This window comes from Cornus florida, unplaced genomic scaffold (genome assembly GCF_030987335.1).
Source record: "Cornus florida cultivar Cherokee Brave unplaced genomic scaffold, ASM3098733v1 CherokeeBrave_3.0.0_Hap2_Chr11, whole genome shotgun sequence".
In the NCBI taxonomy this organism is placed as follows: Eukaryota; Viridiplantae; Streptophyta; class Magnoliopsida; order Cornales; family Cornaceae; genus Cornus; species Cornus florida.
The window spans coordinates 72,529,222-72,601,310 of record NW_026775581.1 but is presented as its reverse complement, the minus strand read 5'-3'; the positions used below and the strand labels follow the sequence as shown (position 1 = coordinate 72,601,310).

General features: G+C 34.9%; 2 protein-coding genes and 1 long non-coding RNA gene across 3 annotated transcripts; 2 read left to right on the top strand and 1 right to left on the bottom strand.

The window, feature by feature from the left end:
• Positions 1 to 3,552: 3,552 nt before the first annotated feature.
• On the top strand, positions 3,553 to 11,037 carry LOC132285976 (uncharacterized). Its single transcript, XR_009472647.1, has 3 exons — positions 3,553 to 3,949; positions 4,856 to 4,903; positions 10,703 to 11,037. It is a non-coding gene; the product is annotated as an uncharacterized LOC132285976 (long non-coding RNA).
• A 15,029-nt stretch (positions 11,038 to 26,066) lies between these two features.
• LOC132281284 (probable pectate lyase 16) lies at positions 26,067 to 28,784 on the top strand. The gene is made up of 5 exons (XM_059783001.1): positions 26,067 to 26,135; positions 26,267 to 26,392; positions 27,153 to 27,508; positions 27,624 to 27,759; positions 28,379 to 28,784. The coding sequence occupies exons 1-5, from the start codon at positions 26,067 to 26,069 to the stop codon at positions 28,397 to 28,399; spliced, it is 708 nt and encodes a 235-aa protein (XP_059638984.1). The 3' UTR covers positions 28,400 to 28,784.
• Positions 28,785 to 28,970: 186 nt separating this feature from the next.
• LOC132282306 (pectin acetylesterase 8-like) lies at positions 28,971 to 35,814 on the bottom strand. Its single transcript, XM_059783926.1, has 13 exons — positions 35,532 to 35,814; positions 33,143 to 33,264; positions 32,956 to 33,038; positions 32,401 to 32,530; positions 32,221 to 32,300; positions 32,051 to 32,137; positions 31,842 to 31,966; positions 31,670 to 31,730; positions 31,322 to 31,375; positions 31,158 to 31,235; positions 29,947 to 30,052; positions 29,436 to 29,581; positions 28,971 to 29,289 (listed from the first exon to the last, which is right to left on the bottom strand). The coding sequence occupies exons 2-13, from the start codon at positions 33,261 to 33,263 to the stop codon at positions 29,161 to 29,163; spliced, it is 1,200 nt and encodes a 399-aa protein (XP_059639909.1). The 5' UTR covers position 33,264; positions 35,532 to 35,814; the 3' UTR covers positions 28,971 to 29,160.
• Positions 35,815 to 72,089: the final 36,275 nt, after the last annotated feature.

The window sequence follows — 72,089 nt, the reverse complement described above, 5'->3', positions numbered from 1 at the left end:
AGGCTCTTGCTCCAATTTTTCTTTTTATTTCGTTTTCCAGTCAGTTTTTCATGCAGTGGATGGTTTTGGAATTTTTCAGATGAGTTTAGGACTGAATGTGGAAAGTTTAGAAGAGGCTCATCTCTGGGTTAAGGTTCCAGAAGGAGTGTTAATTAATTTATTCACTTAGAATAGCTTGGATAGTAAAGGACTTGATCAAATAATTACACTATGTTTAGAGTTGAAATACTTGCAGTGTTTAGTTCTCTGCATTAGTAATTTTCTGAGATGAACAATAAAATTAGAACATATTTGAACATATTTCACCATATACCATGGTCATGTATCTGAATTATACATGTGTAGGATGTGTTAGCGTTGAATGATATTAAGTTTTAAACTTAACATTAACGGGATTTTTTGTGAAACAACCTAAACTAAGCATGTCTATATACATACTGTATTTTTGTTTTGATGCTTCCACTATTACTGTTAGTATTAACTGTTGGAGGTATGGACTTCGTTGATGTTTATTCTAAATGTCTGTAATATCAACTACAGAGTGTTGAATGATATTTTGAATTAATCTTGTCACTATATCAGATCTTATGGAACAACCTAAACTGAGCATGTTTACGTATATAGTTTAACTATGCTTATTGATGCTTACCTGATGACTGTTAGCATCAGTGACGGATGTATGGATTTAGTTGATATTTACTTTAAGTGCCAGTGTTATCAACTGCTAGATGGTTGGGTAGTATACACCGGTATAGGACGGTGGTATACTAGGGACGGTTTAGTTTCAAAATACCAAAACCTACCTATTCGGGATTAAGAATTGGATTAACTAAAAGTTAAGTCCTATTGATTGTAGTGTCATGACAACGACTAGTTGAGCGGCACTACTAGGATATAGGATGCATTTTAAATATATTGTTATGGTACCTCGATATGAGCTTGACTCTCAGGATCAACGGTTAGGGAGCGTTTATGCATTGGGATGTATAGTTGGATACGATGGTTGGAAGTGTACCCTGTTTAGGCTTAGGTACACATGCCCACTTCGTGTGCGTTTTAGCATGTTACCTCTATTCAGGTTAAGACCGGCCTGTAGTCTAGTGAGAGTTCTTTAGTGTAACTATTTATATATTTACGGACTATTAGCTGTTGTTGAATTGTTTAGGATGTACATGCGTATCGGACCTCTATGTGGATTGTAGTAGTATAGAATATGCGTGTGGGCCTGACCCACTTCTATTTTTCAGGTACACGACAATTCCAGACTTAGACGTATTCGTGCTGAGCAGAGGTTTCTACTCAATCTACCGACGACGTAGGACTTCTCTTCATAGCTTATATCAAGATGTTCTTTCAGTTGTTTTATTTTAGTTTGGATTTTTATTAGGGGTCCACTAGAGATGGATTCCCGAGTTGTTTAATCTATTGGAGGTTTTGGATTATTGGGATTTAAGTATTTATCTTTAAAGGATTTTATTTTAGTTTCTTTCAGTTTTTAATATTTATTCTTATTTCACTTTGTCATCTGTGTTCGTTTTTAAAATATTGATTGTTTGACATTTCTCTCGGGTTTGGGCCTGGGCCTGATCATCCCGTGTCTCGAATTTGAGAGGTATCACACATAATTTTTTAAAAGTTGTTGCATGTGTATTACAATTTTGTAATATAACTCTGTTACACCAATACCTACGATGAGCACACAGAATCTCCTACACTGGAGAGGATTTGGGTTATTTGATTCAAAGCCAAGATCAAAGTTTTATCTTTACTTCGACTTGTTTTTACCTAATGCATGTGGTCAAATATTTTTATTTTTATTTTTGTTGTTGATCAAAGTGCATCTAGCCCAATGGTTTAGCATCCCTATACTCGTAGAGGAGGAACGAACTTCAGCTTGAGTAAAAGTGTATGTTGTTTGCTTTAACATTTAAATAAACTAAAAAAATAATAATGTTTGTTAATTAGATGCATGGTTAAAAATTTAGGACCAATTACATAAAATTCCTCTTAAATTTTTTTTTTTTTAAGAACATGTCTACGATTAAAAAACGAAATCCCAAAAACTTACACCCCGGATCATGCCAACGCCGCCCTGGCACTACTAAGTGCATAGGTGATAAACCTCAAAATGAACATCACCTCCTGTTTCATCATATCCATGTAAGTACAAACGCCTTCTAATTTCCGAACTTACTGAGAAGTATGGGAAAAAAATAATTACATATATTATAAATTCAGAACAAAACAAAAGGACGTTAAAAATGCAGCCTAAAAGAACAAGTCACAAAAGCCAAGACTTGAAGTGAGAGACATAAATCACAAGACTATACTAAAGCTCAAAATGAACAACTTGTGTAACACACACTATATGCATCACCTGGTTCGTCATATCCATGTAATACAAACGTTGCAATTACGATCAGATGCAACATTCCAAATTAAAAAGCTGTTATATGCTCTGGGTCCCACATTTAAAACTAAATTCAATGAACACATAAAGGTGTCATTGAACTTTCATAGTCCCTTTTGCGCCAAAAAAAAAAAAAAAAAATTCATTGAAAATTTAATAAATCCTAATTTTCAATATATATTTTTGGCAGGTGAGGGTGAATATATTGAGATTAATTGTGTGTGTATTGGAATTGAGTTGTTTAAAATATTAGTAATATAACTGAGTAATTTTAATGTATTTTTTAATTAAAAAAATGGACTTTTATCCACCAAAATAAAAAAAATGGAATTTTGTGTTGGATAAAATTCAATATATATATATATATATATATATTGTACATCCGCGATAGAGAAATAATTTTTGAAATGATTAATTTAATGATGGCTACGACCATTTCAATCCAGAATGAGGTCGTTATAATTTTCATAATATTCGCAATGATGGAAGTAGACATTTGTCTCCATGACTTTAATGTCGCTTAATTGACGTGTATGGGTCTCAATTTTGTGCTTTCAATCAAGGTTCGTCGTGTGTGACCATTTATCCAACAATACATCGATTTTCAATAATACAAAATCTTGAATGCAATGGGACAAGTATCACCTCCAGCAATTAATATAATTACGTATTATTTTTTCAACAATACTTGTTTACTCATAGTGGCTAAGAAGTTCATGTTTATTCATGATTGTGACAAGTGCCTATAAAATATAAAATAATAAAATTAAAAAAATTGAATGCTTACTGGTCAACCCAAAAGGATACAAACCTTCTCTTTCTCTCTCTCAAACTATTCTGCTAAAACAGAAAGTTTGGACTTTTATCTTTCATGATTTAATGTGTAATCCTTACATATATTTATCAATTGTTTTTATTTAAAGTACACCAAATTATATAAAATCCGATTCACATGATTTGATAGATGATTTTTTATTGTAAGTAGTCATCCACAGCTTTATTTGTATCTTGTAATATTATTTTATTTAAAAATTTTAGCTTAAAATATTTTTTTCCGACTAGATACCTTTCTAATTCATTCTCTAGACAAAAAGAGAAAACCAAAGTTGCCTAAGAGATAGGGTTGCCTAAGAGATGGGGAGAGAGGTTAGATTTGGATCATATTGGATTTGTAATGTTTATGGTATATATATGTTTTTTTTTTTTGTGATAGAAAAAAATTAAAGGAAAAGTTAAATTAAAAGTGGTGGGACCCACCACTTATACAAATTGTGGCCAAAAGGCTATGTTGGCCTTTACATTTTCACTCACTCCCGTAAGCTCTTTATCTCTCCCCCTTCTTGATCCATTTTTTTTTCTTTTCAAAACAAAAATTTAATCATTGATTTCTCCTTCATCTTTTGGTATTTTTGGGAGTCGTTTGCAGCAAAACGAAGAGCGCATCGAGATCTACAATTTGATCGGAGCAAAAGTAGTTTTGATGCACTCTAGGGATTTCAAATTTAGGACCCATTTTGAAGATTTTTCTATAAAATTGAGGTAGGGGTTTCTAATTCATATTTTCTTGGATTTTAGTGAATTATCTTTCATTAATTGTTGTAAAGCATGCCTAAATTTTGTGGATTCTTGCAAAGGTGACTTAATTATTATACAAGTGATGTGTGGTTATGTGTTAATTGTTATTTGAGGAGAAAGCATGCTTAAATGATGTATGTAAGAAATGTGATTATGTGTTAGTTGATGTTTTGTGTATAAGCATGCTTATGTGGAATAGAATTTGTGCCTTGTATGTTTACTATGTTAAATCAATGTTGAATGAAAGCATGAATTACGCATTTTGAAATTTATTATGGAAAGCATGTGTGAAATTCAAAAGTTGAATTGTGTTTAGAAGCATGAATCATTCATGCATCCATTGGGAAAGAAAGAGAAAGGGAAAGTGTTTTTTTTAAGTAAATAAAATCATTTTAAGAAAATTGTTTTCGAAAAGTGTTTGCGAAAACCGGACACCTAGGACGCACCTAGTGGTCCGTGGTGTTAGTGTAGTCTAGAGGGGACTAGAGATTGAACTAACTAGGCCGGATGTGACGCCTTGAAGGTGCCTTGTAGTCGTAGATAATTAGTCAATCATCCCTTCGTGACGCCTTGGAGGTGCCTTGGGTCGGATTGCACTAACGATTTGGAAGTTGAAACGGTAATGTTTCAGAAAATAGGGGAGCGATATGGACATGACATTGCACTTCATTGGCATACATGGTATAATTGTGACTTGAATGACAATTGTAGTTATATTTGACGTTGTGGTTATGGATTATATCCCCAGTATAGTATGATCCAATTTTCTTGATTTCTATTCTATACATGGATTCACGGGGTCATAAGAGGTGTGTCTTAGGCACCTCTTATTGAGCGTTTAGCTAACCCCATTATTTAACATTTTTTCAGGATACGGGAAGGAAGTGGCAGACGACGCTCCTCCACATGTCTTGATGGGTTAGTGCACTATTTTGACATACTTTGTAGTTATGATCTCATTTAATTATTATTATTATTATTATTATTATTATTATTATTATTATTATTATTTATTTTTATTTTTTATAAATCCTGGAATAACACGTATAATATGCATTGACATAGGAAAGGACGGTAGTGTCCTTAGTTGACCTCGGGTTCGGGTATGAACCCGGTTAGCGATTCGAACCCACGGGTTCGGGTCGTTACAAATTTGGTATCAGAGTGATGGTTCGAAAACCATTAAGACGACGGGTAGAGGCCTACCTAGGGTTGTGTGGAAGTTGAATTGCATGTTTGCGTGCTTATGTGTTAAGGTGTTTAACTGTTTAAGAAGTATGCTTCCTTGTTTCCTATTTTAATGTGTAATGTTTAATAGACATGCTTATTTGCTAAGTGCTTATGTGTTTAAATGCCGGTATATATAAATGAAGTGTACATGTTATTTAAAAGCATGTTAATTATGATAAGATGACAAGTATGAGGAATGTGGTGACAGCAAGTGGTAGGCACGGTGTGTGCAGTTTCATTTTAGTGATAATATGGCAAATGGTGAGCACGGTATGTGCAAGCACGTTTCATATGGTATTTTGGGTTACAGTCATTTTGTGTATATATATATAATTTAATGTAATTATGTGTATATGCGGTTAAGCATGACATAGTTGTTAGAACGGCAGAGTACTGGATAAAACAGAGATGGTTGTGTGAGTTTTGACCTGAGTAGGTGAGAAGCTCGATTGCTCCAGGGTTTTTGGGTGCCGGTTCTTATTGAACGAATGGCGTGGGCTTCTAGCTCGTGGATTGAGTTATTTGGGGTGTAGCCATTTTGATTTTCTCGATGCATTTTGTACGGAGCTTAGAGCACGACTTTAGAACGGATTCATATTTTATGGTACGGTGTCCGTAGAGTGTGTGAGTTTCATGCATCGGTGGATGGGTTCCTGTGACCGTGGAGGTCAGGTGTGCGAGTGAGGGTTTCGAATGAGAAAGGTATGACCTTAGAAGGTTAGTGTTTGTGACTTGGGTCACAATTTGGTACGGAGGTTCTTTTCGAACCGGTCGTGGTAGGTGTGACAGAAGTTGTTTGAGTCACGAATGTAGTCTATGGGATGTAGATATGTATCTTCTGGAACGGTCTGAGGAGACGTGTTGGTTCTGACTGTCGTGGGTACTTGTTGGATTTTATAAGCCTGGGGTGATATAAGACAAGTTGTAGGGTGTGGAGCATTTTGTGTCTTGTAAGAGTCTGTTTTGAAGACTGGGTTGTTAAGGAGTGATTTTCATTTTGGATAGATGTAGGAGCATGCTACAGGTAATTAACTCTCAGCGAGTTGATTACATGGTTCAGTGAATTAAAGGGGTTATAAGTTGTCACAGTTGTCGAGAGAGTCTCGAGGTAGTGTATAGTGGTTAGTTTTAGTTGTGTAGAGTAGGATTGCACTAGAAGGCAGGTTGTATAAGGTCATTGAAGTGCTCGGTCATTTACGGATGAAGTGATTGATAGTAGGTACGGTGTTACCAAATAGACTGTGTTCTAGGATTTGAAAGCTGTGGACTGGAGTTGGATTTTATGTTATGTCTGAGGTATCAGGAGATTGTGCTTGGTGTTTGAGGATTCGAAAAGGTAGACTGACGATTAGAATGATTGGGACGAGGTTGATTTTATGGGTTTAGTTGTTAGCCCCATTTAACCTTTGTTGGGGCCAAAGGTGTTCTGAGGAACGGCGAAGAGGGGAGGTAATGGTGTTGAACCTAGGGTATTAAGTTTTCTTACTTAGGTATGTAGATCGCCTTAAAAAGAGTGGTTTAAGTAGTTGGTTAAGTATAAGTGATTGATTGCATCGTTGGTGGTTTCAAGGAGAGGTTAGGTGTTGAACATTCTGGGTTTTGTGCCCATTTTTTTTCCTTTTGGGATTTATCGGCATGGCATTACCATATGGAGGTTCTTTTCTAGTGGTAAATAGTGGTTGTTGTGGGAGAGTATCGAGAGTAATGCTTATTCTTTTGTTATGATGTTATTATTTTAAGGATGTTTGAGGAAGAATCACTTGGTAGTGGCTTGATGATAATAGAGGTTCGAATTGTCCTTTGGGAAGAATGGTAATAGAGGTGTTATAGTGTAATGTTTAGCGTCGATGAGCAGAACGGGTTAAGGTATGATTCGAATGTAATTTGGAGATTATTTGTTGTGTATTGTCAGGTAGTTGATGAGATTGTACATCAGTTGAGGCAGTTGGGGATTGATTAGTCTTTAGAGCCAGTGAGGACGACGTTGCCAGATAGGCACCTTTTTCTTTTGACGAGTCAGTGGGTTATTGTAACTGAAGTCACGAGTCTTGTGTGCACGGTGTTCAAGGGAGTGTAGCCTAGAAAGGTAGAAAGGATTAAATGCCGTGGTGTCGTTTCACGATATAAAAGTTATCGGTTGGGGGTGACTGATTCTAGGTAGAACGGGACGTGGTGTCTGAAGAACTGTGATTATTTTTTGTGCTAGTGTGCCGTGAGCGTTGGTGCTCTTACCTAATTGGTTTTGGTTAACGGGGGTATCGTGGTGTATCGTATGCGAGCTTTCTGGGTTAATAGTGTATGATGGTCCGTTAGTGGCGAGGTCGCGTAGAATTGAGTTTGTAGTTACGTACGGTTATCCATTTGGTTCTTCTCTTTATGTGTAAGGAGTTTAGTTCATCTTAGGCGAGATTGGGTGTCCATGGTTGGACAGTGGTGAGTAGTGTGTGATAGGATGTCGGGTGCATTTAGGTACGAGTGGTTAGTCTCTTGTGAGAGCGGGGTCGTTACCCTTTCCATTTGCTCTAGTCCTGGCAAGGACGTCGTTTGTCATGAGTTTTGTTCTTCGTTTACGAGTTGTGAGCGTCCGTGGGAGGATGGATTTATGAGCGGTTTGTTACACTATGAGAGTTCACCGGTAAGGTTTGGTTGTCACTTCCACGGAGGAAGGTAAAGTCTTTGGTTTCTGTAGTGCTTGTTTTAAGAGTGGTTTTGACCAGTAGAATGTGAGGCACGAGTTGCCGAATAGGGATCGTGTTTTCAGTGTTTAATACTGGTGGTGGTGGCTAGGGAATATGTTGTGGAAGACAGATTGAGGATGACTAGGTGATTTGATATGAGTTATGTACTCAGATGTTTTTATAGGCGTTTGATTCGAGCAGTTTCTAGAGGACAAGTGTCGATGTCACCGTAGAACTACGTGATTAAATAAAGTGAATGTGGGATTCCATTGAGGAATAATGGGAATGACTAATTTTGATTTTGAGGTTTCAAGTATGAGACGGTCGAATTATGTGTTTTGAAGAGGTGAGAATTGAACCGAATGATGTTATAAGTTGTTTACCTGGTATGGGTGTAATGAGGAAATTAGAGATCTTTTGTGCTGGTCAATGATTATGGTATTTAGTGTCGTATTGCTTTAAGCTTGTTATGATTGTATGATTAAGGCATGATTGGGATTTTTAGAGTAAGTATGTGACTCTATAGTTGTTGAGGTTGCGTAGAGCGATAGATTGATAATGAGTGGATCTCATGGTTGTTTTGTGGACTGTGTGTGACTGTGTTTGAGGTTTAGACCTTAGGACAGGAATGACGTTTTTGCTGAGATCGGATCGAGGATGAGGATGGCCTGGCCAACCATTTCTCTTGAATTAGTCCCTCTTTAGCACGATGTTGGGTCAAAGGTTACTGATTGTTCGATTTATCAGGAAAGAGTATAGTATTGCGCAATGTGTTGGTGTGACAGGGTGGATTCAGATGGTTAGTCTCGGGTGACAATGTGTGCTAGGTAGGACTAAGTGTCCGATAACAGGTTTATGGTACAATCATTAATTATTGAGGATCTCATTTTGAGGATTTGTGTCCAGGATATAGGATAGTACGTTTTATTATTCTGGTGACTCATGATTATGTAGTCGTTGGGAAATCTGTTGTTTTGTCTTCTTGAAATTGTCTAGTGTAATAATTGTTTAATGGTGCAGTTGATGGTTACTTGTACCAATATGTAGTGGTGTAGCTGTGTGTTAAGTGGGAGTGCTTAGTCTAATAGGGACGTGTAGATTGAGTTTGAGCTTGATTGTGTGATGGATGGGGTTCCTTGTCTGGGATTTTGTGTGTCTTTTAAAGGATGGGCTGAGATAGGATATTGTCATATTCAGGGGTCTTGTAACCATTCTTCTTTCGAGCTATGAAGCCTTGTGTAGCGGTGTAGGGGGGGACCAATGTTGGTTTTAAATCGAGTGTAGAATCCAGCAGGTTTTATGTATAATGTTGTGAGTGATGTTGTGAGTACCCTCATAGGGTGGTGAGCAGTGGGTTTTTCTGACGACAATGTATGATTGCCTATTTGCATCGGGTGTCAAAGGCAACAAGGTTGTTGAGTTTTTAGCTCTGCGATTTTGTGAGGTGTTCTCGGGAAGGTGTGTGGTTGTGAGCCTTCTTCTTTAAGGATGGTAGATTTCGAGGACGAAATCTTTAAAGGAGGGTAGATTGTAATGTTTATGGTATATATATGTTTTTTTTTTTTTTTGGTGATAGAAAAAAATTAAAGGAAAAGTTAAATTAAAAGTGGTGGGACCCACCACTTATACAAATTGTGGCCAAAAGGCCATGTTGGCCTTTACATTTTCACTCACTCCCGTAAGCTCTTTATCCCTCCCCCTTTGTGATCCATTTTTTTTTTTTTTCAAAACAAAAATTTAATCCTTGATTTCTCCTTCATCTTTTGGTATTTTTGGGAGTCGTTTGCGGCAAAATGAAAAGCGCGTCGAGATCTACAATTTGATCGGAGCAAAAGTAGTTTTGATGCACTCTAGGGATTTCAAATTTAGGACCCATTTTGAAGATTTTTCTATAAAATTGAGGTAGGGGTTTCTAATTCACATTTTCTTGGATTTTAGTGAATTATCTTTCATTAATTGTTGTAAAGCATGCCTAAATTTTGTGGATTCTTGCAAAGGTGACTTAATTGTTATACAAGTGATGTGTGGTTATGTGTTAATTGTTATTTGAGGAGAAAGCATGCTTAAATGATGTATGTAAGAAATGTGATTATGTGTTAGTTGATGTTTTGTGTATAAGCATGCCTATGTGGAATAGAATTTGTGCTTTGTATGTTTACTATGTTAAATCAATGTTGAATGAAAGCATGAATTACGCATTTTGAAATTTATTATGGAAAGCATGTGTGAAATTCAAAAGTTGAATTGTGTTTAGAAGCATGAATCATTCATGCATCCATTGGGAAAGAAAGAGAAGGGGAAAAGTGTTTTTTTTAAGTAAATGAAATCGTTTTGAGAAAATTGTTTTCGAAAAGTGTTTGCAAAAACCGGACGCCTAGGAGGCGCCTAGTGGTCCGTGGTGTTAGTGTAGTCTAGAGGGGACTAGAGATTGAACTAACTAGGCCAGATACGATGCCTTGGAGGTGCCTTGTGGTCGTGGATAGTTAGCCAATCCTCCCTTCATGATGCCTTGGAGGTGCCTTGGGTCAGATTGCACTAACGGTTTAAAAGTTAAAACGGTAATGTTTCAAAAAAATGGGGAGCGACATGGACATGACATTGCACTTCATTGGCATACATGGCATAATTGTGACTTGAATGATAATTGTGGTTATATTTGACGTTGTGGTTATGGATTATATCCCCAGTATAGTATGATCCCATTATCTTGATTTTTATTCTATATGTGGATTCACGGGGTCATAAGAGGTGTGTCTTAGGCTTCTCTTACTGAGCGTTTAGCTCACCCCATTATTTAACATTTTTTCAGGATACGGGAAGGAAGTGGCGGACGACACTCCTCCACAAGTCTTGATGGATTAGTGCACTATTTTGACATACTTTGTAGTTATGATCTCATTTAATTATTATTATTTTTATTTTTTTATTTTTTTATAAACCCTGAAATAACACGTATAATATGCATTGACATAGGAAAGGACAGTAGTGTCCTTAGTTGACCTCGAGTTCGGGTATGGACCTGGTTAGCGATTCGAACCCACGGGTTCGGGTCGTTACAGGATTTAATCCAAATAACCTCTTAAATCTTTTAATTTTTATTATTTTATATTGTAAGGACACGTGTTCCACTAATTTTGTGCCACATCAAAGTAAGTATGAATTTCCTACTATGAATTTCCTACTCACCGATAAGTGGGCAAGTATTGTCCTTATTTTTTTATCACATGTCTAGTATGGTAATCTTAAGTTGGATTCGTTACGGATTGACATATAATTTTTAAAATCTATCTACTGCTTGTGTTAAAAACTAATTTAAAGAAAGTTTGAAAACCTTGCCGTTTTGAGATAAATAAAAAATTACCTAAGTTTGACGACGTTAACGTTCTCTCTCCCTCATCTTTTTCCAAAAGAAAATTATTCCCTCTTTCTCTCTCCTGTTGCTTATTCCCACAATTGGGAGAGTGTTCGACGCCAAAAATATATGTTTTTTCTCACTATTTATATATGTGTGTTCACACATTTTTTACTGACTTCCACCCAAACAGATAAAGGCAATAATCAAGCCATTGCTCTAATGTCAACCCTAAAACTTGAAGTGTTTACAAAATTCCAATCAAACCAAACAAAGAAACATGATCATACATATTTTCTTTTCAACCCCTAAAATATTTAGTGTATATAAATTCAAAATCAAAAAGAATAAACATGAATACAAAAATAGTGAGAAAGAACATTTATTTTTGGCACAAAATATTCTCCCAATTATGGGAATGAGCAAGAGGAGAGAGGGGGGGATCTTTTTTTAAGAAAAAATGAGAAAGAGAGGATGACGTTAACGTCTAACAAGTATGGTGAATTTTTCTTATTTTAAAACGGTACAGTTTTTAAGTTTTGGTAAATTTTTTTTATCTCAAAATGTATAATTTTTTGAATTTTTTTTAAATTAATTGACGTAATTTAAAATAGATAATAAATAAATTTTAAATGTTATACGTCAATTTACAATGAATTTGACTTCAGGTAACTAATAAAAAATTTAACTTGGGGATCTAAATCCAAAAACTAATCTTTCATTACAAACGTGAAATAGCCAATAAAAGCTGGTTACTCCAATAGATTGATGATACAATTGACTTCTATTTTGTCTTTCTGTTCCATCCAAATATCACACGCACTACATTCAGTCACTGTCTTCTTTGTAACCAGCTTTAAGGCATAAATGTGTTTTTTTATATATATATATCCATCTTGGCTCGTAACGTTAGATGGATCGTAACGTTTTACCTAATTCTTCTCTATAAATTCTTTTGCCAAAAAAACCTCTCAATTAACCAAGGGGTGTTATTTTTATTAAAATACTCTCATTAAGTCAAATCAATAGTGATTTTATTACATTTCAAGGTGTGAATTTCTATGAAACATGTTTCTTTCTCTTAAATAATAATAGTTGAATTTATGCATTATGTTACATGTAGCGCTATAGTTTTAGTTAAATATATATATAATTCAGTTATTAGTGTAACTATTATTATTTTTTTTTATCACGTCTAGTATAGTAAAATCCCACAATATCATTTATCCTTATATTTTAAAATTATTCAGCCAAACAAAATAAGAGAAAACCTGATTATTTTATTTCATTCAATTACTTTTTGTAATTAAAATTTAGGGAAAAAATCACATAACCTCCTTGTACTATCATTTTCGTCCAAAAAGCCCCTACTAAAATTAAATACCCCCTGAACTAACAAAACCCATTAAGTTGCCCCCAAATGACAAAACTATCCTTATAAGTTAATTGTTAAATTTACAACTAATAATATTATTATAAAATTACAAAACTACCCCTGAGTTGTCACATATAACTAAGGCACATGAAACAGATTCAGAGAGAGAGGGGTTGAGTACGAGTCATTACCATTTCCTTGGGAGGGATCGCCGGAGGAGCTGAAAGAGTGATGGTGGCCGGCGAAAGGAGAAGTGGCCACCGAATAGATCGAAAAAGCTTTGCAAATTTCGACCACGTCCCCGGACCGGCGTCGATCTTTAAGAGAGTGCTGCAGCGGTGGGCTTCTTGATAAAATACCCCCCACACCTCCCCTTCCCTGTTCATCTATGTTTATTTATATATATATATAAGCGTGTGTATTGTCTTTATATATATAATCGTAATACCAAACTACTTTGTACCATAGACATAAGTTCAAGCAGTGGTGATTGTGAAGAACACAGCGGTTGAATTAATGGTATCTAATAATCAAGCTCAACATCAATGAAGCGTTCTACCATAGAATTAAGTTCAAGCTTTAATATATATCCACAACACCTGTATATAATTCCACCTTAATCCTTTCTCAAATCATATATCATTGCGAAGAAACCAAAGTTTTAAAACACAATCAAGTTTGCAACCCAAATTTAATGTTCGTAAAGCTTCGACCATCCACGGAAATTTCCATCCACCTCCTCTCTCTCTCTGTCTCTACAAATTGCCCTTAGGGTGGCTCAGTTCTTAATTCTCACCTGCTAACCACTTCCATGTCATCAACCACCACCGCCGCCAACGACCTCTACCAATGGGATCCGACAAACTCTTCTTATATCTCACCATCTTTACTTAGTTTCTCTCTCTACAAAATATACAGATGTCTTTTGGGTGTTGCTGGTTTGGTGTTGCCTGCCTCTGTTCCCTTCTTCCCTTTAAAACGTAATTAATCCAACTGTCTAATTAATCCCACCTCTTCAGCAATTCTATGTTTCATTCAATTAATTGATAGGTTCGGTCCCTTCGTGACTCGCCAAAATGCCCTCCAATAAAACTAGAAGAACAACTGTGAAACAATGAAACTAGAAGAATGATTAATTGTATACATGTTTGTGTATATATATTACAACATATGTCGAAATATTGACTGATTATGAGCTCTAGGCTGCCTCTTGTTGATCTAGTAATTCAATGTTAATGTCTAATGGTTGCGATTGATTAGATTCATGTGATACACCTAGATTCTAGAGCCACGGGTGATCAAGTCCGAGCACAGATCCGAGGGATACCAAACAATCAATATATAAACAAGCAGGAATAAAACTGAATTAAGATTAAAATAATAACAAACAGAAAGAAAACTAAAATGAAAATCCTCAAACCTTAAATAATAAATTAATATAATTTAAATCCGTACAACTCGGGAATCCACCTAGTGGACCCCTAATTCCAAATCTTTAAATAAATTTACAGAATTAAAATCCAAAACCAAAATAGAAAGGAAATCCTATGTAACTGGAAAAGTGAGTGTCTGTATCTACATCAACTCGATCAAACTCTAAGCCTGGTATTGGCGAATACCTGAAAAATAGGAGTGGGTCAGGCCCACATGCAAGTTCCAATCTATTACAATCCGTACATAAACTCGATACGCAGATACATCCTAGATAGCTTGGCAATATCTACAATAGTCCATGTATATATATACACACACACTATAGGATGCTCACTAGCCTATAATATAGTTTAGCCTGGGTAGAAGGTGACATATAAAACACGCTTTTTAGCGGCCAAGTACCTAGACCTACCAGGGAACATTAGTTATATCTAGCTACTCAACCTTTGCAATATACGCACCCTAACCGTGATCAGGAGACTCAAGCTCATATCACGGTACCATAAGTAAATATATAAATTCCTTCCTAGTGCAGAAAGATAAAACAAATATCCATTATGTCGTTCAACTGTTTTAGTTGACAGGACATGCATCCATGTAGGATTTAACTGTTTTAGTTAATCCATTCCTTATGTATGAAGGGGTAGAACTTAACTTTTTTATCTAATCCATCCCTGATATGTCACCGTCCCATACCGGTACATATAATGCAAATGATCCTTGAATGATGCAACATTTTATGCAGTTCATCAAATCATATCCACGTAATCCAAATAGTTGATATACAGAATTTAAACAGTTCATCAACTTGAAAATTCAGAATCTATCCATGTAATTAACGAGACAAAGTTTAATAGTTCATCAAGTTAAGATCCAGTATCCATCCATATCATTGATAATTGAATTCCTTTAATTAAATTTCAACTAACCCATAGTACAGTCCAGCAGATGACAATATTAACAATAGTAAGATTCAATTATAAAGCTGAGAATGACAAACTATAACTCAAAAAATCCACAGTACTAACCAATAGTTGCTGAAACATATAGAACAGTTTAACCATTAAAATAACAATCTCCATTTAATTAATGAAACCTAATTTATTAGTTCCTTAATTAAAATCCAACCTATGCACAAATAAGGTCCAATAGATACATAACCCTATTCTGTATCTAACATAGATTTCAAAACCATCCTCCAGTCATCTAAGTTGCTAAATTAAATTTACACAACTAGATACCTTACAATCGCCAACAAAGTGCGTCATTACTTAAAACTCCCAAACTGTGAAAACCTTTAGCATATTAGAATAAATTATGCATTATGGGTCCTAATATAGCATAATAGCATGTTTAGATTCCATGCAACAGTCTATTAAATTTTTAAAACAAAACTTAGCGCACTAGTCCTTCCTATCCGTTAACAGCGTACAAAGTCACTTATTTTTACACTGTTTATTCCATTTGCCCAATGGACCAAATTATACACTTAGATGGTTTAACATCCCTTGAAATTACTTTTAGAATTTTCATTCCAGTCCCTGAAACCATTTAAAATCCCAAACATGGCCCAAAAGTGCCCAAACAAATTCCAGAACGCACCTAAACAAGACCCAACCAAAGGAACCTGTTCTAAAAACCAAGAGCATGCTCTTTTTACCTTAGAGCCGGCTCCCTAACCTCTTGGAGCCGGCTCTATGAAGGGGGAGCCAGCTCCCACAATCTGGAGCCTTCTCCTCTCCTATTTTGAGCCTTCTCTATTCCTTTGTTCGTCTTCTTCTTCCACGGCGAACCTCAACCGTCTGTTCTCAGTTTTTTTTCCTAAAGTTTTCAGAGTTCAAACAAGGCCTAAATAGCCCTAAAAATTCTTTGAATTCCATTATAAATTGATTTACAGAGGTTTAAATCCGAATCGAAGTAATCTATACAAGAAAGCAAACACAGTTATACACAAAACGTAGAACATATTTCAATTTAATTCATTATGCATAAACACTTGTTTTAAAGTTTTATTACATCCCTGGAGTCTATTTAGAATGCACAGAACATAAGTTTATAGGAAAGGAATAGACTGAAACTTGCCTCACGATTCCGGTTTGAAACCTTGAGCATCGTCTCTAAGTTTCAGAATTCTCTAAGTCTGTTTCCTCTCTGCTCTGCTCACAGTTCCCTTCCTTTATTACTTCTTGGTTCCATCCAGAAGTAACCCCTCTGTTCTTCCTCCAGTCTTCCTCCTTTAGCCTCACAGAAAAACACCCGAGACCCTCTCTGTTTCTCTCAAGACCAGTCTAGAGCCTCTGTTTTCCTTCTCACAAATATTACGTGAGTAGGATTGTTCCCAAACCTAGCAGACTTAAAATAAAATATATATAGACGTCCCAAACCCTAATCTGCGTAACTCTATATCTACCGGGTTTAATTTAAAACCTAATATAAGTCTGCGTCCATACTATATAAAAATAAAACCTTAATCCTATATCATATACAAGACCAAATAAAACAATTAATTTAGACAACTAAACAATAAAAATTAAACAATTACTTTAAAACAAACACAACTAAAATTAAACAATTACTTTAAAACAAATAAACAAGTAATTTAGAATCAAGAACAAATATACAATTAATTTAAAATAAAGAAACAATTAAACAATTACGCAAATGAGCACATAAATCACATAATGAAATAAAAATGCAATAAAATCAAATTTAAATTCCCATTGTATCCTTTTGAAAACTAGGGGTATTACATTCTTCCCCTCTAACAAAAGGAATTCCGTCCTCAGAATTCACGAAACTCTAAACTAATGACCTTGCAAAATTCATTTCCGTTTTCATGTGGCACAGCCTCTTGAGATGAGCCCCACCAAATTCCAACATGTCTAACCATATACTAAGTGTCTATGTATAAGCAATAGCATAAATGTACAACTCCTAGGTTGTATCGATCAACGATCCAATCTTACCCAATAGTTAGCGAAGGGTAACCATCTTTGTTCCTCCAAGTTCCATAGAACAGATGGATAAAATTCCCATGCATCCAGCGCTAGCTATTTAGTAACACTAAACAATAGGCTACAACCTAAATCGAGAAACAACATCCTGGAAAAGTCAGTGTAATACATAAAACTGACCTTCCTCCAAAAACATTGTTTCCAATACGAAAGTCCTCCCAACAACCATTTCCTGATAGAAAACTCTCATATACGAGTTCAACTATCTACAAAATCCGACTGCCATCTCCAAACCGTGCACAATCATTACCAAAAGAGAGTATTGATCTCCAATGTACCCTTACTAAAAACAAGGTCTTATTATATAACCTTGCTTCCATGCCAGACCAACCCGGGTGAGATCTATACAACATACTATCCAAAATTCCAAACATTATCGCACAAACCTCCTTGTGCCGACAATAGCATAGATAATACAGAAAAGCTAAGTACCGCTTTCAATTATCTGTGCCATCCTAAGATATATATCCTAAGCATATTTGCCATGATTAAAACTTATATCCCAATCAAATTTTCCATCTAGAGATGCGAAGCATAGTTGTTGCTCCCACACCTTCAAAAACTCTGTTGACATAGCAGTGTCTAACTCTTATAAGAGATAACCACATACTACAACTCCATTAGCAGCGCAATGTAAAACTGACACAACACATCAAAACAAACCCGACTAACAATAATATCCACAATCGAACTTGCTTGATCCACGACTCTTAATCCATATGGAATTAAAATTCCAACCAATGGCGGTACTGTCTACTAACCATCCACCTCCTGATGAGTCCTACTTCCCTGTTGAGATAGGGAGTGGCCAAAACCTCCAATGATATCCAAGTATCAACTTTTCACCTTGTTATCAGGTGACACTTGGAGACAGTGATATACTTGTCCCTATCCATACCGGCTCACCAAAATGAACCTAGCATGTTGTGTTGTAACTCCTATCTATTTGACTGCACCGTAAAAGTTATGAATTTTACATCTCAGTCACTCCGACCTTCCCAGAAGCAGAAAGACAACTACCAATCCTCCTTCAGTACCTTAAACTCATCTGAGTAAGGTACTACCTCTGTGGGGTCAGCTCAAGGGTTGTAAACCCTACGAATCCTTTACTAGTCTTTAACATCTCTAGCAAGACGTTGGGCTCTTTTAGCCCGGATCAAATATCTTGTAATGCATTCCCTACTTAATGGGGTGATAAGTGCTTTGAATTCCACCCAACAAACGGTTCCCTAAAGAACTTGTTGGATTAAGTTCAAAGGAATTTGTTGGTCCTTTGTCAATGTGATCTTTGGGCTTCCATGCCCTCTTAAAGCAAGTTTTTGAAACATCATTCTTTAGACTCAAGGCCGAAGATGAACTTTTTGAAGTTTTGGTTTCAAGCAAAGACTCCATTCTTTCACATTCATGATCTAGACATTTTTCTACAACATTTACTTCTTCATGCTTGTCAAATGAATTTGGGGTCGGATTGAAGATATTCAACTTCACTTTCATATGCCCAAATGAGATTTTTATTACCCCTGTCCTACAATTAATGTTGGCATTTGCGGTTGCCAAGAAAGGACGGCCAAGGATAACGGGAATTTAGCTCTTGGGATTTGGAACCGGTTCCGTGTCAATGACAACGAAATCAACCAGGAAAAAGAATTTATCAATTTTAATCAAGACATCCTCAATGACACCCCTAGGCGTTTTGATGGATCAGTCGGCAAGTTGTAAAACCACCGACGTCGGTTTCAAGTCTCATAAGCCTAATTTGACATATACTGAGTATGGAAGAAGATTAACACTTGCTCCTAAGTCTAGAAGAGCCCGATTAATGACATGGTCACCAATGATGCAAGAAGTAGTAGGTGAACCGGTGTCCTTAAACTTTGGGAGAGTGTTATGTTGCAATATTAAGTTCACTTGCTTGGTCAAGACCACTTTCCTAGGTGCTTGGCTCTTGCTCTTGCTCTTTTGGGTGCAAAGATCTTTTAAGAACTTGGCATAAGCTGGAATTTGCTTAATTGCATCGAAAAGTGGGAGATTAATCTTCACTTGCCTAAATATTTCAATGATTTCATTGGTCTTAGTCTTTTGTTTATCAAGATAAATGGATCCTTCCGAGGCATCCGGAATGGAGCTCTTGGCTCAAAAACTTTTTCAAAACTTTTGTTTGAAGAATCTTCAACACAAGAATTTTTAAAATCCTTTTTTCAAAACTTTGTTCACTTCATCTTTCAAATCAATTTTAAACTCACTTTTCAAATCATTTTCTAACACTTTCTCATTTGAATAATCATGCATATGCAATGAAGGAGGAATATGATGAGAAACGGGACGGGTGTCAACTTTTGGTTGCACCGGTTCACTCTCTTCATTGGGAATACCTACTTGGTTGTCCACAATCTTCCCACTTCTTAAGGTTGTCACCGCATTAACATGCTCAATTGTGTGCCCTTCCGATGAGGAATGAGTCTCCATGACACATTGTTGCTTTGGTTGGGCATTCAAAGGCATCTTCCCCGTCTCTTTAGCATTTAAGGTACTAGCTATTTGTCCTACTTGGGTTTCTAGCTTAGCAATAGATTGAAAGTGAGAATGAAGCAATTGAGTGTTCACCTCTAGAGTGCCTAGAGCAGCCAAAACTTTCTCTTCAAAGGCGGGACTCTTAGAATTTCCTTGGGAATAAAATGGTTGATTAGGGAAATGAGAATTAGAAAATTGATTGCCATGTGATTGAAATGATGATGATTTAAAATCTTGGGAACCTTAGCCTTGCATTGGTGGCGGAACATTCTTCCCTTGAAAACCACCTTGGGGAGGGTTTGAGCCTTCCCCTTGACTTTTCCAAGAAAAGTTTGGATGGTTCTTTCAACTTGAATTGTAATGAGTGTCATAGGGATTATTTTCTTGATTAACAAATGTAGCATTGACTTGCTCATGGGGCTCACTTTGCACATGTCCATGGGGACAATTGGAAGTAGAATACAAGACGCTTGAACAAGTCATACAAGAGTCGTTAGATGCACGATGATGAATATGAGTAGGGGAGGAAGATACTTGATTCGCCGAATTTTGGTTGATCAAAAATTGATCAATTCTTTGAGACAATGATTTCATCTCGACAGCTATTTCATTGGAGTTGTCAACTTGATACAAGCCAACATTCTTCCTTCCACCTAGGTTTTTACTATTTTTAGAAGATAAGGACCTATGCATGGAATTTTCACTCATACTTTCATATAATTGCCATACATCATTTTCATGCTTGTCAAGATAAGAACCACCCATGGATGCATCAACCATACCCTTGTGATTATCCAGTAAACTTTCAAAGAAATATTGAACTAATTGCCACTTAGGCATGTCATGATGAGGGCACTTTCTAAGCAAATTATTAAAACTTTCCCATGCCTCACGAAACAAAATGAGAACTACCTTTTCCCTTAGGGTTACGAACAACTGATTCAAAATGAAAATTAAGAGGGACAAGAGTAAGATTTAAGGACCTACAACCATACATACACTAGCAAAGACAAATAACAAGTAAATAAGCAAGTAACAAATACTTCGCCCCCACAACAAATCTCCACATACAATAATCCCATGCTCCCATGCTTGAACAATATGCAAAGAAAAGTAAATAGCCTCCACGCGGGCTCACGATTTATCAAAGAAATGAAAAACAAGCATCCACGCAGGCCGACGATTTAACTAGAGCTTGAGTTAGAAAGATCTCACAAAGGGTCCTTAAGCAGCTTCAATTCATTTTTAACTTCCAAGCTTTGCTATGCTTTACAATTTTTTAAATTTTTAGTCCTTTTTGTGCTCAACTTAGCTTCTTGCTTTGAATTCTCCTTTACTCAACTTCCTTCACTCAATTCACCTAGCCAAATAAGAACAAACATAATAAATAACCAAAAATAAAAATAAAGTAAAGACACGATGAAAAGAGTACTAATCCCTAATTGTTTCCAAAACACGGCGTTACCAATTCAAATCCCCGGCAATGGCACCAAAATTTGACGGTACTCGGCCGTTCCTATACGCCAAAATAATGTAGTGAATGCACGGTTCAAGAAAAACATTTTGGGTCAAGTTTAAATTTATAAAAACCACTACTACCACTACTACTAATGTAGCAAGAGTGAGTACGGATCGTCCCAAAGGATTAGAGGGCTACTAGTAATGGAAACAATGCTTAGGGTTAGTAGGTCGAGTGATCAAAGGTAGATTGTTTGGTTGATTAAACTACAATTAAGATTAAGCAAGTTCAATGTAAAATAAGTAATTAAAGGATAGAGAAAACAAGAGAGAGGGGTCTTGGGACTTAGAGATCACCACTAAGCATCACTTTTCTCTACACTCAATTCACAATTAATGAGGGAGAAAACATATGTTACAACGATAGTGAGTGTGTGTGGTTGTTTTATCAAGCATGGATGACCAATTAAGTATATACTATCTAAACAACATAATAAATAGCACAATACATCAAACCAAGTCATTAATCCTTCTTTAAGCTCACAATCCAAACACATCACATAATTAGATAAATATACTACTTGCATTCATAAGTATGAAACATCAAACAACAAGCATGGATTGTCCTCCCATTTAACAACTAAGGTAACTACACTACATCTAAGTTAATGACATGAAAATTAAACTAATTAAACTAAAGGAGAGGCACAATCCATCAAAAAATAAGTATGAACCATCAAATAAACCACAAGAGCATTCTATTAAGCACTATGTCTTGACAATCTTTAGATCTATAACATCAACACATATAGACATGCATCAACAACACAAGAGATAGAGATAAACACATGAACATTTATTCTAGCATACATAGACATATAGATAGAATGAAATGATCAATTGGAAGAATTAAACAACACAAATCATTGAATAAATAAGATATATGTATATAAATATGTCAAAACATGTATTACAACACAAATCCCCTCAAAAATACATAAATCAAGGTAAAGAAAGCATACTTAGGGCTAACTCTAGCCCCAAGAGGATGTCTAGCCACTCATGAATGGTGTCCTCCAACCCTCAAGGGCTATCTCCATGGTAGAAGTGTTCTCCTTCTTAAGGAAGATAGAAAACCTCTCAAGAATGTGTCTCTAGCCTCCTCTTCTCTTTTCTTCCTCTCTAAGAATTGTATCTATCCACTCTAAAAAGTATATCCAAGACTATGTGTAAAAGTGGCTCATAATCCTTATATATGTAGCTCAAATGTCACACCCAATGGTCTAGACTCGTACACAAGGGCTCTCCAATGATTGCACAATGAGAGACTTTTAATGAGCTGGAAATATATTTTTTTCAAACTTAAGGAAATTCGATCAATCGAACTATGTTGAGAACGATCGAACATGGATGAGATCTATCAAACTTTGGCTGGATCGATCCTCCCATGGCGGCGCTGTCACGCCCCAACAATTCCAATAAAATCCTTGATTTATACAAATTAGATACATCAAAATACACCCAGAATCACAAAAAAAAAAAAAAAAAAAAAAAAAAAAAAAAAATGCCCTCTTTTTATACAAAATCAATTTCCTCAAATATACAAAAAAATTCTCCAAATAAAAAAATAAATCCTCCACACCGACTCTTCATCCTAAGCCCGTCTCTAGCCATCCCTATTCATCCTCGGTACCTGAAACTGAAGGGTGGTGAGACAAAAAGTCCCAGTAGGAAAAATCATAACAAGAATTTCATGGAGGTTTAATAAAACAGCTTTACAAAATAAACATACAGGTGAGTATAAACAAAATAAATATGCATTTAATCAAAACATTTCATAAAACATTTAATCAAAACCTCCCCATGCCATTCAAGATATAGAGAACCCTACACTGAAAAAGATTAATTCCTCACTGGATCACCAAGTTTCCACGCTTCCGCTACGCCCTCTGCAACTCTCTGTTTTTCTCTCCGCTCACTCTATCTGCAAACTCTTTAATTTTCTATCTCCACTTGTTCACCAAAGTTATAAACTGATACTGATATTTAAAGGCCAAATCCACCGACTCCAAATTAGTGTACACCATACGCCTCCATCAACATCATTTCAAATACCTTCTTTAGACAAGCACACGTGTATAAATTAAGCCCAAGTCAAAAGGTGGTCTACCTAAACCCATCATTTCTATCTTCATCATTATAGCAACAAATCAGCCACGTAAAGAACTCAAAGAAAAAAGGAAATTTAACCAAAATAAAATCTTCGGTGGGCCCCGCCCCACCAATTCCGTCCACACCATACTGCCCCTTTTTCCATCTGATATATATATATATGTCTTATACAATGTACAAATCAAGTCCATCTCTTGACACAAATCCTAGTGGGTCCCAAAAACAAGAAAAAGCCATCATCACATTTCTCCTTCACTTTTCCATTAAACTGACCTGCTTTCTCTTTTCTTACTGCATTTCCTTATCTCTTCCCCACGTGTTCAATTCAAAGTAAACAAAAGCTTTCTCCAAAAAAAAAAAAAAAAAAACAATTAATGAGACATGCACTCACATTTCCTTCTCATCTCTCTCTCTCACACACTCACATATATATATAAATAAAACAAAAACAAAAACCCACTCATTTTAATAAATAAATAATTAATTCAAACAATCTAAAAATCATAAAATAAGTAAATTAAATTTTTTTTTTTAAAAAATCGGGTCATCACAGGCGCCTTTTTGGATAAGGACAGATCTGAGATATTTTGGGGAAAGAGACAAAAGTGGTAGGTAGGGTGGTACAACAGGATAAGATGGAATCTTTTCGATCGATCTAAGTATTGTTGGATCGATCGAACTTTGTGGGATCTTTGGATAAGGACAACAAGGCTTGGATCCATCTTGGAAAGTTTAAATCGATAAACTTTCGATCGATCGAAGTATTCTTGAGATCGATCGAACATGCTGATTTCCACACTTTGCTTCATTCTGCTTCCACTTTGCTCATTTCTTCCATCCAGCTTGAGTTAGCTTCTTTTAAGCTCTTATTTGACTGAATTAGCTTATTTTGGGGATAAGCACCTAAAAAGGACAATAACATGAAATTAGTCTAAAACGGAAAATTAAGATAGATAAAGGTCCTAAAATACCTAAGCTTAAGGGCTTTAAATGCGCACTTTTCAGCGCTCATCAATTAACTAATAAAGTTAAGTCCTACTTATTTTCCTGTCAGGTCAACAGAAAAGTTAGATGACATATTATTAAAATAATATTTGGATAGGTTATTTTGATGGTTGGGTAGAACGGATTTTACATATATAATTATATGTCATGATATGAGCTTAAGTCTCAGGATCAGTGGTTAGAGTGCGTATATTGCCAGGGATGTGTAGCTGGATATAATGTAGTTGTGTACCCTGGTAGGTCTAGGTACTCATGCCCACTATATGTGCGTTTTGCATGTTGCCAACTATTCAGGTTGAGACAACTCTATAGTCTAGTGAGGTTCATTTAGTGTGTATATATCTATATACAGACTATTTAGTTATTGTTGAATTAATTAGGATGTGTACGTGTATCGGGTCTCTGTTTGGGATGTAGTAGATTAGAACTTGTTTGTGAGTTTGACCCACCATTATTTTTCAGGTGTTCGTCAGTTCCGGTCTTAGAGATTGTTCGTACTGAGCAGAGACAGTCATTCACTCTTCCGACTCTACGTAGGACTCTTCCTCATGTTTTACTTATTAGTTTTATTTCAGTTAAGATATTATTAGGGGTCCACAGTATGGATTCCCGAGTTGTAGTTTAATTAATTATTAGTATCCGAGGATTGGAGGATTTTATTATGAAATTTTTAATTATTATGTAGTTAAGGATTTTTTTAAAATAAGGACTTATTATTTAGTTCTCTTCAACTTATTATTTATTTATTCCTTTATTATTCTTTTTGTATTCAAATGCTTGTTTAAATATTAATTGTTTGATATCCCTCGGATTTGTGCTCAGACTTTATCACCCGTGACTCTAGAATCGAGAGGTGTCACAGGGGGGTAGAGTTGGTGACCCTGAAAGAGGTCCGAGCCCTCTGTGCTAAAGGGAGGTCACTCTGATCAAGACCACCTTCAGGCATTGGTCTTTTCCCCAAACTCCTCTCTGAAACGCCAGCCTGGGCTGGAGGAAATCCTCCATTGTTTTGAGAAGAACCCCTAACATCCTGAGTATCATCTGGGGAAGTTTCAGTCAGAATGTCAGAGGGTTCATTGTTTGGCACGATAGGCTGAACTTTAATAGAGGTGGACGCAGAGGGCCTAATGGTTGGATGCTCAGTAACTTGAGCCAAAATCGGGGCAGCTGAGGTTGCCGTTGTGGTGACTGGTGCAGCTGAAGGAGTGGGAGCAGAACGTCTCCTCCTACTGAGAAAAGGAATCTGGATATTCTCTATCGTAGATCCAAGGAGGGATATGTCATAGAGATTGTCAGAGATGAGCAAGTCAGTGGCTAAGGGGATGTTGTTCAAAACTCTTTCCTTCAAAATGTCAAGCCTGTCCCTGCAAATGCTGTAAACCAATTCTCCATGAGGAATCTGAAGGCAGCTACAAAGAAAAGTGCAAAAACTAGGAAAGCAAGTTTCACAATGACAATTGGCTAAATGTTTTTTAGGTTTCTTGTATTAAGGAACAGAGCACTCTCCAAAAGTGGTTGGGATGGGGAAAGTCTGAGAGAATGGGGTTCGCCAATTCCCACTGACCCCAATTAGGTTTTGCCTCCAACCCTTTTCGAAAGATAGCTTGTCCATATAGATAGATCGTTTCTCGATGGGAAAAAAGTGGAAATACCTTTCGCTATTTTTATTTTTTGAAACTCGGTAGCAGAGGAAAAGGTCTATGGTGTCTAATTCAAGATTCCTATCACGGTTTAAAATCAAAATGACCGATATTACCCTAAGGAAGTTAGGGTTAACCTGAAGGGGAGTAAGCCCTAATTTATTGAAGACATAGCAGAAGAACAGGTGTAAAGGAAATCTAATCACACTCAAATGACGAACCAAGAAAAGAATCTCCCCAAGAAGGAGACCTTCGCCGGAACTCTCATCCAGACCCGTGGGGTAAACCCTAAGGGAGACATCGTTGGGGATGTTATTCTTCAAATGAATAGCATCCAAATCAGGAGGAGCCATTTAAAAAGAAAGGGGGAAAAGAGGTCTCTAAGGGTAAAGTTCTGTTTTTTTTAATAAAGAGTAGCAAGAGAAGGGAACTAACCTTGGAAATAGAGTTTGCGAGGCACCCAGTAACAAAGCAAAAATCGGATCGCAAAGGTAAAAGCTCGCCGGAGAAAGCAAATGAGGCCCGCCGGAGAATACAGGTAGGAGACAAAAGTGAAAAAGCTTGAAGAAAGACAAAAAGTGACTGACTGGGGTTTTTTAAATGAAAACGACTCGACAACTGGGAAGCTACAGTAATAATGGTGCAGCAGATCTTGAAGTACGATCCTCTGAACCAACCACTCGCTTACCCACATCATCACTCCGAGCCGTCATGCCCTGATTGTGTCTTTTCGATAATCCCACCCTAATTAATTAGGGAGAGATTATGGGGGCAAATGAGGATACGAAAGGTGACTTGGGCCGGATACGATTCAAACCGTTGAGAACAGGTTGGGCGAGAGCAACCACCCCGAACCAAGTATTCATTAACCAGGCCCAGGACTAGGGAATCAAGCTGAAAGCCCGACTCCAGAAAGAGGAAATTGAGCCCATGACCAAGAAGGGCCTAGGCGATCGGCCCAGTGTAAGAAGTTAGTTAGGAAGCTTCTAGAAGATCTGTAACAGCCTATAAATAGACTGAAAATAGAGGGAAAAGGGGTTGGAAAATATTTGAAGTGTAGGGATACTCCTTCCGAATTGAGAGGGAAAAATTCTTGCATCTTCACTCTCGTAGTAGTGTTAATTAGCAGGTGATACCACGTCATCTATACTTTTGGCGCATTAAAATTTTTCTTGGACAAATCATACCATTTGGGCTAATTCCATTAGAGTTACATGCCAGTCTGTCTGATCCTTATATATGAGATTCAATTTGTAATAATGTTGCATATTTACATTGGGTAATGACTCTTTTTACAGGTAACCAATGTTATTATTCATGGTCTAGTGATTCACCATATTCGACCACACACACCTGGTGCTGTAATGGGTCCAGGCAAAAAGATGGGGACCATGGATCGCATAGATGGAGATGCAATCAGGTTGGTTACATCTTCAAAGGTATGGATAGACCACAACACACTATTCGAGTGTGAGGATGGTCTGATCGATGTCACTCGTGGTTCCACAGGGATCACCATCTCAAACAACTGGTTCAGAAACCACAAGAAGGTCATGCTTTTGGGTCATCATGATGGATTCTTGAGGAACAAGGACATGAAGGTCACTGTGGTATTCAACCATTTTGGTCCCAACTGTAAACAAAGGATGCCAAGGTACATTTTATATGTCAGAGGAAATTCTTGTGATTGAACCATGACCAATAAATCAAAGCTATAAGTGTGTGTGTGTCCCAAAAATCTCATGATCATATGGAAAATTAATTTGCAGGGTTCGTCATGGTTATGCGCATGTAGTGGACAATCTCTACCAAGGATGGGGATTGTATGCAATTGGAGGAAGCGTGAATCCTAGCGTAAAGAGTGAAGCAAACCTTTTTATCGCACCAAACTCCCGGAACAAAGAGGTAAAAAAATAAATGGTCTGCTTGGTTTAGTTTTGTAAGAACAGTTTTTCGTTTTGAAAACAAAAGAAACAGTACAAAATTTTGTTGGTTTCTGAAAAGCGTTGTCTGAAATGGGTATTTTTTAAATTCTTGATAATTGTGTTCAGAAAACTGAACCAAACAAAACATTAACATAATTTTTTAGAGGCGCCTGTGATTAAGTTCAATGACATTTGGGGTGAACTTATTGTGAAATTGATGATGTTGAGTGAAGATAACAGAAGATATAATAATTAGCAGCAGCTATATATAGAGATGCAAAAAACATGCAGCAGTCAAGCTGGATTTTATACTTTAAGTTTGCACTTACAGAGTTAATAAGTTTTTGTACTTTTATTCATAACTCTAATGCTTAGTACATTATATATATATGTACTAAGCATTAGAGTTATGAATAAAAGTACAAAAACTTGAACTCTAGAATACATCGATATATATAGCTTCTTCACTGCAGGCTTACTTTTGGTTTTGTCATCTTGATTGAGGTCTATCATTCTGTTGTAATAAATGTCAACAAAGCATGAAGTAAATTTTATTTATATATATATTTTTTTTCTGAAAAATGATTTGACTCCACTAGGATATGGATTGCTTTCAATAGTGACTCGAAATGAATTGGGATCCTCTGTTGTACTCCATTGTTGCTGTACAACAGAGGATTTAGGCTCTGCTCGAACGTACCTTCGAAGCACAAATGGATGAAACTTAAAACACCAAAAGGTTTCTCTTATATGGCCTCTGAAGAGAAGCTATGGCAATGTTGGTTTGGATTCTTTTTGTCAAGTTGATTTTGAAGATTTTTTGTAAGAACAATGAGCAGTGCACTAGTATACTCAGTGTCACTTGGCTCACATTGTATGCTTTCATCTATACAACTGTGTGATTTAATTAAAGTGCATCAATTGTCTTGTTTCTTTTTGTTTTGCTCCCTATAGATTGTGTGTGTGTGTGTGTGTGTGTGTGTGTGTTTTGATAGTTGAGTCACATAGCCCTTTGTGATCTACACATCATCTCAGGAATCAATCAAAACTGTTTCCACGGTTCAAATCTCACACCAAGCCCCAATCTAATCATGCAAAAGGTCCTCTAAAAAGCTGATGAGAAAAGAGAACTTTATATACAAAAAGTCCATGCACAAGATGGATTGGCATCCACAAGAAATATGCTTAAAATTGAAATAAAGCCGAATCGATTTATTTTATTGATGAAATATTAATTATTCCACATAAACATAAATAAAAGTACCTAATGCACAGCTTTAGTGCATATTTGCTTATTTTGAGTGCTTGATAGATCATGAACTTTTTCTTACCCAAGCTTAATATTATCTACCCAAAGAATATGCATCTTGGTGCATTAAATCTATACTGATGGGTGATCTTGTGGATCGAAAATGCGATTGTGGCAGGTTTTGTCACAAGGGTAAGGGCAATCTATCTTTTGGAACGAACTCCGGTCATAATACCAGTCTCCAACTGCCTTTGCAATTGACTGCAGAACACATTTTTCAAACAAAGACGAAATTAATAAACAGAAAAGAGGGTGAAAACTGAAGAGAAAGCTTAATATATAGCATACATATATTATAACTCGAAAACAAAATAACTTTCATAAATGTGATAAAAGTAGTCACTTACAATACCACCCAGTGTGGGAGAATCACTCCTCAACCAGGTCTCCTGCGTTTCAGTTTGGCAGTGGGCGTAACAAGAGTTGATAAAGAGTCCTCTGGATGTAGAGCCGCCCAATCCAGACACTGCATTTAAAAATTCCAACCTGAAAGCTGAAAATAAATGCCAAACTAATATGTGAGATCTCCAAGACCTGCTATGGTAGAAGGGGAACAGAAATTGCATTTTTCATATTTCTTTTATTTTTCCCTCTAAATGACTATTCATATTTCATCCGTTATAATGCTCACAGAAGTAACAAATAGGACCTTTCGAAAACTAAATATTAATTCCAGATATTATATATATATATATATATATATATTTGTTTCCGTTATGAAAGTTAAGGCAATTTGCTTGATACCCTGGAAACTATAATTATCGAGAAGTACTAAAAATCAGAGAACAATCCAATCCAATACTCTAAAAAAAATAGAATGAACAGAGCGAAGGATGCCAAAGAGTCTACGATAGTGACCTTGCATGGTGTTTAGTTGAGTAGTTGAGCATTTCTCTATATCAAGCTTGCAGTTATGCCAGATGCCGTGTGGATCAGCAACACCCGGTGCTAAAATGTTCTTTATCTGAATAAGTATAACAGATCAGAGAATTAGTAAAAACTGTAGTGGACAACAGATCAAAAACTGGAGGGAAAGAGAACCACATCATGATGTTCTTCATATGTATTATAACCACTTTGTGCAATTTGAATTGTTTAAGGAATTCTCATTGTCCTCGCAAATTTTTTTAAACAGAAAATTTTGAATAGTTACAGTTCACATCCCCAACAACATTGTATAGTAATAGTGATAGTAGTTACTTTTCAGTTTTTCTTTTCTTCCACCCTTCTACACAGGAAAGCATAACACAAGTTGTTTATGGAACATAGTAAGAAAATAAGATACTTTGCAGAACTCCCCTCCACAAACAAATAAAAAGTTCTAATAATGTGAGAATGCCTCTTCAAACTAGTCTAACTGGCCAGGAATCACATTTATAGACAACACGTTAAATAGATTAATCGAGCTTCAAAGGTATTAAACTGTTCATAATCAGTATTTGCAATTTGAGAATATTTTCACTCCAATATTCTGAGGAATTAAAATGGAAGCATGCCTTCAAGAGAAGTTTCCAGCAAATTCACATTCTTTTGGTTTGCAGAAAAAAATTCAATAATCCTCTCAATTCAAGGATAACAGCTTCCTTTATTTTTATTTTTTTTCGTTCTTTTTTTTATACTGGGGAATACTTCCTACAACAGAATGTATGTCAACATCTCTTTCATCTCATGTGGATAATATAAGTCCTGTATTCCTATTTCCTAATGATATCTTTCCACAACCGCAGGACACTGATATGACAAAACGAAGAAATAGTGATGTTAGGAATTTTTCCAAGTATTTAGAATATTTTTACCCCAAAAAAGAAGTATGTAGAATAATAAATATACCAATTACAATAGCACACTCATCTCCCAATTTAAGTTTGTTTATCAAATAAAGCCCTAGTATTATAACAAAATAACCTAGTAAAGGAATCAATAAACAAAACCAAAGAAAAAAAATAAAATTTGGACACAAATCCCAGATTCACCAGCAAGTACAATATCTCGAGGAAAGTTGCACAGATATATGAAAAAGGGAACACTTAATTAGCAAATTTTGTATAGATAACCAGAAATGAGCTAACCTGCCATGAATCATAGGCTGCATTTACTAGGAAAAGTGGAGTTGAAATTTGTTGCGCCATGTATTGAGGGAAAAAGCACTGCAATATTGTTTTGATGTAATGGTACACTTGAAATGGTGAAGGGTTAACATACTAAAAAAACACAAAAATGAAGCAAATCTTACCAAACCAGGTCTCAGTTTTGAAGTACAGGATTGGGGCAAATTCTTTGCTGATCCCTGCAACATCAATAAAGAATAAACCACTCAGAAATCGAATCTCCATTGAGTAGAACAAGGAAGAACCTTGACCTAATGACTTAAACTATTCGGCCCGACAAAGGAGAAAAGATCACCACGTAGAGGGCTTCATTGTTTTATTTATAAAAAAAAAGAGCATAAGAAAAAAGGACTACAAATTAGAGGTCATAAATGACAAAAGCACAGCTAATAAAATTAACAAAAATATCATTTTGTAGAAGATCACAAAAGTCATAGTACAAACATTATGTGTATGTGAGAGAGAGAGAGTACATGTGTTGCCACTACTTCATTATAGAAGCCTTCAATGTGTTGTGCTCCAGAAACATCCTTCCTGTTGCAGAGCACCATTGTTTACTTACACAAGAAAAACAACAATTTCACAGTTATTGCATAGTTTAAGAAATCCGGAAGTCTGGATAGATAGTCCTATTCGAGGACTTACGCGTTGATAAAAAAGCCAGCATCTGAAAGGCATTTCACTTTAGTGCCCATGGGTACTAGAGATCGAAAGTTATCACAATGCAATATGGAAGTCAAGCCACCAGCAGAACAGCCAGAGAGAATAGCCTGTTGTAATAAGTTTTCAGGAGTTACTAAGAACAAGTAGAAAGAGAGAGAGAGAGACGATGATGAATATCAGGTGGCTCATACGTTTTCAGCACTCTTCATTCCTTTTGCTAATAGATCCTCAATAACAGCAAGAAAAACCCGTGCACCTCTGTAGTGAAGATTCGTAGCCTGATAAAAACTGGCACATAATTAGAAGTCCACAGGAAATGTGAACTGAAACTAAGATATACATTCAAATTTGAATAACTTACAGGATTGACTGCTTCCACATCACCGGTAAATGATGCCCCATCACAGTACCTGACCTTGATTCTGTTCCAATTATAGAAGTCTGGATATTGAAATAGATTTTAGTTTCTTAATTAGGACACAAGCTTGAGAAAATACGAAATTCAAATGGCAGAATGAGAACCAGATGAATTGAGTTGCACCTGGATTAAATTTTGGCTTGTTGCTGAAAATCCCAGAAAAAGCAACTTGCTTCGCCATTTGTTTAGACGAACCTAGACGGGTGTTCTTACGCGCAAGACAAGTTGTCGCATTGTTACACCACCCTCCTCCCTTAAAATCCACAGAAAAAATTTATTAAGACAAAAAAATTCATATTCATAAAGAGAGAAAATATTCCTTGTTGAGTACTGACTACGCATCAGGCATTTGAAAATGAAAATCTCATAAATACCACATCAAAGTGCACAATAATAAAACTGCAATATTGGTGTAAGAATTATCATTTTTGTTGAGAACTGAAAATCATTACACTCCACTCCATTCTCTCGCTGATAAAAATGCAGAAAATTGGGGGTAGTGTTAGAACTATACGGGATTGAATAGTAGCTTATGATTCAATACTTTTATCCTTGGCATGTACGGCCTGACACAATGTTAGAATTCTAGTTCTTTCAGAGTTTGTCTCACAAGGCCTTCTACATGGGAAAAAAAATAAAGAAAAAGAATGCTGCACAGCTTATAACCGAAGGACCAACCTCGATGTGAACCAACCAATTATTTATTCCAGCTCCGAATCCCTTGTCAATATGGTATGCTGGTGGACTCCCATCCAAACAAACTGCTTCAACATGAGAATTTCAAGCACGTAAATAACAAAAATTGTTTAAAGAAGAAGATAAAAACAGTAAATTCAACTGGTGTCTTGTTAACTGAAATTTTCACCTGCTCCTTTTGCCACAGCGTTCTGAACGTAAGTTATACCAACAAAGAATCCTTCTGTTTTCAGAAAAATCAGTAGACAAAATAGTATGTAGAACCATTGGACTAAGCTTCTATTGGCCATTCTGCACATTAGAACAAGAATCGTTAAAATATAAATTTTTTGAAAGAGAAACAGAATACTAAGAGAGGGGGAAGCAGAGTATACCACTCCGAATCATCAATGATATTGACTAACGGCTAACCTACACATATAAATATAGGTACACAAACATATTATATACATATAGAATAGGATCAATTTACAACTTGTGTAAGAATTTTTCTTTTTCTATCCAGATGCTTGATTATATATTGTTATCTATTGGAAATAATATGATTTGGAAAGACTATGGAAGATTGGTTGGAGTGATCATCCATCGACTGACTACTAATAATTCCCGTTCACATCCATCACCCTATGTGTAGAAGCATCCTTTTGGGCTTGTATGTAGTGGTCGTATATGTTCTTGTTTTACTCTCTTAGATCTATACTTTTCTTTTTTGACCTCGTTTAAAGCTAATCTTAATTTGTTGTTTCCAACAGATTTAGAATAATTCAAAAGTGGTTTGACCATTTCTTGTGTTCTATGTCAGCTGTTGGGCATGTTGCTGGATTAGGCAAAGTCTAAGAGAGTTTTAGATGAAGCCCTTTTTTCAGGGACAGTTTCATCGCCAAACCTATATTGTTGTTCTTTCATTTCAATTAAGTTGCGCATTTCACAAGATTCTTGTGCACCAATTTAAAAAGAAGGCTCAAAAGATTTTGGAATATTGATAGTAGTGATTCATAGGACTGATTGCAATACAATTTCCATCAAATTAATATCAATGATTCATATTTAACACATGTTTTTCTATTGCTTACATGCTATATTATATGTGCACGGATACAGAATAACTTGTGAAAAATAATAGAGGAAAATAACTAAAACAGATGTAATTTATATAGTTTTCTCTCTTTAATTTTTAATTTTATATTGTGTGTTTGTCATACATAACAAATCTTAAGACACTCAATCAGCTGTACTTATGTGTATGATCAATCACGGAGCGTGTAACTCTAGCACCATCTCCTCCTCCTTCCACATGGGAGGTTGGGAGTCGTCAAGTGTATGTGTAACATTCCAATATCACAACAACAACAACAATAATAATACTTGTGATACGCAAAACTCTAATTTCAGTAGGGAAGCTATATATATCTCAAATGACTATGAATTGTGACAAGGATTACAAATATGACAAGGCCGTTTAATCTAACAGCTGGATTGTTAAAAAACCAAAACATATGATAAGTTAGTGACTGGCAGAACGGAGCCAGGATTTCAAGTCAGCACCGTGCAAAAATATATATATATATATATATATATATATATATATATATATATATATATAACAAATATAAATATAAAAATTTGAAGAGTAAAAAGAAAATTTTAGAAACCACAAAATTTAGGAGAGCATTGTATAAATTTTTTCATAAATATGGAAAAAATATAAAAAATTACTACATATACAGCAGGGCCAGGCTAGGGGCACGCGCCCCCGCACCTTCATTGGCTACTGTGATGGGTGTAGAATTCATTTATGCTATGTTCCACAGTATGGAATTGGTACATTGGAATCGAAATTGAAGGAAAATTAGTTCAAAGTTCCCAATGCACCAATTCCATGCTACCGAGTATACATTAATTGTTTCCTAGGAATACCAAAATCCCTTCTTAGCTTATTATATAAGTATCTTTAAAAGATCTTAAACTAAACTCCGAAGCTCCCGATTGAAATGACAGAACAAATGAGAAAAATTGAAACCAATTTCTCAAAACATGCTTTCCAATTCTCAAAAAATAAAATAAAGTAAAATAAAAATAAAAAACTCCCACATAATTCTAAAGCATATATCAATGATTTCCATATTAAAAAAATAAAATAAAATTACTTTCCCACATAATTCTACCTATATATGCAGTATATATTAATAATTTCCATATCCAATATTACCCATCACAAATAAGGAGCCAGAAAAGCTCCTTCAATTTGGTCCCCTATAGCTTAGAACCACAGTACTCATGCTCCTTTCTACAAATAAATTCTGCATATATATGTGTATATATCTATCATATATATAGATATGGCAATGATTTCCATATCCAATATTACCCACCACAAATAAAGAGCCTAAGCTCCTTCAATTTGGCCACCTACTCATGCTCCTTTCTACTAATTAATTCTGCTATATATATATCATACATACATACATATATATATATATATATAGATATAGATTTGCCGATACAAACATGTGTGTGTTTATACTATACAAAGGAAAGTGGTAGTTATAGATATATACCTGAAACGGGAAGAGAGAGAAGATGCTAAGGTGGGAAATCCAACGGGCTCTGCTTTGATGAAATGTGAATCAAACCCAGTTCAGCATTTTGATCTTCGGAGCTTGTTTTTCAATAAAGCTTTTGAACCAACCACCAACCGAAGTGGATGGTTGGTGACTGTAGCCTTGAAAAACAGAACTGAGAGAGACTCAGAAGTGCCTTCTCTTCACAACTCTTAACAAGTACTTAATGAGAAGTGCTTTTTATATACCTGTACAAGAGAGAGAGAGAGAGTGTTTGGTTTAGGGAACAGAAAAGCCAAGAATCGACCGACACTCATTCGCTCGAAACCCAGTAACAACCAAGAAATCCATTATTATACTCTCTATTTTCGGTGGACTTTATTCGACCCGACCCGAGCCGCTAAAGAAAGGACCGAATCTTATCGATTTACGCGCTGTTCATTAAATGAGCGACAGGTAAGTCTGTGTCTGGAGTCTAGAGAGAGAAAGTGATGGACAGTGGAGAGAGAGAAGGAAACTTATGACGTTTGAAAGAAAAAATATTCCACTATAGTAAATTGGAAAATGATAGTAATAGGACTTTCCAACCTCACAAATTTTCCTGTACTTCACATGAATTTTCTCAAACTTCCAATCAAATTTTACTTTGTTTACTATTTTTTTTTTTTTTGTTATTAATTTGATGTTGACACATATTTGAATTTAAGAAAATATTTTTGTTTCCGTTTTTGAATTTAATTGAAGTTCATTTTCAATTTCATCTCTTTTCTAATAGCTTTTCTTATTATTATAAATTGTTCTAACTTTTTATTATCTTTTATCTTGTGAACTTCTTCTTTACTGTATGTTTGATTGTTATTACAAAAAAATTAAATTTTAATCCTTCAAATTATACTCTATTCTACTATGTTTTCATTGGCAATGACAATGTTAGAAACAAAACTCAACATTCATTGCTTGAAATTTTTAAGATTGTTGAAATTTTATGTCAATACTTTAAAATTTCTTTGACAAATAAGTAAGAACATTTTAGAATTCGAAAAATTACATGAGGAGACGTTTAAACACAAAAATATATAATGGGATATCATCAAAAATTGAGTGGAAACATTTGTAAGATTTTAATAAAAATTATACCTACTGTTCTAAATAAAAAATTTCATTAGGGTCTCTTTCACCACTCATCCAATTTTATTTTATAAGATATTATATATATACAGTAATTGTCACATCAATACTGCTACTTACTTTAACTGATTTTTTTTAATTTTATTTTTACAAAAATACAACAGTATAAACTGTTCCCTTTCATATGATTAGGTTGGTGTCTAGAGAATTTATCACTTTTAAGAAGAAAAAAAAAGTTAAAAACTTTGTTGTGACGGTGCATTTTATTAGAAAAATTTTCCAAATAAATCATAAAGAAAGATGAGATAGATTGCACTGAAAGTAGTACAGAGGAGAGAGATTGAGCAGGGATGTGAGCCACACGATTGAATTGTGGCAAATTGGATGGTGGTGATTTGCTGAAGGGGGACCAAAAGTTAAGTAGTGTGCTGTGTACCACTCTCTCTCTCTCTCTTTCTGGTCAGCTGTCATATATATACATAATATGTAACGTAGTGTTGGAACTTGACCATCTAAGACAACTTACATCCATCATAACTTACCAATGCTATCTTCGGAATATGGAAGTGGTTCTGTGCTGGGCCCACACCATCTGGACACAACGTGAACTGTTTTTTTCTTCATAAAGTCAGAGAACAAACACTTTTTCTGTTTTTTCTTTTTTTACTTTATTTTTTATTTTGGTTGTCTAATAGAACACTCAATAATTTACAATTGAACACGTACAATCTTCTCATCCCTCAATGGCCCAATATTTTTCTCATATTGTTGTTTATAGATTTGTTCTTAAAAATGTACATTAAAAATGCATTGAGGAAAAATTTTATTACAATTATTTTATTTATTTATTAAATTTAGCTTTATATTATAATTTGACTCTTCCAATTAAAAATTTATGGTTCCGTCCTACCTATATGCATTTGACAATTATTCAAAAATTTCCCTTGGGGCGGCCACGAAAGGATTCGAACTCACAGGTACAGCCATGTTTAATTTTAGTGTTTAGACTCTCTTTTAATATGTTGTAAATTTTTTTAACCAACTTAAATCTATGAATACATTATTCTGAATTTTAACATATTTGTTGTAGATGTCAAAAAAATATTTATGTATTAATATTTACTTCTAGAATGAATGCGTTGAAACACGTTTTAACTGTGTTGATTTTTTTTTGAATTTCTTTATTTTAAATTTTCATATTTAAATCATGTTTAAAAACATTTGTTCTAGTTGAAATATGGAACAAATGTATTAAAAATGAATTTAACTGCATTGAACAACGTTATTACACGCTATAATAGATGGTTTCTATAGCAGATAGTCCGAACTCTTGATTTCAAGTGTGTAATTTGAAATCAACCTAATGTTGTATTTGGGAGTACCGAATTAATGTCATGGATTTAAAATTGGAGGAAATTAAATTTAAAATTTAAACTAAATTTTCTCTAATAGCAAATTCGAGATGTGGATTCTATACTCCCAAAGGTTAAATTTATTTTTTAAAAATTTAAATTGAAATAAAGTTGGTCAATTAGTTAGGTTGAGCTATAATGACTTTTTTACTTCAAAAAAAAAAAAAAAAAAAATAGGAGTTCGATTGCAAATTCTTAACCAAAATTCAACACTAAAATAATTTTCTTTAATTAGATTTTAACTTTTTATGCTAAAAGAATTTGCAATCCAACTCCTTTTTTTTTTTTTTTTTTTTGGCTTTCTTTGAAGTAAAAAAAGTCATTATAGAATCCAACTTTTGTTGACGTAGTCTGTGAAAGCCTTGATTTTTTAAACCAGTGCATCATATGATGAATCGAAGTTTGACTCAATAACGGATCCGAAATGCGGAAGCGAAAATAAAAAACAAGTCTCAAAAGATACAAAGCATCTCTAAGACGCCAAAGTGACCTTCCATGAGGCCACAGAACTCAACGAAAACAACGCAGAAGAAAAAAATTTAAAAAAAAAAAAAAAAAAAAAAGGAAGAAGAAAAAAAGCCCAAATAAGCCCCCAAGGGCAAAATAATCTTTTTATATAGAAATAACGTCTCTAGAAATGTACATCATCCCCAAGACACATCCGTGACTTCCCATAAAGTCACGGAACTCAAAAGAAAGCATAGCAGAAGTAATTTAAAAAGGAAAACCGGACAAGTTTAACCCCAAGGGCAAAATGGTAAATTTTAGCAAGATTTTGGGTGCTACCAAGCATTCCATTGGATAGATAAAAAAAAAAAAAAAATTGATCTCATTCGAAGTCCGGACGAAGGAGAATGGACCCGGAGAAAAAACGGCGTCGTGGCAACCCAAGGCACCAGACCAGCAAGCCCATGCGTGCTCACCAATGCACACCCACCCGCACGCGCCCATGCACGCTCACGCGCGCGCTGTGCATGCGGCAAGGCAATGCTGACAGCGACTAAATTTTCTGATTTTTCCAAAACTGAGAGCAATTTTGGACCCTTAAACGATTTTTTTTGCAAAAACACAAAGAAGAAACCCTCCTTAAAATCAAGTTTTCTACCTGACTATATCGAAAGAAAATTTTAAATGTATTGTGAAATACCCAGAATGCCCCTGGATCAGTTTAGGTCATAAAAGATGAAAATGCAACTTTGTACCAAGTATTCATTTGGCCCTAAATGCATTTCTAGGCTAAAATGATTATGCACGCAAAAGTATTTAGTGATTTTAAATCCGCGGGAATGACCCGTGGGACCCATAAATGCTCGATACAAAATTTGACCTATTAAAACTTAAAAATGCTTAAAAATGGACTTTAAAATGAAAATTTGAAACTCAAAATTACAAAATGGTTTCAAATGACCGTTTCGCCGTTGACCACACTTCATGCATAATTGAAGAGACCCTATGGAAGTGTTAAAACCCACTTCCCACCACCCATGTAAATGTAATGGAGTTAAAGTATTGCATTTTTCTATTTTTCCATAAAATAGACTAGAAAGTAAAAGTACTTAAAATGTAAAATAAATGTCCACGACCTATAGCCTCATCTCATACAGGTCAAATACATCATAAAAAGTGTACTTATGTATACATTACATATTTAGAACCAAATATACAAGTTTTGACATATAAAGTTATAAATAAGATTTCATGCTAACATTTGCATGAATCGTGAACTTCAAATCTACAAATCATCCTAAGCATAATGTGAATATCGGATCTTGATTTCTGTACCTGAAAAATGTCCCCACTATGTGGGTGAGTAACATAAAGCTACTCGTAAGAGATGAGCATGCATAGGCCTAACGTTTTACTGTTTTATTAAGTTAATATAAACCAACTCATACGGTTCATGCCACCTAACGTCTATATCCATGGTGAGACTCAAGGAATATTCTAAGCTACCTCAAAGCATTTATAGCATAAACCACATCATTCATGCAATTAAACAACATAGGAGCATATAGTGTAAAGCAACAAGATATAGGTATTTAAAGTTATCAACTTGGAACCTAAAATACGAAAATAACCGAAACGGTTCATGCCACCTAACGTCTATGTTCTAAATGAGTATAAGGAATCATCCCAGGCTACATTCAACAATTAAAACACAAATTTCAATTTCAATGCAATTTAACAAACCTTGGAACTTCCAATGCAACGCAACCAAATATAGATTATCAAAGTTATCCATTTGAAACCTAAAGTGTGTAAACAACTAAATATTACTATTTAGTAAAAGTAGAACTTCTAGTACAATGCATCAAGACATAAATTATCAAATTAAACCATTTGAAATCTAAAATGCGGAAAACAACTAAATATAACAATTTAGTATCATTAGAACATCTAATACAATGCATCAAGACATAAATTATCAAAGTTATCAACTTGAAATCTAAAATGCGAAAATAACAAGTTATCACAATTTAGTGTCATTAACTTGTAATCAAAAGCGAAATCAACAAAGGTGGATCCTCGGATATCAATCGGATCAGACCGACACAGGGCTACTAACCCATGGGCAGCCTACCCTACGTGCGCACTAGACTCATAAGAGGAACTCTCATCCCCCGTACTAGAACCATGTCTTAGCCGTAGTCAAACAAATGATATCCTAAGTTTCCAAAATCAAGAAGTTGTGCAACCACATATATATCATCATATATATATACAAGATAAAAGTTATCTATCATGCACAATTCAATTTTGGAAACACACAACACATGCTCTAAGTCCACAACTATTATGGCAAACAAAATGTCGAATCTTTAGTGGGCCATTTGTTACATGCTATAACAATATTATTCAATATTAAAAACATAACTTTATGCTTATAATACAAGCTCGGAATTATGATTTAAACATATAATCAACGTCAAATACATAATTAAATCCTTAATACAATAGAACCGAAAATTAATTAAATAAACTAATTTATTTCTTTAGATTTCAAATCTCATCCAAATAATCCCTAATTAACATTTGTTAGACAACATAGCATGGTCATTACATATACTGACTCAAAAACATAATTAGGTTATCAGAACAATAAAATAGATTTTAATTAAATCTCTAGATTTTAAAACTTATCAAAATGCTCTCAAATTAAGATACATTAACGAACATATCAAGGCTTAGTTCAATATCACATTATAAGTTACTTCCATGCAAGATACAACCATGAGAATTAAACTTTAATTCAAGAAAATAATTAAATAAAAGTTTCAAAACATATTTAAATTTTCTCAATTTAATGAAAGAACATAGCATGCTCATCAATAATATCAAGTTAAAAATTCATTTACATGAATAGAACACTTAAACTAAAATTAATTAATCTAATTAATTAATTTTCTTTAAGTTTTAAAACAATTCCAAATATTATCAAATTCACATATGTTAAAGAACATACTAAGGCCTAATTTAATATCATATTACAAGTTGATTCCATACTAGTTACAACCTTGTGAATTAAATTTTCATACAAGTGAAAGATTAAATAAAAATTTTAATACTTATTCAAATACTTCCAATTTAATATATGTTAATGAATATATCAAGGCCTAATTTAATAGCATGTCACAATTTAATTTCAAGCTATATACAACCATGTGAATTAAACTTTCTACATAGAAAATAATTAAATTAAATTCTAGAATTAATACAAAGGCACGCATACGAGTTATATAGGCATATAAAACATTCAATACTACAAATATAATCCTAAAACATCCCCTACCTCCATTTGAGATGAAATCTCAAATCCCACCGAAAGGAAACTGCTTCGAATCCAACGATACTTCTGGGTTACGATGGGGACAACGAGGGGAACAACAATTACCCTTGAGGCACCACTAAAATCCAAACCCGAACTCGAAACCCAAACTCAAAAATGGTCAAAAATAGATTCTAATAAGGGGGAAAGGACCGCCTCGCCAAGGCCTACGATAAACGCTAAGGTACTATGGCAAAATTCAAGAGGGAAGAAGGTCGAAAAGAAAAAAGAAGGGTGGAAGCCCCTTGGGCTGCCATGGCTGCCGGCCAAGAGAGGGAGCAGATGAGAAAGTTGACTTTTCATTTTAAGTTCCCCTATTTATAGAAAAACCCTAAAAGTGCCCCGAACGGGCCCCTTGGGGTCCAGAAAAATGAATCTGCGCAGACGTGCTCAAACGGTAAAACACCGTGAACGAAAAAGAACCGAAATGAAAAAAAAAAAATGAATAATGGAAGAAACGGCATCGAAAATTGAGTCCTGTACAGAAAGATATGCCCCGAACAAGTTCGGCGACAACCGGGGTCGAAAACCCTAAAACTGGGAAACACGACCGGAAGGAAATTCTAAGAGTACATGACTCAACAAAAAATGAAAATGAATCATGTACGAGGATCTAAGCTCAAAATGAGGCACTTTGCAATAACTTTCGTTAATTGTACAATGGCCCCTCCAACAAAGAATAATTGCAAAACTGGTCCAGAATGAAAATATCTTTCAAAAAACCCCTAATCAAAATATCTCCAAAAGATATTTATGAAAAACACCCCTATAAATATCAATATTTCTGAAAAATCCTTTCATCCATGCCCCCACGGAAAAAGGAACAACCGGCGAGCTTTTTTTCAAAAGTAAAATTATGCGTTTCGAGGAAATCGACTGGAATGAAAACTCGTGAAGTCAAAACTTATCTCTGAACACGGAAAGTGAGGTTATGCCAACAAAGTGACAAACGGGGAAAAGACAAAAAGTGATAGTGTCCAAAAAATGAAAATGTGAAAATAACGCGGTCCTTTAAAGAAGTTGTCAATCCAAAGGAAAGAGTCTCGGAAACCATTTCCAAGTACTTCAGACGACATTAAGTGATGAGTAACCAAATTCAGAAAAGAAAATTCAACGAAAAAAATTCATCCGTAAAATTTGAGAAAAAGGAAAGGAAGGAAAATGACAGGGTCATTTCATAGACCTCTTAAAAAAGTTGCTGAAAATTGATTGGTAAAAAATAGTCATTATCAAAAGAGGTCTAGGTCGAGGTTGAGATCCAATCTATCCGACGGGATGTGTAAAATAATTTACTGAAAATTGATTGGTAAGTTATATTTTTTAAATTAAAATTTTTTTTTTTATGACAACCAAACACTGCAAAATAAAAAAATATTTTACACCCAAACAAATGAAGCCTAAGTATAAAAAATAAAATAACAAAAAACCACCACAAGAAAATCAATTTAAACCACTAATTAAGACGACACGCATTATTGTTGTGGTATATATTACAATTGAAAAAATGAGCGAAATTTGAACCGAACACATTCCTGGGGTTGTTCTCATCATTATCAAAAGAATAATGATACTTACACCGAAGCCATGCACCGAATTATTGGGCATAATGATGTGTCAGTCCAGCTAGCAGACAACGTGATTTTTTACTAATCTGCTTATTCACGTTTACTATTCACTATCCATAATTTTAGAAACGTTTTTGCCGTCCCTAATTTGTAGCATTTTTTTTCCTCCGATTCAACGTGATCTGTAACAACTTCAAATGTTTTGGTTTTTTGATGATTTGAAGCTATTGAGTACCTCTGCTAAATCATATATATATATATATATATATCAATCTCCCATGTATATGTTGCTGCAAATTTTTTTTTTTTTTTTTTAGGAGTTCAACACCAATGTCAATCTATTGAATAGAAATTGATTTAGACGACTAGTGCTGATCAAACAATTCCATCTAAAATTTGTAGCAACATATACATATACAGGGAGATTGATATATATATATATACACACACACATATATATTTAATTCACCAGAGACTCTACAAATCGTCAAAAGCTGTAAATCGTCAAACGCTTGTTGTAAATAGTCAAAACATTTAGAGTTGTTGTAGATTGCATCGAATCGGAAGAGAAACTTCGTCTGAGAAATTAGGACAGAAAAGACGTTTCTAAAATTATGATAGTGAACAGTAAACGTGAATAAACAGAATAATAAAAAATCACGTTGTCTACCAACTGTACTACCACATCATTCTACCCAATAATTCAGTGCATGGCTTCGGTGTAAGTATCATTACTCTTATCAAAATCATTCAACTAGATGCAATCATGACAGTCCAAAATAGTCTTAAAATTAATAATATCATTAATTACAAATGTACTTTTAATTCTTTTCAAAAATTTTGTTTGTTTTTTCAATTTTGGTTTCTTTTTTGAAAATTCAATATAAAAAAGATTGTGTAGTATTTTTAAAAATATCTAAAAACCTTTTTTCTATTTAACAATGTGAACTTTTAAACTTCAAATGAATATTTTTAAATTTTCAAAACAGAAAAATGCATCCGTTTGGATTCTCATAAAAAAATAAAAAATAAAAAAAGGGGGATAAAATTGGGACAAGGTAGTTCTTAATTATTTGTCAATAATTGATATTAGTTTCACGAAAAGGACAATGCATGCATGTTTATTATGATTAATGAGTTTGATTTATTTAAAGACCTGCCACCATGCATTAGCTCATTGGACGGTATTTCTTCCACCGTCCAAAAAAGATTTTGAAGGGTCTAAGAGTCATAATTGGGACAAGGTAACGTGTAAACATGCCCCTCATGTCCTTTGATTTAATGCTCAATTTTATTGCAAGGACACATAAATACAATATTTTTTTTTGGTCCAAACAATTAACTTTCATAATGTATTCGGAGAGATTCGAACAAGAAGAAATATTACTAGGTCGCAAACTGAAATCACATAAATATATTTTTAATTTTGAATGGTGAATGGTGAATAAATAATTTTATTTTGATATAGGTGATGTAGAACACAATGAGCTACTTTTTTTCAAACTCTTTCTCTATTAATACTTCTTAGCATAATAGAATAATCTAAAGGCATATTAACTCAAAATCCAATGTAACTTTTGGACAACTAAGATAGATTTCACTGTACATTTAACTTTTTTTTTTTTTTTTTTGATAATCGGGGCATCTAAGGATTCGCTCCGTGTTAGTAAGCATCCAAACTCAGATGATTTTACCACTATACTAATCCCTTAGGGCTAATTTGGTGTGTTGAACTAGGTTGGAATGGAATGGCCATTCCAACTTCTGATTCCTTTTTTCTTATTTGGTGTATTATTTTAAAGGTGGAATTATTCCAACTTATATCCTGAGAATGCTCATTCCATCAAAAAGTTAGAATGGCCATTCCACTTCTTGACCATTGACCAAAGGAATAACCATTCCATTCCCAACAAAAATTTTAAAAAAATATAAGTAAAATAAAAAAAAAAACATTTAACCTAAAAATTTCTCTCACACGACTCACGAAACATTTGAGACAACCTGCTACTGCCTCCCTCAGCCGCTTGCTCCACCGTCTCCCTCAGCCATCTTCCTCCACCGTCTCCTTCAGCCATCTTCCTCCACCGTCCAATAAATGGCAGATACTCCGTCCAATAAATGGCAGATACTCCTCCTTCCTCTCTCACCACCCATATTTTTTCCTTCTCTCTCACCATTGCCGGTGGGCAACGGCGGTGGCGGAGGGCTATGATGCCTATGCTTTATTCAATCTGACTGTTGTTTTCACCAACAAAGAATTGAATTCGAATGAATTCGATTTGGCTGAAGAACACATCAATGAATGATCAGAGAAAAAATTTCTAACTTTTTGAGATTTATAGAATAATTAAGGTATGTAGTATTCACAGTCGTAGCAGCAGAAGAGAGGAGGTTTGGTATCTCTATCGCCATCTCAAACACTGCCAGTCAGATAAGGCGATGATAGATCTGCGATTTGGGGATGGAAATTCAAATAGTAAGCACCATAGAGATAGATGCATAGATGTTCATTACAGATATCAAGCAGATTGATAAAACTCAAAGATGTTAGTGATGTTGGTGGATTCATACTACAAATTGAACTGTTTAGCAATTCTTACTCTTATTTATTTTTAGCAATTCTTACAAATTGAACTGTAGCAATTCATACTACAAATTGAACTGTTTAGAATTTTGATAGGAATATTTTGAAAAAAAAAAAAAATCATTCCATTCTAATTTTAGGATGGTCCGGCCAAATATTAGAATGGAAATAAGCATTCCATTCACGTTTGAAACCAAACATTGAAATAAAAATGACCATTCTATTCTCATTCAATTCTCACTTATGTTTTCATTCCATTTCATTTTATTCATGCACACCAAACTAACCCTCAGGGTTATCTCAATTCTTTTGTTGAGATACCTTTCATTAGGCTTGTTCATAATAATAACAACAATAATAATAATAAAAAGCTGAGCATATAATTTTTGAAAATTTATAAAAATGTTATTGATGCATCATCAATTAAAATTATTCTTTCCCATATCATAGTGAATGGCATGTACTTGGTCTTACAAGAAAATGATGGTTCAACATTTTACTAGTCCCCTAATCTTCTCTGGACAAAAAAAGAGAGAAAGAAAAGGTGTGAGAATTAATTTTGAATAATGTAAGTAATTAAATGGAAATCTAAACATGTTCCTATTAATTTTGGATCACAATTGCCATAGGAATGACCGGGTGTCACGGTAAAACCTATATAGTTTAAGGACTCAGATTGTACGATCGCGAATTATGAAAAGATGTAAAAGTTTTATTTGTAATATCTTTTACACATTCTTATATGCAATGAAAAAGGAGGCCTTTGTAAAACCTGCCTTGATATAAACTTTTTCAAATCGAATCTGAAAAGATAAATTTTATATAAAAGGGGGGTGAAGATTATCAGAGGGAGGGTGGTACTAATAAAAAAAATTCTTTTATAAATAAAGTTATCAAAAATTGCGGTAAATAAAAAACAGATGTTTGATGACACATCCTAATAAATACTTTTCATATTTAATAGGATGTTACCAATAACTTACCATATTTGATAGTAACAACTTTAATAAGAAAATACTATAATTGTTTTTATAAAAAATAAAAATGGCATAATTGATTAATGAAAAAAAGTTGTAGATGTCTTGATGGCCCAATGAGTTAGTGCCTCTCGTAAATTTAATTTGGAGTGTCGGGCTTAAACTCTTTACATTTACTAATCTAACTTCCAACATTTCTTACCTTTACAAATAAAAAATGAAAAAAATTACTTAAAATATTCAACCTTTACTCGTAACATAATTTTAAAACTTCAAAAGTTGTTTAGTAGAAAAATAATTCCAAACTTCCAAATGAGCTTTAACTACTAATTGAAGTCAAATAAACATTTTAACCACATTGCCTCAAATCACATGACAACATTAGTGAGAATTGGGAGATATATGTTCCTTTCTTATCTAAACCACTTAAATATAGTTTGACCAAGTCAAGTAGTTAACTTGCTACCCATAGAACCTTTCCCTAATGCATACAAATATATATAATTCATTGAGAGATAATATGTATAATCGTCTCTTTCTTTTCCCCCTCATAAGGGGGCGGAGCCGGTGTATGTTCACGGGTACATGTCCCTGCTCGGTCCTATTTATTATAATACATGTATTAAATTTATATATTTTTATATAAAAAAAATTATATAATGTTCCTTTTGAAATTTTTATTTTTAAAAATTATTTCTTAAATTTTGTATTTTTTCTCTGTCACTTTTTAAATTCGTTTAATTGTCTTGACAAAAAATTCAAAATTTTCTTTTTGAATCAAAGTCCAACTTTTTTCCCTTACAAAATTGAAAAAAAAAAAAAAAATCCTCTCCAGTTACTTCTGAAGTATCTCTATTTTTTCTTCTTTGTCTCTTAATTTGTAGAATCTATATTAATTGTAATGTTTATTGATTTTTTTTTTCACACTGTGTTCCCTTAAATTTAATTTCTGGCTCCGCCCCTGCCTGTCATGGAGGGCCTCGATTTTAAATTATGCTAATTTTTGCAACAACACATCCCCACAACTTAATAGTTAATACCGGAGACATGCAATCCTCCTATTCCATATGCTTTTCTCCATGTAGTTTTAAGAGATTTGAATTCCCAACTTTCAAAATGGATGTTGAAGGCTTTGCAATTAGTCCATCTTTTTAAAAGCTTAGTCATTTATCCTTTAATATTATATTATAGGCTGACACATGAATATTAGAGTTTGGCATCCGACTTTGTTTTTGTTACTTTCTCGGTGGGTCACCAACCATGAATTCAGGTAAACCAATGTTGGGCAGTTAGTGTTCATATATATTGTATTTACAGTTCTATGAATCAAGTATGATAAATAGATCATAAATTTGTCGAAGAGTTATTAATTTATTCATGAACAAAGTTTTAAACCATAACTATATATGTATTAATTAATGAAAAATATAAAAAAAAATAAAATTTATAGTTATAAGTGCAATTACACATAGACAAAAATAAATTTTAATTACAAAAAGTAATTGAATGAAATAAAATAGTAAGTTTTTCTCTTATTTTGTTTGGCTGAAATTTTTTTAAATATAAGGATAAATGATATTGTGGGATTTAATTATACAAGACATGTGATAAAAAAATAATACGTAGTTACAATAATAACTATGAATTTTACTTTATTATTTTTTTATACTTTTTTTTTTTTTTTTAACTAAAATTATGGCGCTACATGTAACATAATGTATAATTTTTTTTTTTTAACTTTTGTTTTTTTAACTTATAAATTCAAATATTACTATTTAAGAAAAAGAAACAACATGTTTCAGAGAAATTCACACATTGAATTGTAATAAAATCACTCACGATTTGACCTAATGAGAGTATTTTAATAAAAATAACAACCCTTGGTTAATTGAGAGGTTTTTTTGGCAAAAGAATTTAAAGAGAAGAATTAGGTAAAACGTTACGAGTCAAGATGGATGTATATAAAAAAAAACATTTATGCCTCAAAGCTGGTTATTACAAAGAAGACAGTGACTGAGAGTAGTGTGTGTGATATTTGGAAGGAACAGAAAGACAAAATAGAAGTCAATTGTATCATCAATCTATTGGAGTAACCAGCTTGTATCTATTGGCTATTTCACGTTTGTAATGAAAGATTAGTTTTTGAATTTAGATCACCTACGTTAAATCTTTTATAAGTTATCTTTTAAGTCAAATTTATTTACTATTTGTGTTAAACCACGTTAACTAAATTTAAAAAAAAAAAAAAAAAAAAAATTTAAAATTACACCATTTTAAGATAAGAAAAATTTATCAAAATTTAAAATCTGCTCTATTTTAAAATAAAAAAATTCATCACATTTGTTAGACGTTAACATCATCCTCTCTCCCCTATTTTTTCCTAAAAAAAATCTCCCCTCTCCTCTTGCTCACTCCCACTATTAGGGGAAATATTTCGTGCCAAAAATGAATGTTCTTTTTCACTATTTTTGTATTCATGTTTATTTTTTTTTGATTTTGAATTTATATACATTAAATATTTTAGGGGTTGAAAAGAAAATATGCATGGTCATGTTTCTTTATTTGGTTTGATTGAAATTTTGTAAACACTTCAAGTTTTAGGGTTGACATTAGAGCAATGGCTTGATTATTGCCCTTATCTGTTTGTGTGGAAGTCAGTAAAAAATGAGTGAATATATATACCCACAAATATAAATAGTGAGAAAAAATATTTATTTTTGGCGCGAAATATTCTCCCAATTATGGGAATAAGTAAGTGGAGAGAGAGTGAATAATGTTTTTTTTTTGGAAAAGATGAGGGAGTGTATAGTGAATTTTCCTTAGTTTAAAACGGTACAATTTTCAAACATAGGTAATTTTTTCTTTATCTCAAAACGGTACAGTTTTCAAATTTTCTTTAAATTAGTTTTTAACACAAGCAGTAGATAGATTGTAAAAATCACGTGTCAATTCGCAGAATTAATTCTAGCGTTGATTATTTTCAAATTGGCATACTCCTAATCCGAATCTTATGTGTAACTGCCACATTTAAAATTTTATTTGGGCGCCAAATATACCAAAAATAAATATGGAAAGAAGTTGAAGAGGTTTTGACAACCCCTCGCATCCACTTCGTAATGAACTTTTGAAGTTTTTTTTTTTTTTTTTTTTTTTTGTTTTTTTTTTTTAATCCCCAAACTGATACAATATACACAAGCCAAAATTTATATTGAAAAAAAAGAAGAAAAGAACATGAATACCTTCGATCTTATTAGGATTTGTTTTTTTTCTCTTAAGCTCCGTTTGGTTAACTGGAAATAGTAAGAAAAGAAATGAAATGAAAAATGAAAAGAAAAGTGAAGTGAATGAAAAGAAAATTGATTTTCTAGTATGTATTTGGTTAAGATGAAAATTTATCCAAGAAAATTGTAAAAAAAATATCATGTTATAATTTAGGTACCTAAATCGTCCTTATTTTATAAAAATGGTAACATAATAAAAAATTAATTAGTAGTATGTATGTAAAAAAAAAAAAAAAAAAAAAAAAATGATGGAGTTTTCAATTTATTTAAATTTGTAAACTACTATTTATTTCATTCACATATGTAGGAAAGCAACTAAAAATGGAAGTCAAGTTAATTAAAACCCTATCAATGATAAAATTGTTGTTGGGCAACAATTTTTTGAAGCCCAGTAAAATAAATAAATAAATTTGTTCAGTAAAATAATATTGTTGGATAAAAAAGAAACACAAAATAAAAAGATGTTGCTTTCACATTAAAATAAAATTTCCTTATGTTTTATGGAGGAAACGTTTTGAGGAAAATAAAAGGTTACGAGAATCTTAATTTTTTAGAACTTTTCCTTTTCTATCTAACCAAATTCTTAAAAAGTTTCAAAATTTTCTGTTTTCTTTCTTTTCTTACTGATTCTATCTAACCAAACGAAGCCTTAAGCTGTAATGACTCGGTCATTTCCTTCTTTTCCTTTTTCTTCAGAATTTTACGGATGAATTTTTTTCGTTGAAATTTCTTTTCTAAGTTCGATTTTTTGTCACTTAGTTTTGTCTTGAGTGCTCGGAAATGGTTTCCGAGACTCTTTCCTTTAGATTGATAAATTCCTTTAAGAATCGAGTCATTTCTACATTTTTCGTTTTTCGACACTATTCACTTTTCGTCCTTTTCCCTATTTTGTCTTATCCCCGTTTGTCAATTTGTTGACATAACCTCACTTTTTGTGTTCGGAGTTGGTTTTTGACTTCATGTATCTTCATTCTAAGTGGTTTCCATGAAATATATATTTTTACTTTTGGGGGAAAGTACTCTGGTTGCTCCCGGTGTCCATAGGGGCATGGATGCATAGTTTTTCAAAATCTTTTTCTTTTCTTGGGGTGTTTTTCGTAAATATCTTTTGAAGATATTTTATTTTAGGGGTTTTTAAGAAAAAAAAAAATTTGAAGATATTTTAATTCTGGGTCATTAGTGCAGTTTTCATTTTTTAGATGGGCCATTGTGCAATTAACGAACGTTATTGCAAAATGCCTCGTTTTAAGCCTAAATTCTCGTACGAGATTCATTTTCACTTTTCGTCGAGTAGTGTACTCTTAGAATTGCTTTCTGGTCGTTTTCACCCAGTTTCAAGATTTTTTGCCTCAATTGCCGCCGAACTTATTCAGGGCATATCTCTCTACTCAGGACTCTATTTTTTACGCCGTTTCTTCCATTGTTCATATTTTCTCATTTCGGTACTTTTTCGTTCATAGACTTTTATCATTTGATTGCGTCTGCTCAAATTCCACTTTTCTGGACTCGGTAGGGCCCTTTTGGAGCACTTTTAGGGTTTTCCTATAAAAGAAGGGTGAGACATTTCATTTTTGACCTTCTCTTCTCTTCATGCATGACCAGTAGCTACCACCCTTCTTCTCTCAATTAAACCTCATTCCCTTTGTTAAAAAGTTATAGTGAATTTGCGTTTTGTCTTTGTCTTGATGACGCGCATCTTTCCCTCTTATTAGAACCCATTTTTGGCCATTTTTTGAGTTCGGGTTTGAGGTCAAGTTAGGATTTTGGTATGTCCTCCTTGGAGTTTAATATTTATGGCATTGTCCCCGACAAAACCTCGAAGTATTGTCGGATTCAGAACTGTTTCATTTTGGTGGCTTTTGAGATTTTCATCTCAAATTGAGGTAGGGGATGTCTGAGGTCTATATTTATGTTGTATTGATTGTTATATAAGCATATACAACTTGTAAGCATGCATTTGTTCAAGTTTTAGAATTTAATTTAATTATTTTCTATGTTTAAGATTTAATTCTCATGAAGGTGTGTACCTTATAATTCAATTGTGACATGCTAGTAAATTAGGCATTGGAATGTATATCAACATATATTAAATTGGAAGCATTTGAATAAGAAATGCAAATTTTTTTTAGTATTCATCTTTTGTGAAAGATTAATTCACATAGTTGTAACAAATTTGAAATCAACTTGTAATGTGATATTAAAATAGGCCTTGGTATATTCTTCAACCTATGTAAAATTGAGGACATTTAGAATTATTTAGAAATCTAGAGAAAATTAATTAATGAATTTAATTAATTTTATTTTAAGTGTTTTAATCCCTTGATTCGATATTCGATGTGATATATGTGAAGACTATGCTATGTCCCTTAACAGATATTAATTTGAGATTATTTGGGATTGATTTGAAATTTAGATAATTTAATTATTTTAGTGAATTAAATTCTATCTACTTGTTCCATGGATTTAACTGTGTCTTTGAAATTGTTTCTATATTTAAATTAAGGAATTAGACTTAGCATGATATAGGATATCATTGTCTTGCATGACTTGTTTAAATATATTTTGTGTAGGTATATAGCTTGTTAGAATATTACAATTATTTAGCTTGAAAGCTAGTTACTAAATTGTAGTTTATTTAGTACTTGTGGCTTATGATGGTAATTTGGTTCAATTGTTATAAAATATTCTTGCTTTTGGGTATAAATTGCATATTGAGGACATGAAATGAATTTTAGGATATGGTTTGTATGGATTCAACCTTACTTGTGCATGAAATGTGGTAACTTGCATTTAATTTTGTATAAGTTTTGAACTTATTGATTTTGGAAAACTTGTGAGGACATAATTTATGTGATGGCTAGGGTTTGGCTCTAGTACGTGGACAAGTGTCCTGTAAGTCATAAGTGTGCACTAGGTGGTATCTTGTGGGTTGTAATTACCCGAAAATACTTGCTTGATCTAACGACCGCATGTCCTAGTCTTTCTATTATTTGATTCCGTATTTAATTTCAAGTTGTTAATCATGGATTACTTGTAACTTGAGAATTGATGTTTACTTTGGATATTTGAATTATATTTAGTATACTTGAACTTGTATACTTGCTCCGTGAGTTTAAATTTCATTTAGTATACTTGTACCATGTATACTTGTCTTATGTGTATTTTGTTTAGCTTAGTATACTTGTGTTTGTATACTTGATTTACGAGTACTCTATATATGTCGAATACTTGTGTATATGTGTTAGATATTGCTTATCTTGTTTAACATGATTTAAGGTACTTTAACATGTATGCTTGTATGTCGTGTATCATGTTTTAATACGGTTTAGTGTACTTGAGTATGTGTACTTGTATGCTGTAGTTCATTTCAATTGCATGAGTAGCTTAGGATGATCCCCGAGTCTCACTTAATATAAACGTTAGGTGGCATGAGCCCCTTTAACATGTTTCACCTTAAGGTGATAGAATTGTAAAATGCTAGGTCGATGCATGCTCATTTCCTATGAGTAGCTTTATGTTACTCACCCCGAAGTTACTGGGATTTGTTTCGGGTATGAAGACTTGGTTTGTGATGCTCATCATTCCTTGGATGACTTGTAACTTTCAAGTTTCAATTTCATGCAAATGTTAGCATGAAATGTCATTTTGTAGTTTTATATATCAAAACTTGTATCCTTAATTCCAAATATGTAATGCGTACTTAAGTACACTTTTTGGATGCTTATTTAGTATGTATGACATGAGGCCAAGGGCCATTAATTCTAAAATTTACAAATATGTTTTTAAAACTTGAGATTTCAATACTTGGTACTATTCATTTACTTTTTTTTGAAAAATGTGTCGACCGATCCGAAACTTCCGGGGGTCTTGTAGGTATATTTTAAGATTGCATTTTCAATTTAAGCAATTTAAAACCTCCCAAAGCCCCATTTCTTTTCATGTGGTAGCAGCTCGGAAAAATTTTAAACTTCTTGATCTGATTTTCTTGGGGGTATTCTGGGCATTTTATAGTGCATTTTCTTTGTCTCTGTCCGCATTGTCGGGTTGAAAACTTGATTTTGGGGCGGTTTCTTATTCGTGTTTTTCCAGAAAAATTCGTTTGATGGCCCGTTTTTGCTCTCAGTTGCGGACAGATCCTGTAACAGCTTTTTGACCCTCTTGACCTCATCTGATCAAAGGCCATTTTGGGTATTTCACAGTAAGTTTTTTTCATTTTCCTCTACGTTGTCGAGTAGAAAACTCGATTTTAGGGGGAGGATTTCTTCTTCGTGTTTTTCTAGAAAAAGTCGTTTCGGATCTCGTTTCGGCTCTCAATTCTGACTGGAACTTTTCTTCCCCTAGCATTTCATGGTGCTTGTTGGGGTGCTCGTCTCGACATCGTGACGTCGACTTTTGTTTTCGCTCGTTCTCCTTCGCCCGGACTCCAAATCGAGTGAATTTTTTTTTGAAATTGACTAATTTTTTGCTATCTTTCCAACGGTGTGCTCTGTTGCACCTGGATCTTCCTGGATAATTACTAGTTTACCCTTTTAGCCTTAAGTGCTCGTTTTTCTTCGTCATGCCGTTTCTCTTTCCCCCGGACTTCGAATTATGCGATTCTTGAGTCCATCTTGATTAGCTTTTTGTTGTCTCTCTAGCGGTATGCTTGGTGACACCCGAATCCATAGTTTTAGAATTGACTATTTTTCCCTTGGGGCTATTTTTGCTCAGTTTTTCTTGTTTTCCGCTTCTGCTACTTTTTTTTTTTAGTTCCGTGACTTCATGGGAAGTCATTGATGTGTTTCTGGAATGATATACATTCTAGGGACTTCGTTTCCATGTAAAATGACAATTTTGCCCCTAGAGGCTTAATTGTTATTTTTATGATCTTTTGCTTTCGCGTCAGTTCTCATTGAGTTCCATGACCTCATGGAAGGTCAACAAAGTGTCTTAGAGGTGTGTTATTGTAATGACCCTAGCTGATGCCAAAATTTAAAAAAAAATTGGCATAACCTCCCCTAAAAATGGGCCTATCACAACCTGTTTAAATGAATTTTTTAACCTGTCCCAGCACAATAAACATATAATACATTCTAACATTCCTTTCATCCATTCACCATGCCTTAACTTAGTTCCTCTCATGGTGGAATATCCACACACCAATTAATCTAAATTATCATAACAAGATCAACAAGTCTTTAATCCTCATCATGGTAACAATATGCATTACTTTAAACATATAAACATGTGATCACATAGCAATTAAGCAGGTAAGCAAGTAAGCAAGGAAGCATGCTTCTTAAACAGTTAAACACTTTATCATGTAACACACAGGCATGTAAACAATTTAGCATGCTCTTTCAAATATCAAAACACATAACAATTAATCTTATATGCAATGCAAACAACTTCCCATGCAATTCTACATAGGCCTCTACCCGTCGTCCTAAGGTTATTGAACCATCGCTCTGATACCATCTTTGTAACGACCCTAACTGATGCCAAAATTTAAAAAAAAAAAAAAAAAAATTGGCATAACCTCCCCTAAAAATGTACCTACCACAACCTGTTTAAATGAATTTTTTAACCTGTCCCAGCACAATAAACATATAATACATTCTAACATCCCTTTCATCCATTCACCATGCCTTAACTTAGTTCCTCTTATGGTGGAACATCCGCACACCAATTAAATGCCATAATTATATTTTTGCCCCAAAAGGACTATTTTACCCCGGACCTCATTTTAATTATTATGTGATGCAAGTAAATGGCCATATTACCCTTTGAGTCTCAAATTATTGAATTGGGGCAAATTACCATTTTGTCCTTTTTGGACCTTGATAATTAAATTTAACGTGAAAAGACCGTTTACTCTCGGATGATTTTGGGTCAGGTAAGGACCCGTTTAATGATCCGGATCCAGTGGATTCGGGTCGTTACAGTTGTGCCTTAGGAAACTGTTGTCTTGTTTTTTGCTTTCGCATTCTGGATTCGTTATCTACGTTCGGTTCATCATAGGACGCGTTGATCTAAAAACCAAGGCTGTTACAGGTGGTATCAGAGATCCTAGGTTCGAAAACCTTAGGACGACGGGTTTTGGGTGCATATCATGCTTGTGTTGCCATGCTCCATGTTTTTATTTATTTCTTGATAAAATGTTGAAAGTGATCACATGTTTACGTGCTTATGTGGATGTATGTTTAGAAGTTTACTTTAACTGTCTCAGCATGATATATATGGTTATTGCTTTAATATATTATATGTGCTTGCCTGCCTTAGCAGACTGTATATGCTTGTTAGCCTTATTACATCGTATATGCTTGTTTGTTTTAGTATATTGATTTACGCTTGTCTGCTTAACATGTTGGTTATTCTTGTCTACTTTAGTGTATTGCATGTACTTGTTATTCTTAGCATGATAGTATGATGCATACATTGACATGCCTATGTGATTCCTTACTACTTGTGTAAGTATGTAATTCATTCCTACGTTACGCGTTAACTGTTTATTTTGTGTCTTGTTTAGGCATTGCGGGTTGTCCCAACTTGGTTGGTTGAGATTGATGCTAGGGCATCATCTCTTGGAGTTTCATGGTGACCTTGATGTGATGACGTCATTGGGGTCTTGTTTCTAGCGTCATGGGACGATAGGTCAGATTGACTGGAGTCCTTCCTTGGGGATTGGGAGTTTTGTTTTCGTGAGCCTCAATGGCGAGGTCCTCGCGTCTCTTCTTCTTAGAGTAATGGTTGGAGATTTGATAGGTGCGTTGACCTAGGATTCTTTTTGTCTTGCCTTGAACAGCTCTTACGAGCTAAGGTTGGGGTGTGAGTGGTTTTGTATAATTAATTGCATTGGTACAATTAATTACTCCTCGTCCTTGGAGACTTAGGATTTTGTGTTTAGGGTCCTGATTAGATCCTGTGGAGTTCTCATCGAACTCATTGGCATCTTGAGTTGAGTTCTCTTAATGGTTAGTGTTGAAACTATTCATTATATCGTTGTTTGTTTTATGTGGCGTTAGGATTCCACCTTGTGTTTGAGCCAGTCTTAGGAAAGACTTGTAGACTTTTGTTTCAGGGACCATCGTACCCATTCTGGAAGATAATTCATTTCCTCGCGGTGAGGGATTGGTCTCATCCGGGTTTTTGAGATTTCCTTTCGGTGAGTTTGTCCTTTTGAGAGGCATTTCATCCCTTCTTGCTTGTGTTTTGTGGGATTGTTATTTGCATAGTCGTTCCTACATGTTTATATGCCCTATTGTTTTGAGCATGCCTTAGAAACATGTTAGGGGATGTGACTATTTGGTAGTTATATGATGATATACATGATGTGTTTTCATTTACTATATCTGCTCGTCATGCTAGCATCATAGGTGATGTGTAGCGTTTCTCTAACGCTTGACCCCTATGTGATAAGTAGCATATTTGATTGCCCTTGTACACTATGTGTTTAGTTGTATGGTGCGTGGACTTTTATTTACATTTAGTATACTTGTACCTAGTATGCTTGCACGTTGTTTATTTCAGTTCATTTTGGTTTAGTATACCTGAGCCTGTATACTTGTCTACCATGGATTTAGTACTGCTTAGTATACCTGTGGATATATACTTGTACACTTATATTGTATTTCCATTTCAATATTTCTTAGTATACTTGTGAATGTATACTTGCATATGTATATATATGTTTCATGACTAATTGCTTTATTAGTTTATTCCTTTTTATCATTCCGTACTATGCTTGGGGTTGTATGACCTTGGTTGTCAGGGTTGTGTGTGTGAGCTTGATTCGATGTCTTGATTCCTAGGCATAACCTTGTAGTAGGTCAGCTTTAGGATAACGTGGAGGATTTTTGGTGCATTGTCTTGTTGGGAGTCGTTGTGGCCAGGGCGATGATGATATTGTTTGATTTTGTAAAGTCCGATCCATTGGCTTGAGGGTATAGACTTTTCAGGCCTTGGATTCGTAACTAGTGTGGTTGACAACAATGTTTTGAGACTTGGGGTTGTCAGTTCGTCCAGTATTGAGGATTTAAGGCCTTTAGCGTAGCGGTACCTATAACATTGTTGTCAGAGTTTTGGATTGGCCAGAATAGTCCGGCCGGACATTTTGGACCATATTGCAACTTTTACAGAATGCCTGGTTTTTGTGGTGCTTTTGGTAATGATCATTTGACATTGATGTCATTTGTATTGCTGGGTTTCACAGGTGAGCTTGTTAGGGCAGTTGATGAATTAGGGCTTTACACTGTCATGCTACCGTACAGGTTGTGTGTGGGCGAGTGTTAGTTGCCGTTGATACTACCTTGCATTACCTAGCTAGTAATGTAAGTGTGGGCGGGCACTTGTGGTTGTCGATGCTACCGCACATTGGGTACGTTGTGGGCGGGTTTTAGTCGCTATTCATGCTGTCATGTTGCTTTTGGTTGTGTTCCTTGTTTCGATGTGTAGTTGCCTTGGTCTCCTTTGGGGTGGTTAACATTGGATTAGTATGTCAACTCGTTGGAGAGGCGTCTCACGGTTCGTGGCTTCTTGTCCTTTAGTTGATCTTAAGACCTTTGGAGTTGTCCTTGGGTACATTATGATCTATTCCTCGGTGTGACCTGTGTACGGTCGTTGTTCGGTTCTACTGGGAATGTTCCTGATTTCAGGGATGAAATCTCTTTAAGGATGGTAGGTTGTAATGACCCAGTCATTTCCTTCCTTTCTTTTTTCCTCAGAATTTTACAGATGAATTTTTTTCGTTGAAATTTCTTTTCTGAGTTCGGTTTCTTGTCACTTAGTGTCATCTCGAGTGCTCAGAAATGGTTTCTAAGTCTCTTTCTATTAAATTGACAACTTCCCTTAAGGATCGAGTTATTTCCACATTTTTCATTTTTCATTTTTCGACACTATCCACTTTTCGTCATTTTCCCTATTTTGTCTTTTCCCCCGTTTATTATTTTGTTGGCATATCATCACTTTTTGTGTTCGGAATTGGTTTTGGACTTCATGTATCTTCATTCTAAGTAGTTTTCACGAAATACGTATCTTTGCTTTTGGAGTAAAGTACTCTAGTTACTCCCGGTATCCATATGGGCATGGATGCATAATTTTTCAGATTATTTTTGTTTTCTTGGGGTATTTTTCATAAATATCTTTTGGAGATATTTTATTTTAGGGGTTTTTAAGAAAATATTTTTGGAAGATATTTTCATTCTATGTCATTAGTGCAGTTTTCACTTTTTGGAGGGGCCATTGTGCAATTAATAAAAGTTATTATAAAAATGCCTCGTTTTGAACCTGAATCCTCGTACGGGATTCATTTTCACTTTTTATCGAGTCGTGTGCTCTTAAAATTGCCTTCTAATCGTTTTTCCCCAGTTTCAAGTTTTCTGGCACCAGTTGGCGCAGAACTTGTTCGGGGCATATCTCTCTACTCGGGACTCAGTTTTTGATGCCGTTTCTTCCGTTGTTCATATTTTCTCATTTCGGTTCTTTTTTGTTCATAGAGTTTTGTCATTTGAGTGCGTTTGCTCAAATTCCACTTTTCCAGCCCTTTCGGGGCACTTTTAGGGCCTATTTGGGAAGTGTAGTGTGGTGTAGTGTAATGCCCTAACCTAGAACAGAACAAGTGTTTTGTAGTGTGTTGTTTTGAAATGAGAACAAAACATGTTTGGTGACGAAAATTTGCTCTGAGAATTTTGGAACAAAAACATGGTAGAACATGTTTGGTAATGTATTTCGTTCCAAGAAATATAGGAACAAAACATGTTTGGCAGAGTAAAAGTGTAACCAAAATCACAAAAAAAAAAAAAATCATGAAATATTTTTTTTTAAGTGACAAATTCCAAAACTATAAGTTACCAAAAAAAATTGTTGGATTTCCTTTGTTAAAAAATTACCAATAAAAACCTGTAAATATTACCAATAAATTTCATTGCATGAAATTAGTACGAGTGTTGGGTTTTTTTTTATTAAAAAATTACCAATAAAAACCTGTAAATAGAAAATTTGCTTCTTCATAGTACCTTTTTACTAAAAATAGAAAAACAAATTTAATCATATATTATATTATCTAATAATAAGTCACAATTATTTTCTTTCTCCATTTAAATTTAAATTTTTTAAATTTCAGATAGACAAATATAAAAAATGAGGATTCAAACTCTTTTGATATATATAGAAAAACAAATTTTATCATATATTATATTATCTAACAATTTTTTTAAAATTTCAGATAGACAAATATAAAAAATGAGGATTCAAGCTATTTTGCTATATATATATGTATATAGCAGGTGAAGAAATTGTAAGAGATTTGAGAATTTGGATCAAACAAAAATTCAGTTAAAAAAACACAGAGGTGGGGTTCATCGGAATCGGCAGACGAGAGCGCATAAGAGCTCGCGGGAGTGACAGATCTACGCACCGAAGCTATGGGTTCACCGGAAAATACAGAGGTGGGGTTCGCCGGAAAACGGAGAGCTTAGATAGAGATCGTTTTCAGCAACGCACAAATCGTATACAGTAATTTTTGGGTTGATCTACCTGTTTACCTAGAGAGAACTGATATAGAAGGAGGAATAGAAATAGTCAAATAAGATCAGAGAGCCAAAAAGGTCCTTTTCAATTAGCTGTAAAAAGATAAGTCTGAGTTTATCTATGTATGAATCAATGGGGTTCTTGAGAGAGAGAGGGGGGGCAAGTTCACAGATCTGCTAGATTTTGTAGTTTGCAGTTGCAGAGAGAGAGAGAGGGGGCAACTTTAGAATTAAGAAAGAGAATAGAGATGGAGGTGGGTTTCGAACTTCTGATTCTTGTAGATTTTGTAGCTTGCAGTTGCAGAGAGAGAGGGAGCAAGTTCGGATTGTTTTTTCAGAAATTAGGGCAAGTTCACAGTTGAGAACGAGAATAGAGATGGAGGCGATTGGGAAGTTGAATAGAGTGTTTTGTCCCGTTACAGTGTTATATGTTGCCCTCGCTACAGTGCAAAGTGGACCGGTCATTCTGTGGAACACTTTAGAACACCTTTTTTTTGTTCCAACATTTGGCCCAAATTTTGAAAGTGTTCTGACACTGTTTAAACCAACATAGTTTATGCCAAATATGTTTTGGGCTTCAACAGTGCTCAACAGTGTTACTGTAGCACTATTGGGAACAAAACAGAACATCCACCAAACAGGGCCATACGGTTTTCCTATAAAAGGGGGGTGAGACATTTCATTTTTTACCTTCTCCTCTCTTCATGCACGACCAGCAGCTGCCTTGGCATCCCAAGGAGTGCTGTCACCCTTCTTATCTCAATTAAACCTCATTCCCTTTGTTAAAAAGTCATAATGTCTTTGCGTTTTGTGTTTGTCTTGACGATGCACATCTTTCCCCCTTATTAGAACCCCCTTTTGGCCATTTTTTGAGTTCGGGTTTGAGGTCAAGTTAGGATTTTGGTAGGTCCTCTGCTGCGTCGCTACACCATAAGCTTAGAGAGTGTGTGCATTAAAGCGAGGGCCAAGTTTTACATTTATAAAAGCTACTACTACTTTCACTAAAAATATAGTTAGGGTGAGTAAGGATAGTCCCAAGGGACTGGAGTCGAATTTGGTTGTGGAATCACTATTAGGGTAAGTAGGTCGAGTAATCAAACAAATAGTTGGTTGGTTGATTAAACTAGAGAGTAAATTAAACTAAATAATTGAATGCAATAAAGAGTAAGTAAGAGGGAGATCTTGGGGTTTAGAGGTCACCACCAAACAATACTTTTCTACACCCTTAACAAGTGACTAATGAGGGAAATGTGTGTTGTAATATTGATGTGTGTGTGTGTTGATTGATTCAATTAGTAAGGGTGACCAATTAAGTATATATTGTCTAAGCAACATGTGAAAAGCACAATATATCTAACAATTAAGTATATATTATCTAAATAGCATGTGAAAAGCACAATATATCAAGCAAGTCATTAATCCTTTCATTAAGCTCACAAACCAAATACACCATAAGGTTAGAGACATATGCTATTTGCATTCAAAAGTATGGAACATCAAATAACAAGCATGGATTGTCCTCCCATCTGACAATTATGCTACCACTACACTACAATTAAGCTAATGACATGAAATTAAACTAATTAAGCTAAGGGAGAGGCACAATCCATCAAGAAATGAGCATGAACCATCAAGAAAATTACAAGAGCATTCCATTAAGCACAATGTTTTGACAATCTCTAGATCTATGGCATTAATACACATCGACATGCATCAATAACACAAGAAATAGAAACAAACACATGAAAACCTATTCTAGCATACATAGACATATGGATAGAATGAAATGATCAATTGGAAGTATTAAACTTTGTTGTTGGTTTCCTTGATGGAGTCGCCACAACCAACAAAGCTTGAAGAGTTGTGAATTTAGGAGGTGGCCAAGTTTTACATTTATAGAAAGCCACTACTACCTTTCTCTATATAAAATATAGAAGGGCGAGTAGGGATCGTCCCAAAGGATTTGATGGTGTATCGAATTGTGAAACTATGGTAATTAGGGTTAGTAGGTCGAGTGATCACACAATTGATTGGTTGGTTGATTAAGCTAAATTGAATTCAAGTAAATAAAATAATATGAAGTAAACAAGAGAGAGAGAGGTCTTGGGGTGTAGAGATCACCACCAAGCAATACTTTTCTATACCACTAACAAGTGATCAATTGAGGGTAATGGATGTGTTGTAACAATGTTGTGTGTGTAAAAGACATTCAATTGGTAAGGGTGACTCAACAAGTGCAAATTGTCTCAATCAACATGTGTGAGGCCACAATACATCTATTGGTAGAGGAATATATTGTCTAGACAACATGTGAAGAGAACAAAATATCAAATCAAGTCATTAAACCTTTCATTAAGCTCATAGTCCAAGTAATTCACAAGGATGACTTAGTTAAACATGTATTATCTAAACATCATGTGAGAGGTACAAAATATCTATTGGGAGAGGAATAAATTGTCTAAACACATGTGAAAGATACAACATATCATAACTAGTCATTAATCCTTCATTAAGCTCAAAATCCACATACAACACAATATTAGAGCATATGCTTCTTGCATTCAAAAGCATAGAACATCAAAGAACAAGCATGAATTGTCTCCCCCATCTAACACTACACTACAACTACACTACTAGCATGAAAATAAACTAAGGGAGAGGTACAATCCATCAAGGAATAAGTATGAACCATCAAAAGACATAAGAAGAACATTCCATTAAGAATATCATCTTGATAATCTCTAGATCTATAGTATCAATACACATAGAGATAGCTCACCGATCAGCAGTGTGTTGACAAGGTCGCAGAGATAGCTTCCGGAAGGGTTCCATTCTACTATGTTGGGGCTGATGGAGGTTTAAGGTATAAGGGACGGTTAGTGGTACCTTCTGCGGATAATTTGAGGAAGGATGTGATGACTGAGACTCATCACTCTGAGTTCTCTGTTCATCCAGGAGGCGATAAGATGTATCAAGATATGAAGCGGCAGTTTTGGTGGGCAGGTATGAAGAGGGACATTGCTCTTTTTGTTTCTCAATGTAGTACTTGTCAGATGGTTAAGATTGATCATCAGAGGCCGCCAGGAGCTCTACAGCCACTACCAATTTCGGAGTGGAAATGGGAGAGCATATCTATGGATTTTGTGGAAGGGTTGCCAAATTCTTTCAAGGGGCATAATTCCATATGGGTCATTGTGGATAGGTTGACTAAGTCAGCTCATTTCTTGCCTATTTGCACTGACTACACTTCGAAGCAGTTGGCGAGGCTTTACATTTCAAAGATTGTGAAGCTACATGGCATTCCATTGTCTATTATATCGGACAGGGATTTGAGCTTTGTATCTGGATTTTGGAAGAGTTTTTAGTAGGCTTTAGGTACGGAGTTACACCTTAGTACTGCTTATCATCCTCAGACTGACGGACAGACTGAGAGGGTGAATCAGATTATGGAAGATATGCTTTGGTTGTGTGTTATGGATTTCAAGGGCCACTGGGAGGAATATTTGCCACTTATGGAGTTTGCTTATAACAATAGTTTCCAGAAGACTATTGGTATGGCACCATTTGAGGCATTGTACGGTCGACCGTGTCGGTCACCTGTTTGTTGGATGGAGGTTGGAGAGAATCGATTCTTAGGTCCTGAGTTCATCAAGGATACATCTGAAAAGATTGCTCTTATTCGAGATCGCATGCGTACTGCCCAAAGTAGGCAGAAGAGCTATGCTGATCGTCGTACTCGGGCTTTGGAGTTTCAGGTTGGGGATCAGGTTCTACTCAAAGTGTCTCCTAGGAAAGGTGTTATGCGCTTTGGGAAGAAAGGGAAGTTGTCACCGCGATTTGTTGGTCCATTCATGATTACGGATCGCATTGGAGCTGTTGCTTATCGGTTGGCACTTCCGGATACTTTGGATCGCGTCCACAACGTGTTTCATGTTTCCATATTGCGGAAATTTCTTTGAGATGAGGATCGGTATCAGCATATCGATGTTGGGGAGATTGCGTTGCAGCCGGATGCAACTTATTTAGAGCCACCGTGTCGTATTGTCGACCGACGAGATCAGATTCTTCGTAATAAGGTTTTTCCTTTGGTTCGTGTTCAGTGGAGTCATCACAATGAGTCTGAGTCCACTTGGGAACGAGAGGATGTCATTCGCTCACGGTTTCCTGAAATATTGGAAGAAGGTAAGAGTGAATTCCGAGGACGGAATTCCTTTTGTTAGGGGAGAAGAATGTAATACCCCTAATTATAAAAAGTATATTCCTGGTATTTAATGGTATTTAATTTATTATTTAAATGCATTTTATTTGATTATGTGTCATTATTTTTTTTTTTTTTTTTTTATTATTAGGTGCTTAATTGTTTTCTTTTATGGTGATTTAATTTCTTTAAATGATATTTATTTTTAGTTATTTGATTGGAATTACTTGTTAGTGTTTTAATTATTTAATTAGCATTAATGGTTTAAGTGTAATTGGTTTAGTTATTTGATTGGAATTACTTGTTAATGTTTTAATTATTTAATTGGCATTAATGGTTTAAGTGTAATTAGTTTAATTATTCTATGTGTATCTTATTTTATATGTGTCTTATTTGGTTTAATTGGGTTTACTAATTATTATTTTGTTCAATTAGATTATTTGTTAAGTATTTAATGGTGAATAGGGTAATTAGGTAAATACATCTAACTAGGGTTTTAATTACAGTATAAATTAGGGTTTTATATTATAGCCGTCGTAGGTTTCTACGTTAATTGGATAGGCCGGTTAGGATTGTGAGTTGGACTTAAATGAACCTAGGGTTTAAGAAAACACTATAAGTATAAGGTAGACGTCTGTGTAGAGTTTTTTTTAAACAAAGCACACGTTTTGTGGAAGTGGAGAAGGAAAAATGCAGTTTTTCACATTCTGCCAAGATTTGATCACAGCTCCGATCCTGCTTCGTTCGTGGTCCGATCGAGCTGAAATTTGGAGGATAGGTTCATGACTCAGTGACGCACAATCTGGACGGTGGAGATCAGAGTTTGACCTCGGGAACAGTGATTCGTACTCGTGAACAGTAACTGGGTCGCACAGGTTTTTTTCCATTCTGCCCAGATTTCATCAAACATCCGATCCTGCTTCTTCCGTTGTCCGATCGAGCTGAATTTTGGAGGAGAGGTTTATAACTCAGTGACACACAATTTGAATGGTGGAGATCAGAGTTTGACCTCGGAAACAGTGATTCGTACTCGTGAACAGTAACTGGGTTGCACAGATTTTTTTCCATTCTGCCCAGATTTCATCAAACATCCGATCCTGCTTCGTCCGTGGTCCGATCGAGCTGAAATTTGGAGGATAGGTTCATGACTCAGTGTTACACAATCCGAACGGTGAAGATCAAATTTTGAGTTCGGGAATAGTGTTTCGTACCCGTGAACAGTAACCGGGTTTTGGAAGTCGCATAGTTTTTTTTCCATTCTGCCCAGATTTCATCAAACATCCGATCCTACATCGTCCGTGGTCCGATCGAGCTGAAATTTGGGGGATAGGTTCATGACTCAGTGTCACACAATCTGAACGGTGGAGATCAGATTTTGAGTTCGGGAATAGTGTTTCGTACCCGTGAACAGTAACCGGGTTTTGGAACTCGCCGGGATTTTTTTTTAAGAAGACGACGTTGAAACTTTGAACAAAAGTTTCTGAGGCAAGATTCTATCCTTACTCTTTTCCTTAGGCTTCATACTCTTTGCATTCTTAAATGATTCCAGGATTAATGAAGATTAAACCAAACTAAAATGATATCTGTTTTGCTATGAAACTGGTAGTTAAAGTAGTGTTGTATGCTTGTTCAACCTAGACTAAGCATGTTTGTGGATGCATTGTGGTTCTGTGGTTCACGTTTTTCCTTACCACTGCTAGTATAAATTATTGGAAGGATGGGTCTAGATGATAGCTATCTTAACTTCTGTAATAGCAACTGTTGGAACTTAAATACTAGGAGGATTTGAGTTTAACACTAGATCGGTTTTGTGGAACACTATAATTTGAGCATGTCTACATACATACTGTGAATATTATTTTGATGCTTACATTATCACAGTTAGTATCAACTGTAGAGGTTACGATTTTGTGATACATACCCTACATATCTGTATGTCATTTGTAAGGTGTTAAATGGAAGTTTTAATTAATTCTGTCTTTATATCAGACTAAAGGGAACAACTTAAATTGGGCATGTATATGTTGTTGTTGTGACCCTGTTTATCAATGCTTATTTTATCACTGCTAACATTGAATGTTGGATGTTGGAATTTAGTTGATATATACTTGATTTATTGGTATTATTGACTACTGGAGGATTGGAAAGTAGGCACCGGTATGGGACGGTGGCATACTAAGGATGGGTTTGGTTTTTAAAACAATACCATTACCCACCTACTTAGAATAAGGATGGGATTAACTAAAAGTTAAGTCCCGTGGATTTGTATTGTCATGGCAACTACTTGTTGAGCGGCAATACCAGGGATTTTGGATGGATTTTATATATGTACTGTTATGGTGCCTCGGTATGAGCTTGAGCCTCAGGACCGATGGCTAGGGAGCGTATATGCATCGGGATGTGTAGCTGGCTATGATGGTTGGAGGTGTACCCTGTTTAGGTATAGGTACATATGCCCACTTCGTGTGCGTTTTAGCATGTTACCTCTATTCAGGTTGAGACCGGCCTGTAGTCCAGTGAGAGTCCTTTAGTGTGACTATATATATATTTACGGACTATCAGCTATTGTTGAATTGTTTAGGATGTACATGCGTATCGGGCCTCTGTTTGGATTGCAGTAGTATAGAACTTGCACGTGGGCCTGACCCACTTCTATTTTTCAGGTACACGACAGTTCCAGGCTTAGACGTATTCGTGCTGAGCAGAGGTCTCTATTCACTCTTCCGACGATGTAGGGCTCTCTCTATAGTTTTATTTCTGGACGTTTATTACAGTTGTTCTATCTTCCGTTTGGATGTTTAATAGGGGTCCACTAGAGATGGATTCCCAAGTTGTAAACTGATGGAGTTTTGGAGTTTGGGTTTGATGGATTTTAATAATTATAATATTTTGCGGATTCTATTTTTAGTTCCTTCCAGCTTTAATTTCATTTCTTAATTTATTTTGTATTCCGTGTTCATTATAAAATATTAATTGTTTGATATTCCCTCGGGTTTGGGCCTGGGCCTGATCAACCCGTGTCTCGGATCCGAGGGGTATCACACAAGGCATATTCTCTAATCATTGGATAAAGGACAGAATAAATGAGCTGGACTTTAACTTTTTCTTGCTGGAGGAAGTTTGATCGATCGAACCTTAACTTGGATCGATCGAAAATGGGTTCGATCGATCGAACTATATCTTGGATCGATCGAGGTGGTCTGACTCCTCCGGATAAGGACAAGGCTGAGATATTTTCAAGATATTTATGGGGAAAAAGACAAAAATGGTTGGTAGGCGTACAACTGTGGATAAGATCAATCATTTGAATAAGACAAAATAGGGTTCGATCGATCATAGATGATGTTCGATCGATCGAACTTGGAATTTCAGCAAAGGCCAAGGTTGGATCTATCGAGAAGTATTGTGATCGATCATAGATGTTCGATCGATCGAACTCTAAGTTGGATCGATCGAACTTTTCAGCTGCACAACTTGATTCATTTTTGCTCCTTTCTTTCTCCACTTTGCTCCCTCCTTTGGTTTATCTCAGGATTGCTTTAATTAAGCTCTTATTTGGCTGAGTTAGCTCAATTTTGGGATTAGTGCCTGAAAATATAAATAACACGTAATAAGTCTAAAACGGCAAAGTAAGATAGATAAAGGTAGTAGAATGCTTAAGCTTAACGAGTTTAAATGCGCACTTTTTAGTGCTCATCACACCCCCAAACTTAAATATTACTAGTCCCTAGCAATGAACTAAGAAGTAAAGGAATGAAATAAACAACTATACAAGTATAAACTGGAAAGCAAGTAAAATGATAACACCATTTTCGTAGGGAACACGATTGCATTTAGCATATGCAACAAGCCTTTTAAACCCCTAGGTTACCCCTAGTGGACGAGTAAAGTCTCGTCAGGGTTTCCAGAAATGGTACCCACAAACATTAAGCTCATTCTTTCAAAAGAGGCACCAATATTGCAAACAAGTATTGGGAGAAAACTACCTCAAGTATGCAATTTTTCAACCGTTTCTAAGCAATCTCCCAAAATTTCAATATCAAGTAAGCAAGTATGGTCCTCCACATATCAAGAAAATGATCATGAAAATCGAAACAAGTCTAGAATCCATGTGAGAGGTCCGGCATCAAGTGTGTTGCTATCTTAGCCAACTAGAGAAGTAATCACATCCTTACCCTCAAACTAGCACACAAATCTAGTACCGATCATCAAGATAAGAGAGTGGACCTTTTATTAAAGCTTTATTGTTCTAGGTGCGCTTATTCTTTTCACTCTATTTTTTTTATTTTATTTTTTATTTTTTATTATTGAGGATCAAAGATGGAAATATTGTGCAATGTGTTGATCTCTTAAGCTTTCTAGAAGATTCATGTAGCGAGCTTTAGGTCAATGGCTCCCAAACCAGATGGCTTTAGGGCATTAGGTGTTAAGACACCCCTACGGACTTACAAACTCAAATCAACTAGGCTACAAATCAAGATAACAACCATCTAATCATTTCCTACTTCTCACCTTTTGGGAGAAGTCCTCACTTCCATTACTTTTGCAAATTTTTTCTCTTTTTTTTTTTTTTTTTAATCAATTATTAACCTAGAGTTTGGGCCCTTCACCTTTCGGCGCGAGAAGTTCACTGCTTTATGAGGCAAGAATCCCGGCTACTCAATGAAAATGGATTGTTATCCACCTTTATCAAGAATGAAAGCTTTCAATGCACTACTAGCCCAATTGGGATATAACCAATTCAATAATCAACAAGGCATGTACCCCACAAATGAATGCTAGTGTGCATCGGTGCTAGTGTAGAATCCTAGAATGAATCTCAAAACAATCACAAATTCAGGATGATGTGGACCACAAATGCAAGTAAGATATCAATTTTTTGAAAAATTTACTCCTAAATGGCATCCACAAGGCATATAAGGAGTATTGGACTCTCAAATCAAGCAATTTTTAAATTTTAAGCAATATAATCCTCAAAAGATCAAAATCATTGCTAACATGGATCTCAAATCTCAATCATGCATTTAAAACTTAAATCTTAAGTAGAATGCAACAAGACACCTTACCCCCAAATTTAAATCGCACATTGTCCTCAATGTGCAATAAGAATAATGGAAAAGATGGAAAGAGTATACCGTGGTAGTGTAGACATGAAACCCGGTTATGATCCAATTCGAAAGACGTCTCCCCCAAACTTGGAATCAAAAATCTACTTGAATAACCACACTAGCAAACTCACATCAAATATCAAATGGGTTAGGAATAATCAAATCATGCATTCTAAAGCAATATAACACAAGATGTAAGAGATATGAGATCAAGCCCAAAATAAATCATAAAGTATGCATGACTACGCATAAGGGCACAATGGTGATCTTTTTATATTTTTCATTTAATAAAAGCAAGTATATACAAAATTTTCTTACTTTTCGTTTTTTCATTTTTTCATTTTATTATTATTATTATTATTATTATTATTTTTTATTTTTATTTTTTTAATTTTGAATTTGAATTTTGAATTTTGAAAAATCAAAGGAAATTGAATTAATGAGATGCAATAATTCGATCGATCGAAGAGGATAAAGAATGTACAAGTTTAAGGGCTCAAGAGTTGACACGTGTTGGAACCTTGGATCGATCGAACTTGGAATTCGATCGATCGAACATGAAAAATTTTGAAAAGTCCCGAGAGCATGCATTTTGGAATTTGGATGCAGGTCCAAAATTTTTCTAAGTGTTGGGACTCATGATTGATCGAACCACATGTTGGATCGATCGAAAGGTAGTTCGATTGATCGAAATGGTTTACGATCGATCGAACTTTTGAAAATTTGGAGATCCCGAGAGCATGCATTTTGGAATTTGGATGCAAGTCCAAAATTTTTCTAAGTGTTGGGACTCATGATCGATCGAATCACATGTTGGATCGATCGAAAGGTAGTTCGATCGATTGAAATGGTTTACGATCGATCAAACTTTTGAAAATTTAGAGATCCCGAGAGCATGCATTTTGGAATTTGGATACAGGTCCAAAATTTTTCTAAGTGTTGGGTGCAAAATGGGAGCTGGATCGATCGAGTCCATAGTTGGATCGATCGAACCAATATTCGATCGATCGAACCAAAAGTTGGATCGATCGAAATTATGCCTAAATGCTCAAAATGACTTGAATGCTCATGCAATCCCTTACTCAGTTCCTTCCAATGTATATGAACCATAAAAACAGTATCTAAACTTCGCAAGAATCAAAATGTAAGATAGAAATGAGGGAGGAATAAGGTTTTGACATCCTACGAATTTCGGTGCTAGTCTTTAACGTCTCTAACAAGACCTAGGGTTCTTTTAACCCGGATCAAAGATTTTGTGATGCATCCCCTCCTTTTTGGGTTGAGAAATGTTTTGAGTTCCACCCAACAAATGGTTCTTGGAAGAACTTGTTGGATTTAACTCAAAAGATGTTTTTAAGTTCTTATCAAAATCTTCATCAATATGTTCATACACCGGGTCAATAAGATTTGCAGCCTCTAAATGTATTTGAAAGACTTGACCCTCTATGTATGGTTTCAATCTTTGCCCATTCACCTTGAAGATGTTCCCCTTCTTCAAGTCTTGTATCTCTATCGCTCCATGCGGTGCAACCGAGATAATTTCATAGGGACCTTCCCACTTGGTTCTCAATTTTCCGGGAAAGAGTTTTAACCTAGAGTTGAAAAGCCAAGCTTTTTGACCGGGTTCTAAGGACTTCTTCACAATATGCTTATCATGGAAGGCTTTGGTTCTTTCTTTGTAGAGCTTGGCATTATCATAAGCATTGTGCCTTAGCTCTTCCAATTCACTTAATTAAAGTAGCTTATTCTCTCCGGCTTTGGCTAGGTCAAAATTAAGCTTTTTAACTGCCCAAAAGGCTTTGTGTTCTAGCTCAACCGGAAGATGGCAAGGTTTCCCATAAACAATTCTATAAGGGGACATGCTAATGGGAGTCTTATATGCCGTCCGGTAAGCCCACAAAGCATCATTTAGCTTTCTTGACCAATCTTTCTGGGTGGTGTTAACCGTTTTATCAAGGATATGCTTAATTT

Bases quoted from the DNA above. Each gene is read 5' to 3' on its own strand.
- LOC132281284 (XM_059783001.1), top strand. From the start codon at position 26,067: ATGACGAACCAAGAAAAGAATCTCCCCAAGAAGGAGACCTTCGCCGGA. The intron at 26,136-26,266 runs GTAAACCCTAAG...TTTTTAATAAAG, and splicing joins CTCTCATCCAGACCCGTGGG to AGTAGCAAGAGAAGGGAACT. The intron at 26,393-27,152 runs GTAGGAGACAAA...CTCTTTTTACAG, and splicing joins AGGCCCGCCGGAGAATACAG to GTAACCAATGTTATTATTCA.
- LOC132282306 (XM_059783926.1), bottom strand. From the start codon at position 33,263: ATGGCCAATAGAAGCTTAGTCCAATGGTTCTACATACTATTTTGTCTA. The intron at 31,967-32,050 runs GTATGAGCCACC...TTATTACAACAG, and splicing joins GAATGAAGAGTGCTGAAAAC to GCTATTCTCTCTGGCTGTTC. The intron at 30,053-31,157 runs GTTAGCTCATTT...ATACTTATTCAG, and splicing joins CAGCCTATGATTCATGGCAG to ATAAAGAACATTTTAGCACC.